General features: G+C 38.6%; 1 protein-coding gene across 1 annotated transcript; it reads right to left on the bottom strand.

Annotated features, from left to right (window-relative positions):
- Positions 1 to 35777: 35777 nt before the first annotated feature.
- sox14 (SRY-box transcription factor 14) lies at positions 35778 to 37934 on the bottom strand. Its single transcript, XM_042007442.1, has one exon. It carries the CDS (start codon positions 37367 to 37369, stop codon positions 36653 to 36655), a length of 717 nt encoding a protein of 238 aa, XP_041863376.1. The 5' UTR covers positions 37370 to 37934; the 3' UTR covers positions 35778 to 36652.
- Between the last annotated feature and the right edge of the window lie 34155 nt (positions 37935 to 72089).

The following is a 72089-nucleotide window of genomic DNA, read 5'->3' as shown; positions in this document are numbered from 1 at the left end:
ATTTTCTTTATTACTCTAATAATTTTTAAAATGATCTTAAGTAAAATAGCTGAATTTGCGTATTTCCTGATGAAATCCAGGCAGAAACCTGAGCTGAGGCAGAAATGAGCCTCACCTCACCTCTGAATGATCAGTCCCAGACACACTGGGTTGTATGGGCATGTCCGTTTCTCAGCATGTCGCCAATATACAGTTTACAGAAAGATTTCTCATAGACCATGACTTTCTACAGTATTACACAATTATTCTCAAGTTTTTGAAAACAAATAATAATTTAACTGAGGGTCAAAGCTGAATTTGTGTTCATGTCTCTATACTTTAGTTTGTTTAGAATGAATATGAAATTTTTGTAGAACACATGAATGGAGCAAATGTACTCTATTCATTGTCTCTGCTGCTTTAAAAGTTCTTTCTTAGGCCAAATGTGTTCCTGTGTGTGTTTTTGTGTTGGTGTGTGAGTGAGCGAGGAGTGCTGATGACATGAAACATTTCTAGTGGTCATTAGGCTGCCAGTTGAGTAAATATTGTGTTCTTACAAGTGTAAATCGGACTCTAAAGGAATCAGTGCCTCACCAGTCATGAACCTCACCGCATATCATCGACCAGAATGGACACAGGAGTCAGTTTGCCAAATGTAATAAAATAAATGCACATGCTATATTGCACATTTAATCCATATGAAAACCACAATATGGCCATGTCAGCTTGAGGTTCACCTGAAAGTTTTGTAAAGAAACCAGATAAGTTCAGATTTATTTTTTATCCTTTTTCAGGATCTCATGCTTATTAGCTAAAAGTTTATGCTTCCTGATTTCTGAAATGCGGATTTCCGTAATGCTGTTTTCAGATTTGTGTTACAGTATTTTACAGGGCTTTATTCCCAAGTATGGTCGCTGTCAAAGCAATGATGATTTAAATCGGATGACAAACTATAGGTGGGCATATCAATACTCTTGAATCAATACTTTGATATCTGCCAGTTAAAATATTGGATATGAAAAGTTTGACATGGCGACGATGATGAAGATGATGATGATGATGTTAATGTTAGTGATATTGATGTTGTTTTTAATATTTTACAGTTGTTTTGAGCACTATGATCTTGCAGTTGTAATTAATCTAATATTATTTGCTGTCTAATTATTTTACTATCATTTTAAAAAGTTTTTTTCATCCTATTTATATTTGAGTTACTCACTGATATATTATCATTTTATAAGCAATTCTTTCAAGTATTTCAGTTCATAAGTTAGAAGTTATTCATACTTCACATTGTCATTGTAATAAAGATATTAATGCACCCAATCCAGTTGTGTTTGGTTTTATTTACAGGACAAAAAGTTTCAGTATCGATATAAATAAAAAAGTACGATAAACTAATCGTACTGAAAAGAAAGTTGTTGGTACCACCCATCCCCATCACAAACCAATATAAGTTGCTTAGCAAGCTGGTAGACCAGCATGTGGCACTAGAATAGCTCCAGTGTGTCCTGGTAGTCATGAGACACTAACCATTGTTTAATGAGATTTGTGTTTTAATGATGCTGGAGAGCTTGAAAACTTTAGCACAAATGTTTCATACATGTGGAGACTGTAAAACCATGGCATATGACTCTTAATTTTCTTTAAACCATTAAGTGACTCCTTGTGTTGTCATCTTGGAAGCGTTCACTCTGATCAGAGTGTATTGACAAGCAGTGTCACCTGTCTGAGGAAACGAGATGTGTGAATGAACTCATGCAGCCTTTGTGGTTTCTTTTAAACTCTTCCCATTTGGTTTCCACAAATCTATTAAAACCCATCAAGCCAGAAAATGAAAATACTTCAGTAAAACACAGTTCTCTTGATTTTTTCAGAGGATCTGTATGCCTTCTTTGATTCATAGTGGTAACTTTATTGTTTTTGATGGGTCACACAATTCCCACTTCCCATCACTACTGAGGCATTAGCCCCTCCTGAGTGAATGTCACATCCAATAGAGAAAGCACTCCTCCATCTCCACCTGAGGCACCAGAGATGGATGGCCCACCACTTCATGGTGCGCTGGCTCATCTCTGCCCCGGTACAGGAGTCAGTGCTGATTAAAATACCCACAGTGGGTCCTTATTTCTATTACCAGTTCGCTCAGTCAGCCCAGACCCTCTCAATTAAAGCGCTTGGGCCCAGATGAATGAAGATGAGGGGGTGAATGGTGGCTGGCAGAATTACAAACGTTCACAGTCACAATTTATCCTCCAGACAATTAGGAACAATTTGTTTCATGCTAACTCATCCTTAAAGCTTCAGAAGGTCTTATTTGATATCAACAGGAGTAGCTGCAGCTGTCACAATCCCCTAAGTGTCACTCTGTTTTGATTATGCACAGTTGACTGCACTTTACAGTACATGTGATGATTTGCTCAATCCTACTTCAACATCTGGATTAAACAGGTCTGAAACATGTTTAAACTGGTCATGTATGGAAGGATTGAGTCAAAACTTGGGCTCTAGGACATTCCTCATACAGAATCACTTGAGAGCTTCATTTTTATATGCTACATCTTATTCTGCTGCGCAGCAATGCCCCAAACAATTAAATTCACAACGGTAATTTTTATAAGAGGTCACGAAGCAGCAGAGAAATGTGTAAGCTTTTACGACAACCTTTTAACTCCAGCTTGGAAAAGTGAAAATGGTGGCGACTTCTCAGCGAGGACGTCTTAGGCGCCGGCACAATGCGGTACAGCTCTCAGTGACTGAGCCACTTTCTTCAGCGGAACCACTAAAACTTCTGTGGCGATATTCTATTGTGCTTTGAAAAAGGGCTTTTGAAATGCATTAGCACTACACACTTTTTGAAGAAAGCCTGAGCATGGATTTGAAACACAGCAAAGCATCAAAAAAGAGAAAGAAAATAATAAATAAATAAAACCTGAATGAATTTTTCTCTTTTTTTAGAGATTTGCCCAGCCCCTTTGAGATCTCTCTTTCATTGTTTGCTGACGACTTGATGCTGCAAAGTTCTATCTATTTTTTTCCTCCTCTTCTTTTTCTTCTGCCGTGGCAAATTTGTTTTTTAGGCTCCATAAAATAGCCTTTTCTTATTTCAAGCAGCAGTGTATGCAGTGGAAAATCTTTCACATAATATATCCTTAAAAGCACATTACTGTGTCCCATACACCGTTAAGAGTTAAGAACACAGTTAATATTTACAGTTGGAGAAAAGAAAAAAAAAAAAAAAAGGAGAAAAGGAAGGATTTTGCCAGGGAATAAAACACCCCCACCCACATATACACACTCACTTTCAGTGCAGCACTTGAACAATTGCTATTCACAATCCTATCCTTAATGCCTAAGACCAACATAAAAGAAGGGAGTTTAAGAATATAGGGATAAGCCCTTTCAGCTTTTCTAAGTCTTAAGGCTGGTTTATGCTCCATGAATACTGAGCATCGGCAGCCAGTGCTGTTGCCACTCTAAATAGATATTACAATGATTTGGGAACAATGCGTTCAACTGATTCCCTCAGACACAAAAATACATATATGTGTATATATAGTGAATAGGAGGCAAACATTAGCGCTCCCTGACAATACAAGCATTTTTGATGTAGAAGGGTAGAGCACGATTAATGTCTGAGCGAGAGAAAAGGCGAGATACCACTTTGGGTGTTTGCTGGGAAAGCTGCAGCGGGAAGATGCTTTGAGAGTCTAAATCCCCCCCCGAGTACAATGCAGGGCTGCTGATACAACCAACAGACATGGGGTCACCTCCCCTCAGGGAGACAATGGAGGCACAACAACAAACCAGAGTGGGAAAGCATCGGGAGTGTGGTGGCACAAAGGCATCCAGACGAAAGGCAAAGAAAAAGAGCGGGTGGTGGGGGGGTTATGAAAAAGGAAAGAAAAATGCAATTTTCCATCGTGATTAATATTATTGCTTATTATTGCTAATAAACGTCAAGGACTGCTGAATGTCAGCAGAAGAAAGTGACCCTATCCTTTCCTGACATTACACACGCATGTCTGTGGCTCTGAATGACAGCATATGGAGCATTTAATATGCTAAAAGATTGTAGCATTGCTTGATTTAGAAGAGGGCTGTTTCACAGCACAAGAGACATATGGATAAACAGTCATCTTCTTCTTCTTCTTCTTTTGCCACTTAAGCTTTCCAAACGGCCTCAGGGCTCCAGAACAACTCCGACCCTTGTGTCTCCTCTCCCAATCCAAGATTAGCCTGTCTTCTTGTCTTAATCCAGCAGAAACGCTGCATCCTGACTCCAACACCTCTCCACAATTATTGCACTCCATAATCCCCTGCCTGCCTCCATTTTCCCTACTGCTTTAAGAGGGGTAAAGATCAGGGGTGAGCACTCATCCCCGAGCCCTCCCCTGCCTCTCACCATGGCAGTTAAGTGTCTGTGGAAATCACAGAATGAGTAAGCCTTGTGACAGCTTATTAATACTTCTCTCTTCTCAAGGGTTTACCAATGGTCAGTCCTTAAGTATACTGTACTGGATTAAAAGGATTTGCTTGTAGCTCAGGTTAGCTTCTGCAAAGAGGTATTTCAGCGTAATTCTGCTGCTCCGTTCGTACTAAGATGTCACTTGAAGGGTCTTGAGTTGCATTGTGAGGAAGGCTGATGGTCTATGAGATATAATGTGGAACATGAGGCTAAGGTCTTTTTCATGGTCACTATCTGCTATGATTTCAAGAGGCACTTGATCCTCTTTTGGGAGGAAAAGCACTTGAGTCCAGGTTTGAAATACAGCAACCAGACAAACTGAGCAGGCGTCTCGTTATTTGCTAAACTTTGATGCTTTTCCTTGTGTTTTTTTTTTTTTTTTTTTTTTTTACTGTTGTTCCAAAGAATGACCACCGCAGTTCTCTTCCACTTAAAGCTGCTGTTCACTGCAGTGAGCAACAATGACTGCGGTGCTTACAGAGATGCGCTTAAATGAATCATCCTGCTGGCTTAGCATAGCTTGGCTGCCTCTGTGCTCTGGATGTCTTTAATGCGTTTGTTTGCCTGCAGGCCTCTCCGATTCTTTCTCCCTGCTTTCTCTGCTTTCTAGCCCGGATAGATTACGCGTTTATATATATTTATTTCAAAACCTAAATGGACTTGAATCGATCAATACCTCATTGTGTGTGTGACGAAAGCTGCACAGGAGGAGGGCTCCCAATATGACAGATGTTACAATTCAGATTTTCTTTTCATTCTTTTTCAAGTAAACACAATGGCATATCGAAAGGCATTTCAAAAGCTGTTTTAAATTGATTTAAGTTAGCTCCTTGTTATAAAGCTGTGTGTTCACAAGTATCACAGAGATGACTGGGAATGGAAAAAGAGAGTAAAAGAAAGCTGCCTCCTCCAAGGAGTCTAAGCCATTGTAGGCTTCTACCCAAGCTTTAGATTTAAAAAGGGACCAAGCCTAGACAGATTTGCTCAGAAGTCTTTTCAGAAGATATTTTTTGAGCTGGAGATAGTCATCATGGAGAATAAACAACTTACTTTCAGAGAAGGGAGGAACATGAAAGAATATGGAGGCAAAAATGTCCCACTGGTAAGGAAATCAAGGAAAATAGAAGGGCATCAGAATCCTCTGAGCCTCCATATCAAATGTCCCACCCGATTTAGAATTCACAATGAAAAAGACAGCACTTGTGCATAATATAACGATTGACATGACATATCACTAGCAGAGGAAGTAAAATGGGGAAAAGAGACAGCCTTTTATGTTCAGAAAATATGATATGATTAAGGCATTTCATGCTGGAAGCTACTCATATTTTTTTTAGCTTCAAAAGGTAAAATCTTAAGTTTTCCATATTTCTAGTCCTCCACCATATTGTTCAATATCTTCAAAATTTATTATGCTGCATAACTGAATTAAATGACAGAAGCACACTTGAGTTGGAACCTGGGTTGCCCTGTCTGCAGGGACAATACCGGGGTTTTCATCCAGTCTCATCTGCTCTATTTAGTCAACATGATTTTTGGAGCTTGTAATCTGCCATGCCTCATTCAGACAGGACGATGAACACAAATATGATGCATCGTCAAGCTGTGATGGATGGAGGAGGAGGAGGACAGAGGTGAGAGGATGGGTTGAGTTTCTTGGAGGGGGAAAGGGGAGAGATGTCTTCTACTCTAAGCTGCTGGAGCCTCAGAAAGAACAAAACATGCAATTAGAGCTGCAGCACACTGTGAAGTGGTCATTACTAGAGCTAATGAGCACGCTATCTGTTCACACATTAAAGTGCTCGCTAACGAGGGCCTGTTTATCATCGAGCAAACACAAGTCATCACATAATCCTATCTTCGGTTCTCTTATACCCTCCCAGAGAGGAGCAGGAGAGAGGCTCATTTGGACAGGACAATAAAAGAATCCAAAACAAGGTGCGAGGATTTGTCTCCAAAGGAACTTAATTTGACTTGAACTTAACCAGAAAGAAACACTTTGCGTCTTTTTAATATTCCAAGAGATTTTTATGCTCAGTTTCTTAACACTGCATAAGACTGAAGAGAAGGGTTGAACAACGTAAGAGGACTTCACCCAAGTTTTAACAACTCACCAGCTGCCACAAGAGGGCACTGCAGCCAAGCATTCCCCCCTCCCCAGCGCTCTTTCTGCTGTGTGGCATCCCATACTGTAGGCTGATAAAGACAAGACAACTGATAGTTGCATCAGATAAAAGGGAAGGGAACGCACTCCATAGGGTTCACAGATTCCTAAACGCTTGTTATCTGTTTGATTCATTCCTGATTGCAAAATTTTTCAAATCCTCCCACAGGGCAAGCAACCTCTTGCTGCTTTGGCAAGAAAAAAATACCCCCACCATCTCCAAACACGTGGCGACCTTCTATTTACCCTAGGGGCAGTCGGAGGGGATAGAAAAGGAAGTTTAGTCTGTCACTGTCTCTGAGCAGAAGTGTAAAATTTTCACAATGAAACTGAAATCTTCCCCATTCAGCAACTTCAACAGCAAGAAGAGCTTTACTGTACAAAAAAGAAAGTGAAGACGAGCATTTGTTAAATAAAAAGAGACTGAATACATCTGTATTCAAATAAAAGAACGAAAGAAATAAAGAGATGATTTGGATTTATTTTTTCTCCTTCCTGCGTGTTTGTTTCCCTCCAGCCTCCACAGGGTGATGTTCTGGCAGTCACCAATGGATGAACAAGTTTTTTCCTCCACCATTGTTGTATCTGAACTGCTCCGCTGTGACTCATCTCATACCCTGTAATTATGTTGAGGAGAAAACAGACTTTAATTGTCTTTAATTGTGTAGACTTAAAAAAAAAAAAGGAAAAAGAAACTGCCTAGAATAAAGAGTTTAACCTTGGCCAGCGATTTTAACCACACAAGCCACAAATACTTGACACCTGAATAAAAAAAGAAAAATGTTTTTCAACATTTCAGCATTCGCTGATTTTAATTTTGATTATCTGAAAGTTAGAACATGAGTTTACATGGTTCTTTCTCCTTGACATGATCCATTTAAATAAAAATAACATAATTAATCATTTCTAATTGCTAACTGGCGATGGAGCAGACCCACTGTAAAGGAGAGAGCATTTCTGTTGTGCATCTTAAAAGAGTCCTCCTGATTACTTCCTCCCTATTCATCATGTTGTCATCTGGCCTCAAGGCATCAATAAACAGCTGTCATGAATCCAAGCGATGGGAAACCAGTCAGCTTCCACAGGACAAAAATATTAATGCCATTTTATTGTTTATTACTTTATCATAATATTATATCTAAACTGGCAGATCAGGAAGTCTCATGTTTGATTATCTCACAGGTTTCTGGTAAAACTGTGTTTCTATGAAGGAGATTAGCATCTAGCAAACCTGCTGCTATCTTAATCTGTTTTTTTTATTTTTATTTTTTTTATTTTTTTTATTTTTGTGGCATAATAGCATATGATATAGTCTTTCAACTGTTACTTCAATGTGTGTCTGTGTGCTGTATGCATAGAGAGATAAACACAGACACAGATGCACGGTGTGATGTGCGATCAGAAGCATCAGAGGGTTTAGCTGCAAGTAGCGCTGGCCCCGGGGGACTGCTGCTGTGCCTGTGCAAACATGTGGACTTCGCTCTGCCACCTGGGAGCGCAAAAAGGGGAAGACAATCAAGATCAGCCATTCAGATAATCTCTGTTAAGGACACTACATGCATTTAGGCTGAAACGTGAGACTAGACAGGAGTTGGTTTTTTTCATTTGGACATGTTTGTTTGGCATCTAAATCAAGAGGCAACCGGTTTCTGCGACAGTCTGCCGGGGGGAGAAAACAGAAAAGGAAAACTGGGACTGAGCTTTCCTTTGGAGCATAAATAAATTCACTATTAAATAGGGCAAAAATCTAAGCGCTGAAGCAATTTCAAAGCAGCCATTTCGGGGTCAGTCTCATCTCAGCTGTGATGGGCAGCAATCACACTGCAGGCACACAAATGATGCTTAAGCACAATTAACCTGGAGGGTGTGCCATGTACATCAACACCATTCAATCTCACTTTCATATCACCAACAAGTTAGAAGTTAAGAGATTGTCTTGGCTCCTCTCTCATCAAGCATCAATAATTGATTGAGGCCTCTGGGACACATTGTGTATTGTGTGGTTCCAGCGTGATCGGCAAACGAACACCTCGCGTGGGAGGAGAGGGCACCCACTGGTGCTCTGCTTGACCCTACCAACCCTCCATTATTTATTACAGCAAAAAGGATCCTGGTGGACGGGTTAAGGAGGTCAGTCCACATTTAGTGCTCTCTCAACCGATGTCCCAGCGGTTTAGATTGAGTATTTCGCGCTACACTGCCTCTCCCCACATGCCCTGATTTCATATTAATATCAATCTTCTTTCTAGCCTTCTCTTCATTGAGATTAGCACCTCTCATTTTTCTGTTTTTACCTCATTGTTACATCAGTTTTAATCTAAGAGGAACAGTGTGAAACATACTGTTTCTAGAAGAATATAATCCTAAATGGGTACCTTTAGGAGCATCAATGTCAAATCTCAAACCAACTCTTCAACCCATGCATGCACAAGTCCAATATTTCCTTCTGTTGGGTTTGTGTTAGGAAAAGCAGCATTGTTGTGCAGCTTTAAGACTTAAAATCAGACAAAGAGGGATTGACTCAAAAAGCAGCTTCTTGTTGCTGTTTTAGCATGCTAACATCGCTGCTGGCTAAAGATTAGCAAAAAGGTCTGTAGCAAAAGTCTCGACCACACCATATCAGTCTGCCGTGTCACTGCACCATTGTTCAGCACTGACACCAGCATCCCACCCAGACATGAGCAGGGTCAAAGTTCAAACCTCCAACACTCATGCAGGCGCTAACAAATCACATCAAAATGTGACCCCAGGCCCTGAGGCTAAAACAATGAGGTGCAACAATCTGAGTCCCTAAATGCATTGTGCCTAAGTGCAGCAATAATTCAGAATGAAAAAGTTGTACCTGGGAAATAATGACATGGAGTCATCAATCAAAGGCCTACAAAGCTGAGGCCAAAGCACTGCAAGCAAGTATGGCAAGAACAAACCTTTAAGTCCCTTATCAGCTGATGAAGGAAATTACATGGTTGCAGCCCTGAAACATTTAATTAGCAATTTATGTAGAATTAAGCTGCATCACATATCTGCCACCACTTCTCCACAACTGCTCTAAATGCCTGCAGCCGTTCACAGTTTCTGCATACTTCTCTCTGGTCTTTTGTTTCTGTTGCTTTCTGGGTTTTGCTTCTGTCTCATTGTCCAATCTTACTTAAACTTCCTGTCACAGATATCCTGATTTCACAAAACAGCTCATAACTGCTACAACATCTGAGGGCACACACCAAATTAAATTCAACAACTTGACAGATTTGGAAGATTTTCCAAAGGGAAGATCCCTTCTTTACAGCACAGCTTTCCCCCGGCGATCACAATCATAAGTGTGTCCATTGTGTATGAGCGTGCACACGTGCGTGCGGTTGGTAAATTTGTCTCGCTGGGTCACCTTGAGCATTGCGGTGCACATGGCATGAGGGTCCCCTTGCCGGCTCTGGTGCGCTTCGCTGAGTACTTCGTCAAGCGCGACACTCCCACTCCAGCAGGGATTTCCACACACCAACACTTGAATCTTCCTCTGGGCCTCCATTGCTAACCATTAGCGGTGGATTAGGAAAGCAGTTAAACGGAATAGGAAGGGCTCTGGGGGGGCTAGCTATCAGGTGACTCTAATAACTGAAGTCCTCAGATGACCATCTAGGGTTATGAACTCGATCAACTCTTGATTTAAACTTGCATATAAACCTGTACTAACCAATTGAAAGCTGTGAACTTTTCAGGGTAAGAATAAGCTTTAGGTTTCTTAAAATGTGGCCTTCTTTCAACTCATCAGTGGCAGTGCTAAAACAAGACAAATTTACTCTGCACTGCCAGAAAATTCTTTCACCATCAACAAGTAATCCATCCATTTTCTCCCCCTCTTAATCCAACTCAGGGTTGTTATCAGGTAAGCCATGGCAAAGACAAAAAGTCAAACCATGCACCTTTAATTTCAGTGTCAATTTAAAACTCTTAATTAATCTAGCATGCGTGTTTTTCTAAGGTGGAAGGAAGCCAAAGTTCTCAGAGAACCCACAAATACACAAGGCGAACATGCTAACTCGTGCTAATCCCAACCAAGATGCCAGCGGGACAGTGCTAATCAGCACACCACCATTCAGTCCTGAAAATGAAAACTTTTATGTTTTTTATGTATAAAAACAACAACAAAGAAGCATCAGGACAATGAAAGTCCTTAAGACCAAGCTATAAGTGATGTTATGTGCTGTATAGAGGCTTCAGAGACTGTGTCGAGTACTGAAGGAAGTTTCTGTGATGCACGCATCAACGTGTCGTTTAAGAGGAGTCATGTTATTGATTACATCCGATACCTTTCTACCTGGCTGACCCGGCTGGTCTAAGGTGTTAAGATCTTGTTGATATTCTTGTATCTGCCATCTCCCCCCCTCCCCAAAAAAAACCAAACAAACAAAAAAAACCATCATTGAGCTATACACACAAGCACATTTATTGTCCTCTGCCTGTTTATTCCAGAAGGGAAACAGAACAGGAATTTTACCTCTACCGACATTATTATTTTATGACATAATGCTAGAGTTTTGTCCAAATGATGGTTTGCAGACATAGAAGGCATTCATAAAGCTAGTTCAGTTTACTATACGTGTATAATATATTACCATAATATTATAACTATTTTATCTGGCACCACTTTAAATTAACATAGTGTTTTCCTTTTCTTTTTTTGATATATTCTCTCACGTATTTTATTTATTTATATTTCATTGAGTTATTTATTGATTTACTTACCATTATTCATGCGTTTTTCGTATTAACTATTCATCATTAATTTACTGTTATTTTCATCTAATATATTATATTTTATTCCAGTCTTTTACTTTTGTTCAGGGGTTCAAGGGGTTAAGATCAAAGCTGTCTGTTTTACACACTTCAGGTGGTTTCTTATGCACATGAACACTTTCTGAAGCAAATGGCTGGAGTGCTTCATGAAGCTTCATTGGATCATCACTATTAGCTAAACTACTGTGAATGGGAAAAGATTTCTCAAGGACTTTTGCTATATTTAAGGCGCATTGAGTGTTATAAATTTTCTTTAGCGTTTAATGTAGCATTAGCAAGCACTATCATCACAGTAGCTGTTTTGTCACTGTATAATGATGATTTATTGACAAACAGTTGCAGATTGAAGAGAGATGAAGCAACCTGAAGTTGTTTACTTAACGACTTCAGTTATGACTCAATATCTCCTCTGGGTATTATTTTCCTCTGCCTAAGGGGTTTAAATCGAATTTTCAATCTAATTTCAGTTTAGGTTGTTGCTAAATTTTTCTGAGGTCTGTAGAACTTCAATTCAGCAGTGTATTCATTAGCTAGTTGCTAATATGCTGATCTGCAGACACTGGGCTTCTCAAAGTTGTGTTAATATTTTCCTGCTGGCTAAGACTTCAAATTCAGGGGAACAGTGAGTCTAAAAAAAAAACAGCTGTAGGCTGTAAAATGAAAGAAAAGGTTTAAAAAGATGCTTAAAAAGCTCTGTAAAGCTAAGCTGGTTGTTGGATAATTATGATCATATTCTCTGTAGGTCCCTATATATAGCATTGTAGGCCATACTAGATTTTAAAATAATAAATGCATCAGTGGGTTTCAGGCTTTGCCTGTAAATGTGAATTAAAAAAGGGAAAAACAGGTCCAAAAGCAAAGCTGTTAGTATCTTTAGTGGAAGCTGTTACATTGTGACCACATAAGTAGCCTGCAGGCCTTGTGACTGTGGTCCACTGAGGTGTAACCAAGTGAATCAGAACGTTGGGGCTGTATTTGTCAGGAAGACAAAGGTCTGGTTTTCACACCGAGGTCACAGTTGCATGGAGAAGAAAGACAAACCCCGCCAGGTAAATAGGATGTCATTGTGCCATAACAAAAGCATAGTCTTAACCCGGTGACCTCATCAGCTTTGGGGAATGCGTCTCTATTCTCAGTCAGCCATCAGAAGAGGGAGCCTTGCTCTTCTCATGACACTGCCCAGACACCACAGGTATTACTTCCCTCGGGGTTGCACTCACAACAGGATACAAACCCTGCAACTTGTGGTAACATGAGTGTTTACTTTAATGACTTCAGTTATGACTCAAAGAAACACCGCTCTCCTTGTGAAGAACATGTGGCAATACGTTAATAAGAATTCATTCCATGATGTGATGATAAGATTCCTGTGACCTATATCACAGGTTTAAAAACCAACTTCTACTGAACTGCAGCCATCTCCTTTCCTCTCCCCTCACTGGCCCACATTTCCTTCAAAGCCCATCAAAATGACTTTCAGAAAACGCAGTATCACTTGTTCTGTGATCACGCTAATCTGAACGCTTTAGCAGATTGAGAGCTTTGAGTGCTGAAAGCAAAGGCAACTCAATCTTAGAATTTAAAAGGCTTTTTTTGCCTCATACAGCCTGCAGCCAAATGGCACTTGTGTTCTGACACGGCACATAAACACACACAAAAGAAGTTATTAGCGTAGATGCAAATCAAATTACTAGCAGTGTAAACTGCTATTCCTCCCTGCACTTGGGCCTGTAATTACTCTGGCTTATAGGACTATAATGAATGCTAATGACACACTACTGCAAGGCCATCAGCTAACACTTGTGTGAGGTTGGGTGATTTTCACTTAAGTTATAAAAGCCCATTTTGGTCTGTATAGCTTCACATTTACTCTGTGCTCGGTGCAAGACTACAGAGCACAAGAACTTTTAGTCAGAAACACATGCCTGGAATATATTTCAACAGCAAATTACTTAAAAATTAGAGGCCATAATTGGATGCATTCAACCATATCATATATAAAGCACATTTTTACATTTCAAAGGGGATTACAAATTCAGCTGCACAAAGACTGCAAGTGGAAATAACAACAGCTGCACGTGCCAAGGAACAAGCATTCGTATGCATTCCTTATTTAATCTAATTTCTCTGGGGTGTATGTTACATAAAATAAACATCATGTAAAGATCAGATTACATTCAACAGATGGACAAGACTTTGGAATACCAATAAAAAAATAATGAACAAATACCGTAGCTCTGATGTGCTGCTGCAAATGGAAAACATTCATACAAGCACATTTACCTGCACATGAAAGTTAATTTATTTCCACAACTTTTTTATTTCACAATTGTTGTGTTTATTTATTTGAGCCTCTGATTTTAGGAAATCCATTTCTTCTCAATGTCCAGTAAATCACAGCTCAGCATCAATGACGATTAATCTCTATGCATTGAGCATGACCGAATCCTTTTTGAAGAGGTATAATAAAAGTGTACAGGATACATTAGGCCACCATACAATCATTAAACATCAGTTTTTAATTATATGAATTGTGGTCTTTAAGCATTTTGTTATCTAAAACTCAGCTTTTCAGACTAACATATAGCAAAAACAATCTAATGATTTATCCACACAGTCATTAAACATGAAGCCAAGCCCACGCTGTACAGTACAGACAGTGTTTTTTCTCTTGGCTTTGGAGGCCCTCCTCAGTTTTTATGGCTAGCTGACTTCCACCTGAATGTGTTCCTAAGGCAAAAGGTTAAAGGTTTTAATCACTGGACTCTCTTACTACAGGTTCCAGACCCTCCGTTTGTGTCATGTCTACAATGAACTTTCTCTACATGGCACAGCAAAAGCAAACAGTATCACAAACCAATGAACACATATCACATTATAACAGTTAGCACTGTCACCTTAAAGCAGGAAGGTTCCTGGTTCGAGCCATGCATGTTAGGTTAATTGGTGTCTAAATTCTCCCTGGAGTGAGTTTGTCTCTCTGTGTTGGCTCTGTGATGGACTTGTTTACCTGTCCAGGTGGTGATAAACTCCAGCTCACCACAACCCTGCAGTGATGTTCAGCATTGTGTAGCATTACCTCTTCTTTTAACAACTGTCTGCATACGTCTGGGAAGTGAGGAGACAAATTGCTGGAGTCAGATGCAGGATTCTAGCTGCTCGACAGTCCTGCACCTTGGTTGCTGGATTTCTGCTTCCATGATGCTCCAGATGTTTTGTATTGGTGAAAGGTCTGGACTGCAGGCAGGCCAGTTCAGCAACTGGACTCTTCTGTGAAGCCATGCTGCTGTGATGGATGCAGGATGAGGTTCAGCATCATCTTGCTGAAACCTGCAAGGCCTTCCCTGAAGGAGACATTGTCTAGATGGGAGCAGATGTTGCTCTAAAACCTCCATGTACTTTTCAGCATTGATGGAGCTTTAAAGATGTGGAAGCTGCCCACGCCATAGGCACTAATGCAACCACCTCTTATGGTATGGGGATCTCATGGGGGAATGACGCTTTTCACCTGTCCACTGATAACAAGCTTTAGTCTGCAGGACACGGCGTCCATGTTTTCCAGAAAGAATTTCATATTTTCATCCATCTGACCACAGAACAGTTTTCTACTTTGCCTCAGACCATTTTTAATGAGCAGAGAACATGGCTGTGTTTCTCGATCCTGTTTACATCTGGCTTCGTCTTAACATGATGGAGTTTTAACCTGCATTTGTGGATTTCAGGTAGAACTGTGTTCACAGTCAGTGGTTTCTGGATGTCTTCCTGAGTCCATGCAGTGATTTCCAGTAGAAAACCATGTCTGGTTTTGGTGCAGTGCTGATGAGGACCCCAAGATCACCAGAATTCAGTTTGACCTTTAGCATTGTCCCATGTACACAGAGATTCCTCCTGAATTTGAATCTTTTGATTTTATTATACACTATCGATAAGGATCTTCAACTTCTTCACAGTTTAACTTTGAGGAACATTTTTATCTCATTTCCATGCTTAAGTAACACGTGACCACAAGTTATTTTTCTCTAGAGATGTCACAAATCCTGTTAAAAAGTTGTTTTGTTGGAAAAACAACAACAACAACAAAAAAAAAAACTCTTTCACCATGTAGCGCAAGCACCTTCACTTTAGTCAACCCAGATTTATTATTTACATTGTCACTTATGACTATTCAGATTTTTCAAAGGACAGTACAGTTATTCAAATGGAAAAAATATCATGCCCTTGTAAAATCTATGCATGTTGTATAGATTTTGTCCAGTAGATGAGTTAGTAGAACAATCAAAGCTTAACACATTGAACCAATTTTATGAAAAGCTTCAATGCTTTAAGAAAGCCTCATCTGGCTAAAGTAAAGCTAGACAGGGAAAAAGGAAAACATAAAAGATACACAGAGGGGAAAAAACAGAAGAAAGATACACACTGAAGAGTCAATCTGAAAAAAAAAGACAGGTTAAAGTGAAAACACTTGAAATAGAAATACAAATTCCAAACTCAAATGAATGAAAAACCAATAGACAATGACAAAACCCTTTTAAAATACAGGTTACCAGGTTTGACATAAAGAGTCCATAGGAATGAATAAACAATCAAACAAAAAACTTTATTTTAAGCATGAAGTTGAAAACTCAGTGAACTACAGCACCTTTTAAAATTCCGAGCTACATTTGAAAAAATCAAAACCTAAATTCAAGATCTAAGAAGCTTATAGTGAAATGTCTTGAACCATACACAGTATTTTCATTCAGCATGTCTTTATGCCTAAGCAGCATTTTGAATTTTAATACGCAGGGACATGTCTTCACCTCGGTCTGCTGAGAATATGCTTATTGAATGATATCATCGGCTTATAGGTAAACCAGACAGCACCTCAGATTTCTTACCACAAACAGTAGAGCAAGCCAAAGCTCCCAATCATCTGCCTGAATAAGGGATTTTTTCTGACCCAAGGTAAAGGTCGCCAGTGCAGAAGAAATGCTGCAGTACAGGGAATCCACGGTCCGTTAAAGTCTGTGTGGATGACCCAGAGATAAGGACTGGAGGAGGAAGTGGAGAGGACAAGGAGTTAGTGAGTGTGCATTGCGTTCTACTTGTGATCTGAACAGCTTACGGGATGGAAATCAGAGCCAGCAGCCCACTATGATGTGTCTAAAAGAGCTGAAAATAGCAGTGGCTGGTCAAAGAGAAGGAATGACCGTCAAGTGCAAAGTCTACAGGGCCGTAGTAAAGACGTAGCACATTGTAGCTGGTAGGTGATGACAGGTATAATATACACTACTTTGTGTAGCTTACTCTCTGTTAATATTCTACCACAAAAAAAGAGAAAAGTTTCACCAAACGTGTTAACTGTTGTAACTTTGTTGCTTTAATATCACTATTAGATATTATCTTTCTCTATGTTTCATTTATAGGGAAACCTCCATAGCTTCACCTCCACAGGTTTATATATATATATATATATATATATATATATATATATATATATATATATATATATATATATATATATATATATATATATATATATATATGACCTTGAAATAAAAAGGCCTTTCTGCTAATTCATTTTAATTTTCAAATTTGAAATTTCAAATTGAATTTTGGTACCTATTTGCTGGGGCATGTTTGGAAAATGAAATCTTAAATGTCATTTTCTTTATCATTTTAATTAAGTTATAAAATGAGCAGTCTTGGAGAAGAAAATGAAAATGCAGTTTGTATTATTTATTATTTATTTTATTTATGAGTCAAAAATGCAGCTATATTCTGAAAATAAAAAAGCATTTCTGTTAATCCATTTAAAATTGAAATAAGGTACAGAATCACTTTCATATGACACAGCTGATACACCAGACTTTAATAAACAGACTCAGAAGTCTGGTGGGCCTCTCAAGTACTGTTCCTAAGTGGTTTTATTCCTATCTCACATAGAACATTAATTGTAAGTATGGATACATGCTCCTCAAAAATCTATGAAGTCAAATGGGGGTGTCCCAAGGATCCATTTTAGGCCCAATTCTTTTTAATTTGTACATGTTGCCTCTTGGGGATGCCATCAGGAGACACGGCATTGATTTTCACAGCTATGCTGATGATACACAGCTTTACATCACCGTGTCTCCTGATGACCTGCAGCCAGGTAATATGCTTTTAAACTGTTTTTAGATATAAAATCATGGATGGCAGATAACTGCTAAATCAATTTTAACGGCTCAATCAGGACAAAACTGAAATTTTAATTATCAGTCCTGAAGACAGGAGAGAGATAATTTTTATGAAAATTACATAATTTCAATCCTTCTCAGTGTGTGAGAAATCTGGGTGTTCTGTTTGACTCTGTGTCACGCCCTCACCTGGTCCATCCAGGCACCACAGCCACCACACTCTGGATTACTCATCTAGTCACTCTCTCCTTACCTGCAGTCCCACAATCTCATCACCCACACCTGTTTTTAATTCCAGTACCCGGATTTATAATCTCCAACTTTACAGTCACTGATGGTCGGTTGCTACGTTGCTACATGCCTGGACTACTCCTCTTGCCTTTCCCTGCTCTGTGGCTTCTGGATGTCCTGTCAACTCCATTCCTCCTGTTCACCTGTGTTGCAATAAAGTATGTTAACCTTCTCCTGTCTCCTAGAGGTCCAACAGTGACACTTTGAGCTGGATTTTACTCTAAACATTTTTATTTTATGATATCTTATTTTATTATATTTTTATCTATTCTCTTACTTTTTATAACCACATTATTTTATGAAGTTCTTTATGTGTATTAATTAATTTATTAATTTATTCACTTATTTTTTTATTTAGCTCCACTGTTTTTCTCAGTGGGGATCCTTTGCACCAGGAAGTTGCCTGTTTGGTCTAGGGGTCATTGCCGCAGTGATCCCCTTTGACAGGATGGCTGGGGGTCCTGCACTGCAAACTACAGTTATGCTGTGGAATGTGACCTGCCCTTGTCTGGCTGGTTGTGGTGGGTGTTTGCGAACATAGGTGGGCTGGCTCCTGGTGTGATTGGATCCCCAAGACATCATTTCCTCACGGTATATACAGTATATATATATATATATATATATATATATGGAATGCAAAAATTTGCTAAGAAAGCTAGCTAAAAGTTGCTATAGAATCTTGCTTATCTGGACAATAAAAAGGCAGCATTGCATTGATGACAACTATGAAGGTAACTAATTCAGGAATTGCGTCAGCCAATTCTTTGGTTGGTCATGCAGCCTACTGAATAGGACAGAAGAGCCAACTGATATTTCCTTGTCTGTGGTTAAACAAAATGTCCCAAAATTTAAAGTGTTGCAGAATTTATGTCAAATTTACTTGAAAACTGAAATTTAAATACATGACTTTAGGCTATGTAAGAAAATAATTGGATGCTGTAGACAGAGGCTAAAGCATCTCAACATAGCTGGCCTCGGTTTGAGTTCTGATACAAGGCATTTCTATATCATTCTCCTCTTTCCTGTCAAGCTAATGAAGTGTCTGATCCTCAACATTGCATCAGAAAGAAGGTCACTACACTACTGTACTTTGAAATAAAGGCCACTTATGCACAAAGATTTTGTATACGTGTGCAGCATTTTACTACTGTGAGAGGATTATGCTGTGTTCTCTACTTTCTGCTATGTGATGTTATTATAATGAAACAAGTAAATTGTGTACCCATGAAAAGTGTCCAAAGTTGTCCCGCCCTAACCTGGTCTGCCCAAGCCTTTTCTGCCTTTCCTCAGTAATCACTCCCCTTATTGCTCACACCTGTCACAGATCAGCCACACCTGTCTCCCTTTCACCCGTGAGCCCTTATATACCCCAGCACCACAGTCACTCCCTGTTGGACATAACCTATGCACTTCATGGACTCACCCCGTCGCCGTTCCTGGTTTCTGTCCCTCCAACTGACTCCTTTAGTTCTGTCTAAGTAAGACCTTTACCTTGTATTCATGGTTGATGATAAAGAGCGGTTAACCTGCCCTTTTCTCTGAGGAGTCCTGCGTTACAAAAGTGGTGTTTTAGAGCAAATGTTTCAACCCAGATGACATTTTTTTCCAGGAAAGTCTAGAATATTTTAGCAATAATTGCCAAATGCACATACTTTTTTGAAATGTGTTACTGACACATTCAAGGCATACTGTAGCTAAGTGTGTCACTCAACTTTTGTTTTCTATGTTCTAATCTGATTAAGTATGAGATTAGCATATGATTGCATTCTGCTTTTATTTTACACACCTTAAAAACTCTTTTGGGATTCAATTTTAAATCAGTAATACAAAGGTATATTCTTTATGATCCAAAATGGAAAGCTGATGATCTAAAGTTTACATTCCATTAGGTTACAGGAAGTGGCCTTTTAGTGTCATAAATTGTTTACTTTCCTGCTACTGTGAACTAGAACTACTCTAGAGCTACTCAGAACAGGCTAATGGCCTTAGGTAATAAAACAACTGCTTTACACAACAATATAATTAGTTGAGTGTTAAAGATGCAGCAATTGTGATGTTATAATCTGTGAAATACACCAAAGAGCATATAAAACTCATAACAACCAGAGGTGTGTGATTGTAGTAAAGAAGTACAATTAAGTTTAACGTATGTTGAAAAATACATCAAACAAAATTGAATATGATGTTTGAGCCAACATGTTATTCTTAACTACAATATTCTTTTTTGCCATTTTTATTGAAGTTTCAGTTCCAATAAAACCCTTTTCTGTTTCATCTATGTCAGTATAACAAAGCACAATTACCTTGGTGAGTATCCAAGAACATCTTTTCTGCTGCTGGGGATGAATTTTTACAACAATTTTTTTCAACAAAGCACGTGGAGTAAATCTCAGATCAAACAACATTCTGGAAAGTTGGGTCTCAACTTAAATAGTTGCTGTCAAAGAGGCTGCAGATAGGAAGAGGAAGAGAAGATTGTCTCAAATGAAAGATACTCCTTTGAAATCCTATTGAGCTATTTTCAGTGTGAACCCTGAAAAAAGGGGAGAGAAAAGAGAGCACTGGTAAAGGTCAATGTGAACCCAGATCAGAGAACCTGAAACATGGCGCAAAGATAAAGGGCCCGGTGAGAAATATCAATTACACCTTGACATTTTCCAGAGAGACAAAAGAGGCCTGTAAAATACCCCCATAATGGTGTGTGCAGCAGCTGCTGCAGCATTTTCAAAAATTACCAAGACTTTTAGCTGCACGCTGTCAAATTAAACCTTTGCTGTTCATCAGAAATATATTAAAACAGTTAACATCTTCAAATGCACAAAAGAAAACCACTCTGCCATGGCATGAATTTATTTTTTGGGCCTTAATCCTAAAATGTTGTCTGCTCTACCTGCCTGAAAATTTTAGGCATATGTCTCTGTTTATTTCAGAGTGGCTCTCTGTAAGCTTCAGTTTTATGTGCACCAATATTTTAGCATTCCTGAGGTCCTTAAAGTTTCCTTGCAAGTTACTCCACAAGCATAATGCTTACATCACACCAATAATAGCTAATAAATAATAATATAGCCTAAAAGATCAGTAGCAGGACATTTTTTTTTTTCAGTCCTTGGTGCCTATCACAGCTGCTATCAGGTAAGAGGCGGGTTACACCCTGAACAGACTGCCAGTTTGTCAAACGGTCAACACAGAGAGAAACAACCACTCATGCTCACCTCTAGGGAGAATTTAGTAACACTAAATATTCTAATTTGAATGTCTTAGGACAGCAGGAGGAAGCTGGAATACCTAGAAAGAACCCATATGCACAAAGACAACTTGCAAACGCCACACATAAAGGCCCCAGTCGAGGGTTGTACCAGGAACCTCCTTGCTGTGAGCTGACGGTGCTAACCACCACACCTCTATGTAGACCAGAGTTAAGTCTATTAAAAGAAAATTGTGAAAAATGTAATCAGTTTAACATTTGTGGTTGGGATCAGAGTTGCTTGGATTGACAATTGTCCAGTTTCCAAATGTGGATATTTTAATCTCTTAAATTGCCAAAATGAGGTTTGGACTTCCTGATTATTGTTTTGTCTCAGAAATGGTCTGAAAAGTGTCCAGATGACCTAAATGCTGAGGCAAAGGTTCTGATAAGAATTATCAGCAGATATCATATTAATCCACTTTAATCTTCTTCATTGGCTTGCCGTTAAATTCAGAAAAAAAAAAAAAAATTCTCCTCACATATAAAAATCTCATAACCCGGTTTTTCACCAGCATGTCCGGCTCAGCACGACACGGTTTGGTGCTGTCAACCCCAATTTCTGTTGTGTTTCACAGCCAACTATACCCTTACCCACATTGGTTTAATAGCAATACATGAGTTAGCTATATAATAACATGATGTCATAGTGGCATGACACCTTAACAAATAAAAACATGACCCAGAAAGAAAGGAGAATGGTAGACATCCAGCAGTTTGTGTTTGTGTTTTGTGGCTTTAAACAACAAAATATCTGTTGTATATTTAATTGGACAGGAAGTGATGATTCATTCGACCAATGAACGGATTGCAGGGTGTCAAGCTCCACCCTTTTGGGTCAGATTATTGAGATTGGGTCCCCAACGGAAGTGACCCAGAAAAGTGGTTCAGACCGGATATTCTAGTATCCTTCCTAATTTTTATCTGTGGAAATGCAAAGAAATGTGTACTGACCTATACCATACCGAACCAGACCCGTTGGTGGAAACAGGGCATTAGTGACCAAGCTCCATTGGATCTTGGATATCTCAAAGTTCCATGTTTCCCAACAGAGCTCTTTGATCTCAGACTGCAGGTTTACTTGTGGTTCCTGGTTCTGAAAGTAGAATGGGAGGCAGAATCTTCAGTTATCAGACCTCTCTCTGTGGAACCAGCTCTCAGTTTAGCTTCAAGAAGCAGACACCTTCTCTACCTTAAGGTTATTTTCACATCCAGTAGCTGGCTAGGCTCAGTGAGAGTGGGTATGTGGATTAATTGGAAGTTGTAACATTCAACCAGTCACAGTTTCACACTGCACTTGGTCAAATGAATCAAACCTTTTGAATAAGAAATTCCCCTCCTCGCCTGAGGTGGCACTGTATCAAGAATTACAGAATGAGCAGATACAGCAAGTAAGTAACATTTATATATAAAGTGCTTTTCAACCATAAAATTGCAAAGTGCTTTAGAATCAAAATCTGTATAAATAAGCAGAGCAACAAAATGCTAAGAAAAGAAAACATATGCATAAAGCAACAAACAAGAAAACTCTCTCATCTTTTGGTCAATGCAGGGCTACTTCCGTCTCCACCACATAAATTGTAGTTCACTTCCATCAGATCAGATCAGTGTGTGTTGGTGTGTTTACATTCACACCAACCCAAACAGACCAGATTTTTCCAGCAAGAGAACAAAGTTTTGATTAAGAAGGGCTCAAACTTTTTTTCTGATAAATCTTATAATAGGTCTGCATTGGTGACCCTTAGCCATCTCTATAGGTCTGCTGCTATAGGCCAGGCTGCTGGGGGGCATCCCATGATGCATTGGGGAGGATTGAATCATTAAGAAACTTCAATGCAATCTGTTAGTTTCCTTAGCTTGGTAATATCTTTTATGAATTAGTTTATATGAACACAGATATTATGAATTGGACTAATGTAGATCATGTCATGGATTTGTTTAAATTGAATTGAACTGAATTGAATTGAAGACTTAATATTTCACAAAATATGGTGAGAACATGTTCCCTAATGGAGTTGTGTTTATTACCAGCAGCAAAAATCATGCTGATGAACAAGAGCTTGCAGATTAAGTTTACATGACTCGTGCTTTTTGCATTTTTTTTTTTTACTTTGGTTATGTTCATACAAAACCAATAAGCATGGATAGAAATCAAAGTTGCATATATCTATAATTTTTATGACGCATAAAAAAGACCAAGAGGGGAACAAGGTTGTGAATGTTGAGACACAAAAGGGGCTCAACAGCAACTCCTGATACCCTTAGGAACAGTGTTGGGAAAGTTACTTCCCAAGTGTAATATATTTCACATTACCAGTTACTTTCAATTTTAAGTAATACATTTCTTTACAATATTACTCTCTGTATAAAGTAATAAGTAACATATTACTTTTCAGTTACTTTTCACCAAAATAAGCATTTAGGACAAGGCATTACGCAATGAAGGTGCGCAATATTTTGTCATGGTGAATAGTTCTCATTTAAATGTAGTTCCTCATTATTATAGTATGTGTGTGGCAACAAAGTCTAATGAGGTTGCATCAGAAAGTAGTTGTTAATATGAACTGCTGAATTACAATAATGTAATGATATGGAAGAATTAAACGACATGATGTGATACAAACTCTTGTTCTACACCTCATTGCTCTTTTCGATTTCTCTGATGTATTCAAAATAGTGAGAGTAAACCCACTTAGAAAATGTCGAGTCGGTTGCCATCATTCCTCGTCCTTTTCTTCTTCTTCTTCTGTTAATTTAAAGCCGCCGCCCTCGTCTTCTTCTTCTTCCTCTTCTTCTTCTTCTTCTACTTCATATTTATTTTCGGCTGTTGCGCGATGGTTGTTTTATTATTTATTTGTCTGATGTTTATACTGACAGTTGGGATTGTAACGCATTACCGGACTCATTTACTGTAATAATATTACCAAAATATAGTTAGTAACGCATTGTATTACTTCGTTACTGCCAAACGTAGTATATTAGAGTAACGAGTTACCTTTGTAACGCGTTACCCCCAACACTGCTTAGGAATACCAGGACCCAAATCTGCCCCTTTTCCTTATCAAAATCCACAATCTTATGCTGTCCTGAGCAACTAGAATCCCTCAGAATACGGAACATCTTTCCTTTGACAGTTTGTTTATTATAAAACACCCTGCTCTGGAGCTTGGTTGTCAGTCAGACCTTGTCTCCTTCACTCTCATCATTGCACAGAAAACCCTCCATACCAGACTTTTTCCTATTAATTCAGATTACTTTGGATTGAAACTGCTATGAAAATAAATTCTACCCTTTAGGAGTTGGAGCCAAAAAGTATAAATGAAGAGATCTGATTATATACACACATAAACATGTAATTGGTTTTGCAACATTCTATGAACACTGTAATGTTGCAGAAGACTGTTTATTGCATCCTGCTGTATAAACAAGGAATAACATACAAAATAAAAGTTTTAGCAAAAGAAATTTATAAATGTATAAAATACAGATGATTTTTCTGTTGGGGTGACCCACCAAGACTCTGCAGGACATCTAAAGGTGCCAAGTGTTACCTGTTCATGGGATGTTAGCAGCACATCTTTGTTGTCCTGTATGGAGTGCGTTAGAGGATTTGAATTTTTCTAGTACACTGCACAGTTGCTGATTTGAAAATACGTCCATTTATCTGGTTAAAATAATTTGGTTCTCATCAAAGTTGCTCAGGTCTTCTCCCTACCAAATGCAGATTATGAGAATCAACCGCTCATTTGTTACTTCATCTCACAGTAGACTTGTTTACAGGATAATTAATATTTTTTATCTCCTTTGAATTCTTGTGATGCTTTACTTGTTGATTGCAGGAGGCTCTAAAGACGCACGTGTCTCCTTTTCATTAAGAGAAGAACATCAGTACTTTAGAAAAGATGCATCATGTCACTTTCCGACCTTAAAACTCTGCGTTCTGGACTCATTTGATGGCACAATGACATGTATTATGTGCATATCTGGAGCCTCTGCTACCCAGTAGCTTGCAGAGGCTGAGAAACAACTAAACAACGTTCTCTTCCAGGATGCTGCATGACATTCCAGCTATGTCACTATACGCACCGCGTGGACAGGAGCATTCTGGATGTTTTGAATGTGCATTACTGAGAAAATCTGTAGGTTCTGTAGTGTGTCCTAAAAAAAAAAAAAAGGGAGAAGAAACAAGGTGGAGGTGAACACTTATCTGACCACCTATAACATCTATTTAATGTTTCCGTTTTACTAATTTAACCTTGTTTGTCACTTTTTTTAAAAGTGTATATAAAAAAATCATTGTAATGGCAGAAGGTGCATTACCTGACAGAACCAGATTCTCAGAGTCATCCAGGGCTAGTAAAACTTTATTCACAGTCATGTGATATTCAGTTGTCTTTGGTAAAATACTGCACGGCACAGACGGCATGAAGTCATCTTCACTGTGATCCTTGAAGGTTGTGATATAACCATTTAGCATCTATTTCTTTACAGTTTTGCTAACAAAATCATTTCACTCTGATAACAATATGAAGTCAAACAAATTAAATCAGAATAGCATTTTGTATGAAACTTGCTATGATGATTATGATGATTACAGTGTTGTACAGTGTGATGTGCAATCAACTAAATGGAAAGTGAAGGGGGTGCCTCTCATTCAGGCTCTCATTGAGTTCTTGTGCCAGGGTAAATCAGTGCAGCACACTAAACCATTTTTGTATTAATCGCATGTGTGTGTCAATAATATAAATGGGATGTCAGTGCCATCCTAGAATTTTAGAGGTCTTTAAAACAGCCATTATGATTATAAAGCAGTGATCACTGCTGTAAGGCACTCAAGGCTGATCTTTTGGTTTTATGAAATGTCATGGCTGCTCAGTTCAAGGTGTTACAGACTGACTGCATGCATTCACTGAGACTTTCCATCCTACAGACAAGCACAATTACTGCATCAAAACAGGTACATCAATATGATTATTTCAATAATACTGAAGACTCTTGACAATGATGTTTAAAATTTGGCTGCATTTACATATTTTTAAAAAAAACAGGTCTGAAGAGAGCTGTAGACGAAGAGCTGCACACAAACAGACATAATGTTTCAGTTTCAAGAAGAGGGCAAAGGGCACACATTACACTGGAACAATGCATCGCCATTAAGAAAAGTAAGAAAGATGGAGGGGACGTACATGATGGCACTCAAAGCTCTGTTGGGAAAATACTTTTTAATTTGCCATTTGCAAAATACACTCAGACCACTTTATCGGGTCCACGTGGCTAATACTGGGTTGGACCCCCTTTTTTTCTTCAGAACTGCTTTAATTCTTGGCGTCATAGATTCAACAAGGTGATGGAAACCTTCGTCCAAGGTTTTGCTCCATATTGACATGACAGCATCACACAGTTGCTGCAGGTTTGTCGGCTGCATCCATGATGAGAATCTCCCGTTCCACCACATCCCAAAGCTGCTCTACTGGACTGAGATCTGGTGGCTGTGGAGGCCGTTGGAGTCCAGTGAATTCATCGTCATGTTCTAGAAAGCAGGTGGAGATGACCTGAGCTTTGTGACATGGTGCATTATCCTGCTGGAAGTAGCATCAGAAGATGCTCCACTGTGGTCATAAAGGGATGGACATGGTCAGCAGCAATACTCAGGTAGGCTGTGCTGGTTAAACCAGGCCATGTTGGTACTAAGGAGCCCAAAGTGGACCAAGAAAATCTCCCCCCACCATTACACCACCAGCAGTCTGAAGTGTTGATCCAAGGCAGGATGGATCCATGTTTTCATGTTTCCACCAAATTCTGATCCTAGCATCTGAATGTGGAGCTGAAACAGAAACTCATCAGACCAGCAATGTTTCTCCATCTTCTATTGTCCAGTGTTGGTGAGTGTGTGTGAATTGTAGCCTCAGTTTCCTGTTCTTAGCTGACAGGAGGCACCCGGTGTGTCTTCTGCTGCTGTAGCCCATCTGCTTCAAGGTTGGACTTGTTGTGTGTTCAGAGATGCTGTTCTGCAGACCTTGGTTGGAACCAGAGCTTATTGGACTTCCTGTTGTCTTTCTATCATCTCCAACCAGTCTGTCCATTCTCCTCTACATGCTGCCATGTGATTGGCTGATTGAATATTTATGTTCATATGCATTTGAACAGGTTGAAATGATAAACTGGTATGTAAATCATATGTAGGCCTCTTACCTAAAATAAAAAACAACTCTTCCATTGTGCAGTGCTTGAAGTGGATTTCTTTCCCATGTCAAAAATACTGTAGATTTATATCTGGAGGCAGGAAACAGATTAACACTTTAAGAAAGTGCATATTATTTTATCAGTAGTGCAGGTATCTGAACAATAACGAAAGTGTCAGAGCAAATGTTGCACATCATCATTTGATCTCCCTTAACTGCCAGAATGATGGAAACACAGACAAATACTACAGCATACTGTGTGTCTGAGTATATTGACATCATGCACATGGCATTGCTGATGCATTTTGTTTACAAGATTAGTGACCAAACTCCGACCGATGATGATGCTGTTTTTTTTCTCATTTCTATGAGCATGTCTCAAAAAAGAAGTTAAAATTTCATCAGACAGAAATCACTATAATTTTTTCAAGTCTTCAGAAAGTTTAATTAAGTACTTTGTTTTCAGAAATTTCACTCAGAAACAGTAAACAAGCTCAGTTAATTGTCTTCATAGTTTTCGTCACACTACCACGGTTCGGATGCACTAATATCTACAGAAGCCTTTAAGTCAGGGGTGTCCAAAATCAGTCCTCGAAGGTGGCAGATCTGCAGGTTTTGGATGCTTCCCTCAGCAACACACTTGAATCAGTTTAATGGATCTACATGTTTTGACAGAACTTGATGACAAGCAGTTGACAAAAGTCCTTTAATTTGAATCAGATGTTTTTGAGCAGGAAACATATAAAACCTGAAGGACTGTGCAAGGACCGAACTGGACACCCCTGCTGAAATACAGATACTTGAACAGATGAATGATCGTCTAACATGACTCAGCCTGCATTAAACCTGAATAGACTGTGAGGGGTCAGTGAATTCTCATTTTAAGCTATGTAGTGATGTTAAAAAAAAGAAAAAAGACAAACAAAAATATCTCTAAGATGTGAACAGAGACCTTTGAATTGTTGAGCTAGCACCAGTTAGCATGCTTATATATATATATATATATATATATATATATATATATATATATATATATATATATATATATATACTTTATTTAACCAAGTAGGTCAATTGAGAAGCAGATGTTGCTTGCAGCGATGACCTGGGTCAGAGGCAACTGTGAAAATATGCAATGGTATTAACATGTAGAAGTGACACAAGTTTCAACGTAAATTCATTAAATGTACATTTCATAAACATCAAAAACAATATTTAAAGTACATGTTAACGGATAACATAAAAATGTTCTCCTTGTAGCTGTAGTTTGAAACATTAAGTCTGAAGATTTTCTCTTTTTTTCCTGACATCTGACACATTTTTATATCATTCAGCTAGCTCCATGACCCCTTTAAAGCCCGACCCAAGAAGAAATGGGGAGAAAATTATAATTTCTTTAATCTGAAGTCTGTATTTGCCTTTTAACAAAATGTAAAAATAAATAAATGAATAACAAAAACAATTTATGTATATTTAGCATTTTTTTCCATGTTAAAATTATTGTAGTTCAAAAGGTGTCCACCAGGGGGCAGACGACAAACATCAGATTGTGTACAAACAGGGTTTTTAACAAAGTTTTTACCATACAGTGAGCATACAGCAAGCTGGAGAAAACAACATAGCTATCTATTTGCCTCTCTGACAACAAAAGTCAAATATAAGATGCTAAATTCAAACGGAAACAATTTGTCAGCCCCTTTTAATTCTTAGAAGTCTGATATAAGTCATGCTCATTTATTATGAAAACGGCTGCGTTCGGTGGGCAGTTTGGTGATGAGGTAAGTCACAGAAAACTGGATTCTTTTCCCCTGTTATAGAACTGCTACCTCCCCCATCATCACCCTATCATCACCTGTGAGTCCTGACTAAAACAGTGACGCTCTCACTTGGTGTTTGGTCAGGCTTATGGCCCTTAAATATTAACCTAGCACTCTGAAAACAATTATGAAAGGTTCCCTTTATGGAAACATTCAAAAATGGCAAGCACTTTAAAAAATTAGCAGGTGGCTGGATGGAGAATCCAGCATTAAAAATAAGATAACCAGTCGCTGCAAATGACTCACAGTGGTTGATGCATGGGAATAAGATTGATCTGAACTTTTGTGATTTGGCCGTATGCATTCTGCTAATAAGGCAGAATGTATAAATGACCACAGCACCAAATGATTCAGTTTCAAAATGAAACTTGAAAAAATGTACCACCAACATGTTTTCCATCCTCGTTTTGATATGATTTTGTCTACATTAAGGCAAAGTTTACTTTATGGCTCACAGCATTGTTGTTGAACTCCAGTCATCAGGAGCCATTTCCCTGTTCCATCACAACTGATTCAAGAGAAATAGAGCTCCTCAGTAGCTTGCCATCAAGATCTGCATGACACTATTCATGACATTGTTAGTTTGAGGCAGGTAAGTTGAAGCAGGGAAACATCTAAAACCAGCATGGCACTGGAAACTGGATTTTAGAGTTTATATCCACTGACATTAATCCTGCTCATATGTTTAACTGCAATTGTCTGTAAACCCCTGCAAGATCTATACATGCACACACACACACACACACACACACACACACACACACACACACATATATATATATATATATATATATATATATATATATATATATATATATATATACATATATATATATATAATCTTTTATATCTTTGGTCTCTGCTTAAATAACCAAATAAAAAAAATAAAAATTATTATTCAAAGCTAAAATAAAAAGAGGCATGTACAGCTTTTTCATCTGTGACAAATTGCTTCATTTACACTCACTGGTCACTTTATCATGTTCACCTGTTTGTTAACCCACTTATCTGATCAGCCAATCACAGGGCAGCAGCTCAACACATCTACTCATGTAAACATGGTGAAGATGACTTGATGAAGTTTAGAGTATAAGAATGAGGAAGAAAGGAGATTAAAGAGACTTTGAACCTCTAAATATTTACTAGGATTTTCACACACAACCATCTCCAGGGTTTCCAGAGAATGGTCTGAAGAAGAGAAAATATCCAGTGAGCAGCAGTTGTCTGGACCAGAATGTCTGGTTGATGTCAGAGGTCAGAGGAGAATGGACAGACTGGTTGGAGATGATAGAAAGACAACAGGAAGTCCAGTAAGCTCTGGTTCCAACCAAGGTCTGCAGAACAGCATCTCTGAACACACAACACGTCCAACCTTGAAGCAGATGGGCTACAGCAGCAGAAGACACACCGGGTGCCTCCTGCCAGCTAAGAACAGGAAACTGAGGCTACAATTCACACACACTCACCAACACTGGACAATAGAAGATGGAGAAACGTTGCTGGTCTGATGAGTCTCCGTTTCAGCTCCACATTCAGATGCTCGGCTCAGAATCTGCTGGAAACATCATGAAAACATGGATCCATCCTGCCTTGGATCAACGCTTCAGGCTGCTGCTGGTGTAATGGCATGTCAGATATAAGACCAAAAGTGTTACTTTATCTGTAAAATGTCAAGACTAAGGCGATACTTGTATTCTAGAAAATGTTTCAGATTTATTGCAGTAATTGACCCTTTCATTGTAGTTTGGATTCTATTGTCAAACAAGCAGCAGAAACTTGGATTAAATAACTTTATTTTAATTGAGAAATGTAAGATAGACTAGTCAACTATCCCATATCCCTTCAAGAAATAGAGATTAATTTTAAAGGTAATCATAAGTGTGAAAATTGCTCTTATCTTTTCACTGTTGCTTGGACTGCTAACGGCTCGCCCGGCTCTCAAGTCATCCTGCTGATAAATATTCATATATACCGTTCAGGGTCTTTGTTAGTTTCACAACCTTCCATCAGTCTGATCTGTTGTGGCATGAGCAAAACAAATAGTGAAAATGAATTAATTAAAAATGTATATATATAAATAATAAAGACAATGAGAGAAGAGGAGTAAATGTGGAACATCAAAGGCTGGTGTATCTGTGCAGCATGTAAACACTGCGTTCCTTCACTGAGTGGAAGAGCCCTTTTTAATGATTCCATGGAAGATTGCCACATCGACAAGCATCCTGTAATAAATGAAATTAACAAACATTTCTGTAGGGTCTTTTCAAAGAGAAAGAGAGCCCAATGTTTTTTTTCAGATAAGTGGTCCATACATCCCCTGCTCTATCCTGATTAGTCTAATCCAGTGAGAAGTGCGTGCAAGGTTTTGATTGAGTCAGCCGTCGAGGACCCCGGGGGAAACCCTCCTGATAAGTGCCTTTACCTTTCACCTCCAGAACCCCACGCACGTCGTTTCACCATATCCCACTCCCTCTAATCTCATTTGGCCCAGGAAGACATGCTCAGGCACAAGAAGCTACGATTAGCATCCTCTTTACTGAGGGATCCCATTGGCTCGGACTGCCAGTGCTGCCCTCAACCAGGGCCGCTGAAGGCACCAAATCAGCCAGGTAGTTGTGTGTGTGTGTGTGTGTGTGTGTGTGTATCCCACCTTCAAAAGCATGACTTTGACAGCTTGATATCAAAAGCTGACTTTCCTCTATTTATCTTCACTTGGCAGTACAGGAACTCAAAACCATCTCCCGTATTTTATGACATGGATGCAAGAACAGGAAGGCAACAAGGATTTTAGAAAAGCTGAGAATGAGAAATTTGATTCATTTCTCGAAGACTTTTAAGGGATTTCTTTCTTTTAACCAATTTAAATGTTCAGATTGGGTATCTGTTATTTAGATATTTGGGGAAAACAAACATGAGTCTTACCATTACTAAACTCCTAAATCTTCGACTCATGTCAACCAGCTGAAAAATGAACCCTTAAAGCCACTGCTGTGGTCATGCATCTTTCTAAAATAATCTTTTTAACATCCAACCCATAGCTTTATTTTATTTTATTCCTACTGAATTATTCTGTGACATGATGCATCATGCATTTTTTTCCAAATAGGGTATTTTGTCGAGATAACTTTGAGTGACTGTTTGGTTAAAGAAGTAAATTCTGAGTAGAGAGAAGAGTTCTGTGAGCGCAAACTGTATGTGGGAAGAACTCAGCAGAGCTTCAGCAGTGAATATGTTGACTAAATGTCACACAAACCCAAATTGTGCTTTTTAGAGATAATAAAGAAAACCATCTTTTTTTTAAAGAACAACAAATTTATTTTATGAAAGTATAGATAAACTAATCATAAGTGTTTTAAAATGTGAAGCAAACCTTTCCCTTCATTTTTATATCATGAAAAAAAAATGTAAATCAAGCTTCACTTAATATTTGCAACATCAATAAAATAATAACCCATGTATCAAACTGATTGTTTTACACAAAAATGAAAAATACTGATTGGTATTTAAATTTTTTTTCTTCCCTTTTTAAAGCATTTTTTTTTTGTTTATTTTCTTGTCATCAACACGCAAATGCAGCAGAAGTCTCATGCAAAATAATTCAGAAAAGACAGACAAAATTTAGACAACAAATTCAGAGAGCAGTGCAGACACGTCCCATTTCACTGCAAATTAAATATTAATAAAAATGATGATGATAATAATAATAATAATAATAATAATAATAATAATAATAATAATAATAATAATAATAATAATAATAAATTGAAGTTAAGTGGCCTCAGGAATGTGTGATCAGAAACTACTGAATGAGCAGCTGCTGCCTCTGGTATGTCATCTGTGGATTTAATAAATTTTAAAAAGGAAGAAAAATCAGAGCAATATAATGAAACAAAATAAAAAAGAAGGAAAAAAAGAGAGAAATATGGTTGAAGCAGCAGCTCTCAGCCTGGGGGTCAGGATCACTTCAAGGGTCACAAAATAAATCAGACAGCAAAATAAGAAGAAAAAAAACAGAAGTCCAGAGTTAGATATTTTTCTTCTAATTTTGTTGATAAATCTTATGTTGGACATGATTTTTACGTCTTTATGCTCCTCACGCTGTGTCATTGGGAGACTGAATTAAAAAGATTGTGAACACACACATCTGTAAACTGAAGGAACAGAAAATTGTGATTTCTGTTATTCAACAACCAATAAATTAAAATATTGTATATATATATATATATATATATATATATATATATAAATAAACGGGGGGGGGGGGGGTCTAAATCACTTTTCCGAATGGTGCGAGGCATTAAAGGAGCGTGGCATGATTCCTTTTCTCTCAGCTCATCTCCCCCTACACACTCACACACACACACAACCACATCTTTTTTATCAGCTCGTTCACCATTTCATTTCTTTCAAATGAGAATTCAGGGACCCCCAAATTCAAGCCCCCGTGTCTTCAAACAACACAACTGTACGGTTTTACTTCTTCTCCCGTCAAAATGGTATCCCAGATTCAATTTTAGATAGACCAGGATTTAACCAGTGATGAGTTTCTTTCTTTTTTTTTCTTTTTAGGGATTTTATTTTAGAGACAATATTAAATAAACGGAAATAAGATCAGTTTCAACAGAAAAAATGCGCTAAAATGCGGCGTCTTTGATGCGTAAATCTGCGATGCGGCACATTTTTCTTCTCCTTTAGTCATCATCGGAAGAAGCAACAATAATGACACCCTGCTAGCATCCTCACCATTCACATCTGCTGCTGCTTTTTCTTCAGAGTACCTTTTTTCTTCATCTTGTTATTTTTATTAGCTCTCCTAAAAACAAACCACATTGTCAACACACACTTATCAAATTCCATTTACTGCTGATGATTTCAGGGTTACATTAAAACACAATTATTTAAATGACCCATGGCTTTTAATTAAACACCCCCTCCTCTCCTCGTGCTATTTTTGTTTCGTGTTTTTTTTTTTTCTCTTTTCTTGAGACTAAAGTGTTTTAAAGGGAATACAATGATTTTTTTAAGGAGAGGAAGTCAAAGCGCGTGCTTTACTCGGTGTTTCCCCCTCCTCATTGACTTTTATCGCTAAATGAAGCATATAAATGACCTGAAAGCGCTGGCTGTCGCGTTAAATTAAATAAAATAAAGAACAATTATCCTCTCCTTTTTTTTCTCCCTCTGATCTCGCGCTGAAAAGGAGTCCTGGAGAGATAAGGACAGATTGAATTCTCTCTGTTGTGCTCCAATAAAAACGTCTAGGGGGAAAAAGAGAGATTTAAACACAAAGCCATACACACACAGTTCCCCTATAATTTTAAATCATAATTTCCCTCCCATTATACCCCCTCACACACCGTTTATCGTTATTTATTTCAGGGCGTTGTAACCGCAGTCAATTTCCGTGACTAAGTTGGATAATTACAGGTGAGGCGAGTAGATCCCAGTGAAGGCAGAAAGTTGGTTTCAAACAAGATCCCCGTCGTTATATTATATATAAGTGATGAAATATATGCAACCAGATCTGCAGCCACAGCCCTGAAAGGAATTATAATTGTCTTCATTTCAAAGTTGAATTAGGACGCTTTAGGGGGGGGTTGATGTAAAAACTTCACATTCGGGTTCAATGAAGTATCAACCTAATTTACAGCTCCAGATAAGGACTAAGTCTGTCATAAAAAGAAAGAAAGAAAAAAAAACTCCCCCCACCTCCTCCTCCATCCTTCCCTCCCTCCCCAGGACTGGATTGCACCTTTGGGCAATAGTGCAGAATGCTAACTTCTCTGCACACATATGTTCCTACCAGATAAGTAAACAATTTGGATGTGGAATGATTTTTTTTTCTTTTTTAATTAATGCAACAATTCTAATATCAACACACACGCAAACGCACGCGCGCAAATCTATCTTCCCCTGCTAAGGAGAGAAAAGGAAATTCCACCTTGTTGTTCTTAATGTCAGCGTTTCATTCACAGGTTTGTGCAGGTTTAAACACGTGGGGATGATTTGATATAACGGGGATGCATTTCAGCGAAGTGAAGGGCAGCAGAAAGTTGGAGAGCAAAAATAAAATAGGATAAAAAAAAAGAAAAAAAAAGAACAGTCACATTCAGTTTGTTCCATTAGTTAAAGCTGTAATTAAAGCAGCTCCTTGAAGTGATTAAGCAGTCAGACAAGTCGGACTGGGCGGAATCCCTCCGGGGAGGCCTCTGCTGAACTGTCAAACATCAAAAAACCGGTTCATCCCAGTGTCACAACGAAAAAACACACACCTTCACCACGCGGCTGCGCTTAACACGCCTGAACTCTGCTTCTGTTCTCATGTTCGTAATTATCATAATAACAGTAAAATTAAAAAGGAAGTAGAGGCAGCAGCTAAATGAGGAGGTAATTAAGTCTTGTTGGCAAAATGATCAGAGAAGGTTTGACAGCTTAAACACAACAGAGAGCATCGATTTGGGCTGAAAAAAGATTGATTTGAATGCTATCAACTGGATTGATCATGACTATCATTATTTCACTTCCACAAACCCTTAAATTAATTATAATATCAATATTCTCACATTTTTAAATTTTATTTAATAGTTTAAAATCGTTCGTTTTGCTGTTTGAACGCTCTGCTGCAGCCGCACGCGACATTATCTTTTGTCATCTCAATAACCTCCAAATACAGGAAATTGCTGTGTGGTTGAAGACAGATTGTCTTTATTCAAAAGGTCTTTGCTCAGCACTTGAACAAAGAGCTGGAGGTATCAACCTTCCAGATACATCATCCTTTCCATAACATGACAGCTTATTAAATTACCATCTCAGATAGAAAATACACATAGAACTCCTTGAATTCCAATAGTTATCCTCAAAAATCAATATTAAATTAAATTAAAAATAACAGCAAATAAAAATATAAAAATAAAAACAAATGACGGGTGGGACTATATCACCACTGAACCACTTGAAAATGCAAAATTAAACATTTAAATGGTTTGTTTTTCCTCCTTATTGTCATCTTACCGTCTACTTGTACGTTGCATTTTTTTTAAATAACATGAACAATATAACCCGTATATTAAACAGCCTATATGTCCTGACTTTTGACCTTCTATCCAGAATATCGTCATAAAATTGCCCCCCCCAAAAATGTGGATTATTTAGGCTTATGCAGGAAATGTGAATTAACGCTAATTGTGCAAGTCCGATTTTTTCAGCCTATCAATAATCAAGACAAATCAGTATATCAGCATTGAAGTGTACATAATAAATAAAGTTAAAGGCCTCCTTTTCTGGTTGCCATAAACGTTATAACATTTACATTTCTTACAGTTCACAGGGATCCGTACTTTACAGCAAACTCCAGCTCCTGTGCTCAGGCAGGAACTTGTGGGATTTCTGGAAAAGTTTCTCTTTTCTTGTTTCTCCTCTCTCTGTTATTTTTTTTTATAACAAGTCCAAGGCAGTTAACACCGTTCATGCCTTTTTTTTAAGGGGCGCGCGCTGTCCGTAACATATTTACATGCATTTCAGTATTCAAAAGAGAAAATAAAAATAAAAAGAGTCTTGAGGGTTACATGGCAGTGGCGTGTGCGGATGAATATGGGTCTATCCCAGCCTTGGTCATACCTGGAAAAAGTATGTAGGCCACCGGGGGCTGTAAACTTGACGCTGACCAGGCTGTGCAGTTACACGGGACCACGTAGCCCGGGTTTGTGGGCGACGGGTGGGTGTGGGTGTGCTGACTGGGGCACCCAAGGGTGCCGAACGCGCCGTTCTGGTATCCCAAGGAGGACGCGTACGGCAAAGTGCTGGTGCTCAACGTGTGCGGCATCTCCGTCATCTTCTGGATGGCGCTGGAGCTGAACTGACTCGGGTCGAGGAAGGAGTACGGGGCGGACGTCGGCGGAAGAAACGCCCTGGCTTTTTCCGAGGAGCCCAACAGAGAGTCCGCGGCTGACACCGGAAGTCCCTTCAGGTGATCGGTATCCCCAAGGTAAGGCAAAGGGAAAACGTAGCGGTCCTTCTTGAGCAGGTTTTTGGGTTTGCGCCTGGGTCTGTACTTGTAGTCGGGGTGCTCTTTCATGTGCTGTGCGCGCAGTCTCTTGGCCTCGTCAATGTACGGTCTCTTCTCAGACTCTGAAAGCAGCTTCCACTCGGCTCCCAGTCTTTTGCTGATCTCCGAGTTGTGCATTTTGGGGTTCTCCTGAGCCATTTTCCTCCTCTGGCCCCGGGACCAGACCATGAACGCGTTCATTGGTCTCTTGATATGATCAGCAGGCTTCGACATCTTAAAAACTAGACTTTTTTTCAAATTTATCCCCACTGTTAATGACAAGGAAAAGTTTTTATCAGAGGGAAGGGAAACTATTCACCTGTCCAAACACCAGATACCGGTCATGCCACGTCTGAGATGGTTGGCGTCTGCAAAGCTGCGAAAAGGAAAAGAGGAAAATAAAAAGAAGAAAACAAAAAGAAGAAAAATCCAGCACGCGGATCTGTTCTTCCCGAGTTAAAACACTGATTTGCGTTCGCTGAAGTCCGCTTGCAACTCTTGTCTCAGACCTGCGGCAAGAAGAAGAAAAAAAAGAAAAAACACATGCAAGATGCACACAAAAAATCCTTAAAGGTGAAAGCAATGTTCCGCATTCAGTTTGCAGGAGTCATAAAAGTGTCCACTGTTATTTTTTCTTTTTTCCCCTCCCGTCACAGCCTCTCTCTCTGAGGTTTGTCGTCAAGCACCTGGCTTGGAAATGAGCGGAAGAGCGTGAATACGAGCCAAAAGCGGTGAAGTTCAAAGGCTGGGCTGGTTTGGTTTCTGCACGCAATCTGACATAATCTGCAGGGCGTTCACTCACCAACCTGAGCGCCCAATCAGCACCGAGACCCGCGTTCAGAATACCTACAGCACAAAAATATAGGCTATGTACATTACAACATAAACAAAGACAGGGTGGTAGAAGGCGAAAAATGTGTGTGGGTGTGTGTGTACGTGCGTGCGTGCGTGAGTACTTGTGTGTGTGCGAAGGGAAAACGCTTACAATCCTTCCGCTATTCCATTTAATGTAATGAATCTCAACAAATACACACCTTCAACCTGTTTACAGAAGGAAACAAACAAAAATAAAAGCATTCATGTTCAGTAATAAAGATGTGTCAACGTTTAATTCTGAATGTGATGTCATGGTAAGGGACATTTATTTATATCACATATTTCACACATCAGGTAACAAGATGATGATCAAAAGAGACACAAGTTGTAATACAAACAAACGTCAACAGGAAATAAATTATTATCGTCATGGGTGTATATGAAAAATACATATTAAAGAAAAAAATAAGAAGAATAATGAGAGTAAAACTAAAATACATGGTGAAACAACATAACATAGAAGCTCCTCTGTGCCTGGCTGAAGGACACCTCAGCAAAACTTTAGAGGAACCCATTTAAAAAATATTTGAAAAAACTTTATATAATATATTTATAAGTTTTTCAAATATTTTCTGTTCAATTAGCCAACAGAGCGCCACACTCTCTTCATAGTAAAATTGTCAAAATAAAAAAAGAGGACAGAGGAAACAAGCTCGAGCACGTATAAGCCCACAAATGAGCACCCACGCGCACTCACAGGCTCGCGTTACATTGGCCGTAAATGGGAATCTAAGTGTGAGCTTGTAATTGTTGCATTAGTTCAGTTTGACAGTCTGCTTTCAGTAAAGTCATCGTTTTAAAATGCTAATTTCCTGTGCGGACCACGTCCTAATAGCCCCCCGGCTAATGTGCGCGTGATATATTATTCCTTCAGCTGTGATTATTAAACGAAAGGAACACACACACACACTCGCACACACATTTATGTGTTAACATTCTGTAAGTAGAGATAGCCTACAATAAGACTTCACTAGTTCCACTGCTGAGTTATTTAAGGAAGTCTTTGGCCTATATTTCTACATAACTATAGGCCCAAGTGTGCGCACGCACGAGCGCATCCACACGCGGGTGTTTTGGGCCACATGTCATCATCTCATCTTTCTCCCTCCGCTCTGCATGCTTTTCTGCACAAAGAAGCTACTTCAAAATGATGCTAATATTTGTAATTTTAGCTTATTATAAAACACTTGACATAAAGAGCTAATTAGGTAATATGTAGAGTTAATAAGTCTATACTTTATTTCGCCTTTACTGATGTGTATTTTTAAACTTATTACTATATTAGATTTTTTTGACCCAATAAGGAAAAAACGGAGTTAATTTTCCTGCCTGTGATGTTCTCCTCTTTCCCATATTTCTTTCTCACGCTCTCTCTCTGCTTCCACTTACGCATGCGTCAGTCGGCAGCTTCTAACCAGAAGATTTCCATCATTTTTTTCCTTGCAAAATCTTCCAATAGACCTAATCGTTATAAAAATGCGGCTTTTTGGAGAAAAGATCCTCCTCACACCGCCTTAACAAAACAATCCGCTCAGGATAACCCTCATTTCTTCTTCTCTTCTTTCTCCTCTCTCCCTTCTTTTTTCCCCAGCCGACTTGGTGCATACAAAACAAACGAAATATTTTCTCAGTCCTCCCAGTCGCCAGATTTTATGAAATGAAATGTTCACCTGCAACCAAGAGGTAGTATGCTGCATGTTTTGCACTGTATATTTGGGGCTTGCATTAAACTTTTAAATTGCGTTATGCTATCTTTCACAGAGCAGCACGTATGCAATTTGACATGTGGCGTCCAGGCTGCCGCATACCCACACCGGCTTAGACTTCATTTGAGATCAATGAATTAGATAACAGGAAATTATTTTAGGGGGCTGAGCCTCCATACTCACGAGGGAGAAGTCGGCTATGTTTCTTATTCAAAAACTGATTGTCTAATAAACGCGCGCCTGAAAGTTCCCTCGACAATTTAACGGCGTAATGAGAAATGCAATAGGTTTTGATTTGTCGAGGACTGAGATGATTATTATTTCTATCTGCATTTTCTCTTCAGATTCCTTTAATATAGCACATATCTGGCTCTATTCTGCACAGTGATAGTCTGAGCCGAGCTAATAAAAAGACAAACGTGTCAGAACTCTTTGGGGTTCTGCACCTGGATGCGCGTCACCTTGTAGAATAAATAAATAAATAATATCTCCACGAGCAAACTCCAGGTTATTGGAAATGTCAAGACATGCGCACATAGTTAAAAAAGATGAAATTATAACCATTTAAGTTAGATTTATTTATGATTTACTAAAATGAAAATTATTGCTCTGCATTTTATTCAAGTTAAAATAAGACAGCTCATTCAAACAAACAGTTCCTCGGTAGTGCGCACCAGGGGCGAACCTTGCACGCGCACGCGCTCTGACATATGAAAACTGGGATTATCTAAGGACATATGGCCATCCATCTCGCCTAAAAGAGTGAATGGGGAGCGGCCTGACACACGGAGAGCCTATTAGCCAACTGGGGCTGCCGTGGAGCGCGCGGAGGTAAGCTCCCCGACCGGAACTGTCCATGGTGCTGAAGCGGTAAGAGGTTTTCTTCCCTGCACACTTTGCGTCTTCTCCTCAAAAACTCTTAAAAGCTAGGGTTGACATTGCAATGCCTTTTATTGTATTTCCATCCTATTTATGGATGGTTCTCTGTATGAAAATATTAGACACTGCGACACCTCGCTGGACCCACAACTTCCCTAACTCGGTTTTCTTCTTCTCTTTTTTGCAGCTGAATATTTCTAAGCTTAAGGAACTGTTGTTGAACCACATGTGGACATTACAAACTGTGGGAGTATAAAGAGCACACACACACACACACACACACACACACACACACACACACTTTTAATGCTAATTAGACATACTAATTTATTGAAATTTTGTTTGTTTCAGTTATTATTCTCATTATTATTAACCTCCTCATAAAACTCAGATCTGTTACATCTGTTTTGTTCTTTGTATTTTGTTTTATCACAACTCTGTAAGATTTCTACATTGAGCTCAGGGGCATATCTAGAAAAAATATGATGTAGGCCAGGTTGGGGTAGCTACATGTAAATTGTCTAATTAACTCTTTGTTACAACTAATGTGCTAAACAGCCAACGATTATATATAGTAGTTTGTATTAAAAGTTGTTTACTTAGGAGGACTTAGGATGATCCTGCATTGTATGGTTTTAATCACAGCCACACAGACACTTAGACTTTATTGATGATGTGAATATCTTGATTTGAGTTAAATTAGTTTTATCAGCATTTCTTCAGCATCATTAGCTGTTTAACTTTTACAGTTTTAAAATTGTATGACTTTTACATAATGTAAATAAAACGTAAACAGTTTGTGAAGATACACGTTCTCTGTGTTGGCAGACGATAAGATGATGTTGTATAAATGATGCATTAAGATCAAGAACATGTGTTGATGTGGAACATCATAGAAGTACATCATGTGCTGCATTCACTTGCACTGGGTATCTAAAGTTTCCCCTGATGAAGGTAATTTTACACTGAATATTTGCCTATAAAACTACGTGTATGTGACGCGTCTCTTTTTTTCTTTATTCCAATTCAATAATATTTCTGAAATACTAAAAGATGTGCACACACATGCACTGAGCTCCAAAAAAACAATTGATTATATATGGATGAGATGTAACACTCCACATACAAAATTCTTGCATTCAGTGTAAAATGATTTACAATGACAGAATAAAACAGAGCCTCTTTTCAGGCTCGTTCACTGAAAATGTTCTGTCTTTTCCAATTATTTCTGAAATACTCAGTGTTCATGGTCAAGGTGTCTGTCCCTACTGATGTCACAAATATGTATGTGCACTGTGCACTTGAAACAGGGATAATTGATCCTGCAATGTTCAGCACATACAAGCTTTTCTTCATTCTGGAAGCAATTATAAAACTCATGTTCTCCACTTCTTTTCTTTTCTTTCTTTTTTAATTTTTACAGTATCCTTTTCCAAGTACTGTTCATTGACAGTGAGAAGCCGTCGGAACAGCAATGAGCTACATGTGCGATATATTTCCAACATATAGACTATATTACAGAAAAGAATAATTTATTTATATCTTTGTGTTGAAATTTTTTCTTAGTAAGATAGTGAGGTCAGACTTGAATAAAAATCCGAAATAACTGAACCTGAGCTGCTCTCGCTTTTATTCCACCACACTGGATGATACAGAACAGAGCAGGAAAAATTAACAGAGGTTCAAGGCATCAGGTGATAATGAAAGGATAGGGCAATACTTCAAAGACCACGAGGTCCACATCACACAATTATACAATACAATTAGGATTAAAGGGGCAAAACAAAGATAACAGGAGATAGGGATGAATTATCACAAAAGGAAATATGTGACTCTCTCCTGACCTTCATTAAAAGAAAAAAAAATCTCATTTATTGCAAGCCTTCCTTGCAGGGGGATTTCAGGCTTTCACATGAGACTCTGAATCAACAGATAAGATTTGCTGGGTACAAATGAGAGTCTGAACTGTTACTAAACAAAAACATCTACTGTGTTCTAGAATAAACAAGGACATTCACTCTATGTGTGTATATATAGGTACACTCACTGGTCATTTTATCAGCTCCACCTTCTAGTACCGAGTTGGACCCCTTTTTCCTCCAGAACTGCTTTAATTCTTGGTGTGATAGATTGAACAAGGTGGTGGAAACCTTCCTCAGAGGTTTTCTCCATATTGACATGACAGCATCACACAGTTGCTGCAGGTTTGTCGGCTGCATCCATGATGAGAATCTCCCGTTCCACCACATCCCAAAGCTGCTCTACTGGACTGAGATCTGGTAACTGTGGAGGCCGTTGGAGTCCAGTGAACTCGTTGTCATGTTTAAGAAAGCAGGTGGAGATGATCTGAGCTTTGTGACATGGTGCATTATCCTGCTGGAAGTAGCATCAGAAGATGCTACACTGTGGTCATAAAGGGATGGACATGGTCAGCAGCAATACTCAGGTAGGCTGTGCTGGTTAAACCAGGCCACATTATTACTCAGGGGCCCAAAGTCGGCCAAGAAAATATCCCCTACACCATTACACCAGCAGCAGCCTGAAGTGTTGATCCAAGGCAGGATGGATCCATGTTGTAGCCTCAGTTTCCTGTTCTTAGCTGGCAGGAGGGACCCGGTGTGTCTTTTGCTGCTGTAGCCCATCTGCTTCAAGGCTGGACGTGTTGTGTGTTCATAGATGCTGTTCTGCAGACCTTGGCTGGAACCAGTGATTATTGGACTTCCTGTTGTCTTTCTATCATCTGTCTGCATTCTGCTCTGACCTCTGACATCAACAGGAGACTCTGGTCCAGACAACTGCTTCTCACTTCATCAGACCATTTTCCCCTTTCTTCCTCATTCTGATGCTCAGTTTGAACTTCAGCGGGCCATCTTCACCGTGTCTACATGACTAAAAGCAGCCACATGATTGGCTGACTTGCTATTTGTGCTAACAAGCTGCTGAACAGGTGGACCTGATAAAGTTGTGGTCACAATAATTTTATAAAAAGTCTTCTAACTTCCCTTGTGAGTTTTCTATGCTGCTACTTACAATTATGGCTCAAAATCAGTAGCATCTATGAACATCTTTGGGAAGCAGCACATAGTGTATGTTTCTTAGCAAGCATCACCTGTCCTCCCAGTCTAGCGAGTCAAACATCATTCTGAATGGGTTCAGCGGAGAATCAGTTCCTTAAACTCCAGAAGCTGCAGATCTAAGTTTTCCTTCCTTGTTTTCTACAAACAATCAAATCTGTAACTTGAAACTGCTCATTATGAAAGAAGGTCTGAAAAACCTTTGGATGATCTGGTCATTAACAATTAAAAATTTCACCAAAAGAAAAACACCAGTCTAAATAAAATAAAGCACCTGCTGTTTTCATTCAACTGCGTAGACCTGAGGGGAGACATATAAAGCCCATATGTTACATCAGACCTTAATATGTTCACTGTAAATTCTCCAAGAGTGAGAAAGCTGTTGATTTCTGGGGAAGCACAGACGCATCATCCCAACACCGGTAATAATCAAAGCTCTGCTTGCTGAAAACAGCTGACTATCAGCCAATAGGATCATCTGGTGGCAGTGGCTGATATCTACCTGATTCTTCTAATTTTTTAAATGGGGTTTTCACACCAATGAGCTTTTTATTTAAAAGCTTTTGTGATACATTTGAATAAAACATTTAGTTCTCATTGAAAAATGTTGACGTCAAAGAGCTGAAATACTTCATAAGGGTTATCAACTTGTTGTTTTAAAAAGCACTTTTTTATTGTTTCCTTTGTATTAAAGAGAGAATAACTTGCCTGAACAATCAGTATCCGCTACGGGCCTTCAGCCAAGTTATTACTTTTGTCACAAAACTGGATGAGGAAGGCAGGCCTCAAATGCAACCCCAAAAGTGTAAAATCAAACATTCTTTAATGGAGACCAAAAAGTGGAACCGACGTGGTGAAACAGCCAGGCAAGAAAATCAAATGGGGCAAAGCCAGAGGCAAATAACATAAGGCACGTGGACCCCCACATTTTTCACCACGTGGGGGTGAAAAAGCTGGCACGCTGATCACACAAGGAACACAAACAAACTGGCAAGGAAAGAGTTTATATAGACACTGTGACAGGGGAAAACAATGAGACAAAGGTGGGACACATCAGGGCGGGGCAGGTGCTGATTACAGGAGGGCAGGAAGTGAAGACGTTAGCGCACAAAATAAAACAGGAAATAGAAAAACATGATGGATATAAACATAACTCAACCAGTAGAACTTGATGTAACAATCTGAACATTGTTATGGGTCAGAACTGCATCCATCAAGATTTTCCATCAGTTTGACAATTCTAGGAATTAATTTAAAGCCATGCTGAAGACCTGACTCAGTATTTTAGTAGTTTGGACCCAGAATTCAAGTCTTCACTTAGCCAACAATGTCTGTTTGGATCCTACTGCAAACCCGGTTCCACCAGCTTTTGGACTGTTGACATATCTTCTGCCTTTATCCAACAAGGACTATGTCACTATTCTCATTAGAGGATGATCTCATCTCCAGGCTCATCTTCTCACTGTGTTCTGTACTCTTGGCTTCATTCTGCAGGTGAATCATCTCCACTCAGCATCAGTCTCTTCTTCTTACCGCAAGATCATATCCAGAACTTTCATTGTAAGCAACAGTGAGGTGAAATGTGAGAATTCAGCACAGAGTTTAAAAGTCCCCTCTATTTCTGGATGTCAAGAAATCCCACACCTTTTGACATTAAGTGAAAGACCATCTTTCTGCTGTGTTTCCTGGGCAACCAATGGTGGGAGCAGGGCATCAAGGCTCATATTTCTTGTCTTTGCTCTGCCAGACTTGCAAAAAGATGCTTCATGGTGTAATGCTCCCCTTCAAGAAGAGAAATGCTTCGAACGAATTCCAGCATGTTTATTTATATGAACTCAGGAAGTTTCCTGGTCCTATCAGATTTTTCTCAACTAGTACCATCCCCCAGTTCTATAACCTCAAGTTGCAGAAAAATTCCTCCAAAGACATGAACTCATGTGTTGTACTGTAACATGAGCAGTATAAATGATCACAAAAATATTTAATTACAGAAAATTAAAGAAAAGGTTTCTCCCTGAAGGGAAGGAGGAGTTTTCATTAATCTAAATAACAGCTCTCTTAAAGTCCTGATTACATGATAAGCCCCAATAACCATGCAGTCTTTAAGGGTTTATTTTTACTTGAATGGTAAAAAAAAATACTTTGGGTAAACATTCAACTTCATATCAAGCAAATGTCGAGAGAGATGTATTTAAAAAGCAATTTTTCCTCCAGAACTGCTTTAATTCTTGGTGTCATAGACTGAACAAGGTGTTGGAAACCTTCCTCAGAGGGTTTCTCCATACTGACATGACAGCATCACACAGTTGCTGCAGGTTTGTCGGCTGCATCCATGATGAGAATCTCCCGTTCCACCACATCCCAAAGCTGCTGTGAAGGCCGTTGGAGTCCAGTGAACTCATTGTCATGTTCTAGAAAGCAGGTGGAGATGATCTGAGCTTTGTGACATGGTGCATTATCCTGCTGGAAGTAGCATCAGAAGATGCTCCACTGTGGTCATAAAGGGATGGACATGGTCATCAACAATACTCAGGTAGGCTGTGCTGGTTAAACCAGGCCACGTTGGTACTAAGGGACCCAAAGTGGGCCAAGAAAATATCCCCCCACCATTACATCAACATCCTAAACCACTCATCCAAAACAGGATGGCTCTATGTTTTCATGATATTGCTATCTTTTGCTATTCTGCAGACCTTGGTTGGAACCAGTGCTTATTGGACTTCCTGTTGTCTTTCTATCATCTCCAACCAGTCTGCCCATTCTCCTCTGACCTCTGACACCAACAAGACATTCTGGTCCAGACAACTGCTGCTCACTGGATATTTTCTCTTGTTCAGACTGTTCTCTATAAACCCTAGAGATGGTTGTGTGTTAAAATCCCAGTAGATCAGCAGTTTCTGACATTCTCAGACCAACAACTATGCTACGATCACAGTCACTTAAAGCTCCTTTCTTCCTCATTCTGATGCTCAGTTTGAAATTCATCAGGTCGTCTTCATCATGTCTACATGACTAGATGTTGCCATGTTGATTGGATATTTGTTTTAAAAAGCAACTGAGCAGGTGGAGCTGACGAAGTGGCCGGTGAGTGCAGTGTCATGTTGTGGTTAATCGAATTTGGTGGGTATATGAAGAAAAAAGAAATTTAAAGGCAAACTAAAGGCAGTCTTTAGTGGGAGAGCACATCAACTTCCTCTTGAATTTATCTTTTTAAACCCATATTCATATTACCTTTGTAACTAATCTTCCATGTAATCTATTTTTCCACTACTTCCACTGATCTAGGATCTGGGACCAGAGCCTCAACATGAAAAAGTGCTACGAGTCAAGTGATGAATTCAAACCTGATAAACTTTGATCAGTCAGCTTCCTTTAGTGTATTTTCTCTCTTTTCTTACTTACAGACCTATATTTCCCTAAAAAAAATCCTTCCAATGAGTTGCATTGAAGGTAAAAACTGAACCAAGTCAAACGAAGAAAAGATAGCAAGGAAACTGAGAGCTTTTGAAGCCAGGCAAGCTGATGAAGAAGGAAAAAAGTACAATTCCACAAATCTGTATCAGTGAATGATTAATTAATTTTGCTTGAATGATCTGTTCTAGCCTTGTGAGATATCACTTTCTATTTCTTGTGCACTTTTACTGAAGATCTCAAGAGACTGGTAGTTCAAAAGGCGGTTCAATTTAGAGCTCCTACTGGAAACGGCTTCAGAAAACCTCTGCCATACATCGGGCTTTGATGTGTTTTAACTGTCATAATCTCACTGTTCAAAAGATGTGGGGGGGGGGGGGTTGGTCCATTGTATGTGTTCTTTTTCTTTTTCTTCTTTTTCAAAATTCATTTAGACGACATCGCACTTTTGATTATCTTCCCTGACGTTTCTTTCTGATTGAAGTGTGGCTCCTGTAGAAGTTTCTCCTAATCTCCTTCAGTTTGACCTATATCGTGTTGCAGCTGGAAGATGAAGCTGGTCATTTATTAATCAAAGAAGAGATACATATCCTGTAATTTATCGGCTTATTTTCAGCTGGTTGTTTGTCTTTGCCCGTAGTTGTACCCCTGCAGTTACACCCCCCCCTCAATAAAGCTCACATTTATAAGTCTGCATTTACAAGTAGATGATGTGTGATGGCTGCTTATTCAAAAGCAAACAAAACTTGAAGAGATGATAAAACCTTGAGTCAGAACTCTGCAGGGGTGGACTGAGATTGAAACTGGTCTGACTCTCTGCTCTCTCAAATTGAGGGTCCATTGTAGTACGTCAAACAAAAGGTTTTTTATCAAAGCCTCTTAATGTAACTCCCCCCACCACCACCACCTCCTTCACTCTCTTGGCCACCAACTCGTTCTTCTCTTCCTCTCTTTTCTCATTCATTTATTCCACTGTGTGTGGAAATAGGCTGGGCAACAATTAATTTCAGAGTGAATTCAGGCAGGATCTATTACCCCTCTCTGCCTCTATTGCTCTAATGGAAATCTATTTCACTTCTCTTTTGTGTCCAATATAATTTAATGCCCATTTTATTAATGGCCTGAAATAATTACGGAAGGCTTTTGTGATTCTTGAGTATGTTTCATTTAATTGTGCAATAAATGTCTAATCAGAGCTCCCATCTGAAGCCATTATGGCATTAAAATTAACAATTACGCCACAAATGTCTTGGTGAATGCGTCGGGGTCTATAGAAATCGTTGCTGATAACAAGACACATATAAATCATTCATGAGAATTTTTGCAGAGAAAAGCGGCATGAGAGATAGGAGGAAAGGAGGGAGAAAAAAGAAGAGGTGGAAGAAGAAAGGAGGAGAAGAAAGAGGCTGAGTTTTCTTTATTCCATTGAAAAACGGGGATGGCCAAAAGATAGTGCATTCTAAAACTGTGTCACCCACTCCAGTTCTTTCTTTGCCTGTCTCTCTCTATCTCCCTTTAATTTGCCTTCCTCTTTATTTTTGAAGTGACAGATTTCACTTTGGGAATTCATTAACCGTTAACTTGAGTGATAAAATATCTATCAGGCCCACTGCCCGGTTCCTTTGCTAAGCTGCGTGGCGCTCCGGTTCAACGTTGTGGGTGACCGAAGGCAATTAAAGAGGCTTCACACTCCCTCACTCTCCCAGTGTCACTTTCTCTGTGAAAAACAGGAAGGCTGCTCAACATACCAGCAAGAATTGTTTTCTTAGTAGCCAAGTATACAAATTTCATGGTGTGGGGAAACTCCATCTGCTGCTAAAAACCCTCGTCAGTTCCTCCGTGTCATTTCCAAGCTAATATACTACAATTGGTCTTGGTGAATCTATTTTAATAGCATAAGGTTTTGGCCTTCTTTGTTCTCTATTACCATGATGCACAAAGGGCCTCACTGGTCCTAACCAAACTCTTTCAAGTTGCAGAGTCGAGAAAGTGGCTTTGATGTGGATGATGTCTCATGTTAATAAGCAGGTTGATTTTATTCAGATTTTATCAAATATCCCTCCTGTGGATTGGGAAATCTTGTGTTAGTTGGTTGATCAATCTTTAACTCCGTCTGCAGTTGCAGCACAGGATGAATATTTGATACGACTGCTGGTTTTAAAATTTTCACCATGGAGTCGGTTTGTGAGATTTTGCATGAATTCTGAATTATGATCAAGAACATTGTAGAGGTAATTTAGAACAACATACAGAAGTACATTACTTGCTGCATTGACCCTTGGACAACTGCCATTTACCCAAGAGAAGGTCAGTTAACACTAATATTTGTAGCACTGAGATCTGGCATTTGGTTTTCATGTTAAGTATGAGCCTGATGGTAAGCGCGTCGTGGACAAAAGCACAACAGTATTTTGGAAGTGCCACATAACACTTAACTACATTGGTGGGAACACAACAAATAGGACTGTACATTTATGCTGACATCACCCCGGTGTAAAGACAAGTGGAACCAGACAAAAACAGCAAGCCCACATGCTTCAAACTATACCCAAGTCATTTAGACAGCCACTCACTCATGATTCAAAGAGGGCAAAAGAAGTCGACCGGCCGACTGATACGCTTATTGCTGTCGACATGCGACCCTTTTCTGTTGTAGACAACACCGGATTTCAGGACATGCTGCAAGTGCTTGAGCCCTTTACAAAATTCCTTCACAAACCTATTTTACCGATACCCCAGTTCCTGCTTTATACGAGATAAAAGCCAAATTAGAGAGGGCTGTGTCAGCAGCTGTTGCGCTGACTTTAGACAGCTACACAGAGCTGACCATCACCGCACATTAAATTGATCTGGAATGGCAGATAAAAAACAGTGTTATTTATTTGTAAACGTATCAATATTGTTAATCATTATTTAATAATATTATTTAATTATTAATTAATTATTCTGTTTTCTAACAGAAGATGGGGGATTTCTCCATCAGAAACTTTTATTTTATTTATTTATTTTTCTGTTTCAACGACATTTCACTTAAAAACTGTAATTTTGAGTTTAAACAGATATTTTTAATTAACTTCAATAATTTACAAGTTTAAAAAGGCATTAAAATTTATTTTTTTGTATCGAAAAAATATCGAACCGTGACACTAAATTATCGAACCGAACCATACATTTTGTGTATTGTTGCACCCCTAATTAGTATTAGCCTTTTTTTGTCAAGTTCTCCCTTGTTTCCAGTTAATGTCTAGAATAAAAAAATAAAGAAAATTACGTAAAGCAAAATGCTGTGTAGAGAGAGGGAGAGAGAGAGAGATGTTAATAACAGTCATTAAGTATGAAACATGTTCTGGCATCTTGAATCCATGTGTTGGAGATGCTAAGTCAGGAGGAGATGTAGTTGACCTTTAGTAATGAGAGTTGTGAACTGGGGTATATGATCAATAGGAAAAAAAAACACTTTATCGTCAATCCCTGAGTAAAACATTTTGCATTATAAATCCCAGATTGTTTAGATGTCCTATTCACTCAGTTGTATGATTTTCCATCATCAGTGCATGTTATAACCCAATACAGGGATATGAAAGGCGTCACAAAAAATGAGAACTGTGGACGGATGTAAAACTGGGAGTTAACAGATTTTATTGTGGCAAGTGGAAATGAGGAACAAAAACCAAAGGTGGTGAATCACGTGTTGGGGGTAACAAAGCTGCTTAAACCAAAAACCCAATATAATAGCTATTTTCTAAAGTCAACTCAAAACAAGCAAGTAAAAAGTAAAACTGAGAATGACCAAAAAAAAATAAATAAATAAATAACTGGCCAACTAAATTTACAATATTTTAACAAAAGGTGAATCAGCTCCAATATCTAAAATTTAACCAAAAATACTATATACAACTACAAACCTAAACTAGCCCAACACATTCTACCATTTAAGAAGAAACTAACAAAATACAACCAATAGAGAAGTCAAAAGGGCTTTAAGTTTTACCAAACAAAAGAATCAAGATAAAACAAGACTATAAGTCAGCTATACAAAAATATATAACACAAAAGCCAAACAGCTTTAACTGCTGGAAACCAAAAATCCCAAACCATACAATACAAACACCACCACTCAAAGAACACAGTCACAATCAAAGTTTGCAAGCTGAGGGTTGTCTGTGCAAGTTGCCAATGAATCCACAGCTGCAGCCTTTTTTATTGTCCCAGAGTGTAGCTGCAACATTGATGATTGGCCAGGCAATTATCCAATCAGCTGGTAGAAGGCAAAGGTGGGGTGCATGGACCTAATCCTCAGCAGGTCGGAAACAAGTTGTGTTTAGCATAGCCAATCTCTGGTGGGTGGTGGCACACAGGCATTTACATGCAAAATGAGAGAGTCATTAGAGAAATGACAGGCAGCCATGACAGTGCAACAAAACACCTTTCTTCCACTGAACTCTGTGGGACACTTTTATGTCCCCACCAATGTTAAAACCAAACCAATGGAAAAATCTTGTATTGATGATATTGTGACCATCTGTGAAGACACAGCTAGTCATTAATGATTGTGATCAGAACTGTTTTTGCAGGACTGTTTTCTTTAGAGCCCCTGGGAGTGAATTTAGTTGTAGAAACACATCAAAGAACTTTATTGCCTTCTTCTGTGGTGGGTCAACATGGACCTCATTCAAGTGGTCCAGCACCAGAGGTCAAGAGAGATCATTGTTCCCGGGGGGATGGACTATATAAGGATGTGTCCTGAGACTGGAGTTCATGTCTAACATTGTCAGCTGGCCTGTGTTCCACTTGTCTTCTGGTTGTGTTTGAACTCCTGTGATCGAAGTAAACAGCTGTGTCTTCTCACCGATCTGAGTGTCTGTTGTTCATGTGAGGAGTTTTCCTAACACAAGTTGAAGTCCCTGAGGAAAAGCAGTCCTCTAAGTCTGAAAACAAAGGAGCCTAAAGACTGTATGACACAGCAGGATTCACATTATGAACCTTATTTTCAGTTAACTTTGCACTTGTATTTTTTATCATGACTTACAAATAACTCCACCATTCATTCTCTAATTAAGTACTGAAGCTGAAGGCCATCACCAGCTCCTTTGTTTCGCTGGTATTGAGCTGTAGATGGTCCAGTTCATGCCACTGTTTGATACTCTGACACATCCAACAGCTGCCACGAACAGAACTTCTGTAGGTGGCAGGTAAAGAGAAAATAGGACAAAACAGCCCTGTGTTGTTCTCCAGTTCTGTTCAACGTTGTTATGAAGGTGCACACGCTGAGGACGACTGGTAAGGTCACACTGATGCCAGCTAACATTGAACATAACAGTTCTGAGTTATGCTGTGAATTCCATCAAAAATTCTCTGAAAGCATATTTTTAAAGTAAGAAAAACACTGGTAGATGAAAAATTTCTGAGGAGCAAAAGATGGGAACAATGTGCAGGTAAGAGGCATTAGACCTCCATGTGAAGCTGCTTCATGCCATTCAGTGCAAGGGGAGGACCTGACTCTTACTCAACAAACTGATTCAAGAAAAGTCTTCACCCCAAAGAATTTTAAACTTCTGAATGCATTTATTTGATTTAATTTATGTGTTTATGTCGTATCTTTTTAAGAGTCCCAACAAGTGCTGGATTCAAAGAAAGTGAATGTAACCTTGAGAAGACTAAAAGCTACGCTTTTCATGACAATTAATCAAACATCTTTTGCAAGATTTAAGTTTTATCGAGTAACATTAAATTGTCACATTGAATTCCTGTATTGTGTTGACATCAGTGGAAACCAGCGAGTGCCTGAAGTCCAAAACAAATGAAAAATTTTAACTATATTCTGCAGAAAGACCAGATAATACAAGTTACACAATCATGGGTCAGGCATCTAAAACCTTTGAAGACGATCATCTCTTGAAGGCATTACTGAATTCTTGCTCATCATAACGTGTGAATGTGTGGCTTCCTGAAAATTTATTGTGCATACATACACTCATATGAATCCCACATAGAAAAAAAATATTACATTCATCATTAATATTATTTTATTTTATTTTATTTTATTTTTTTAACCAAAATAGGCTCAACTGCTTTCAGGGAGTCCGAAATGGCAGCAAAGCTGTAAAGGACAGAAATTTTTACCACAATAAAGACAACACTGAAGGGGAAAAGAAGAGATTATAACTGAATCAGAATAAGACTTTATTTGCCAAGTTTGTGCACACATACAAGAAATTAACTCTGGTTTTCTGTCTTTTTATTTCTACAATATCGACAAGAGACATACAGACAAGGACAACAATTGGGCAACAACACTAGAACTAAAGATGCATAATACATACATAATAATAACAAAATAAAAAGATTTAGATGATGTAAATACAAATATAAAGTTGGATTGATACAAAGTACTACTGGGAGTCACAAACAGAATGGAAAGACTGATGCTGGTGAAAAAGCTCTCATCCAAAAATGAAGAATCCCTTTGCAGATTTCATTTACATGCACCATCCCCTTTATCAGGTCCACCTGTTCAACTGCTTGTTAACACAATGTCCAATCAGCCAATCACAGGGCAGCAGCGCAACACATCTAGTCATGTAGACATGGTGAAGACGACTTGCTGAAGTTCAAACGGAGCATCAGAATAAGGGAGAAAGGAGATTTATGTGATTTTGTTGGTCTGAGCACTTCAGAAACTGCTGATCATCTGAGATTTTCACACACAACTAATTATGTTAGAGGTCAGAGGAGAATGGACAGACTGTTTGGAGATGACAGAAAGGCAACAGGAAGTCCAATAAGCACTGGTTCCTACCAAGGTCTGCAGAACAGCATCTCTGAACACACGGCACATCCAACCTTGAAGCAGATGGGCTACAGCAGAAGAAGACACACCGGGTGCCTCCTGCCAGCTAAGAACAGGAAACTGAGGCTACAATTCACACACACTCACCAACACTGGACAATAGAAGATGGAGAAACGTTGATGGTCTGACAACTCTCTGTTTCAGCTCCACATTCAGATACTAGGCTTATATACTAGGCTAGACTTAGATACTATGACCACAGTGGAGCATCTTCTGATGCTACTTCCAGCAGGATAATACACCATGTCACAAAGCTCAGATCATCTCCAACTGCTTTCTAGAACATGACGATGAGTTCACTGGACTCCAACGGTCTCCACAGCCACCAGATCTCAGTCCAGTAGAGCAGCTTTGGGATGTGGTGGAACGGGAGATTCTCATCATGGATGCAGTCGACAAACCTGCAGCAACTGTGTGATGCTGTCATGTTGATATGGAGAAAACCTCTGAGGAAGGTTTCCACCACCTTGTTGAATCTATGACACCAAGAATTAAGTCAATTCTGGAGGAAAAGTGGGTCTGACCTAGCAGGGACCTAATAAAATGTATGGTGATCTGTAAGTCTTTGTGGATTAAATTAATCAATCATTTCTCAATACAAAAACATGGGAAACAATGGAAATCTGTGAAGAAAAATGGAGTTTTCTTTTCCTTCAACCAAACACATTTTCTACCATTTAATTTCCCTCCTAACTGCTGTGCAAATTAAGACCGGCATGATCACAAAGACACAAGCATCTCTGTGATCATGCCTCACACCTTTTCCCCTCTTCTTCTTCCAGTCAATTTAATTCCACGCTCCAGATTTCATGGTCAGTTTTATCTCAATTACTCTCAAAGAGTCCATCATCAATTCTTCACAACTTTTTCATGTCGCCTTTCTCTGCAGATTCACTGTGAAATCACCCTTTCAGGTTATTAAATTACTGTGACCGCTGTAAATTTCTGGTAACACCCTAAACTTTAAACCTGCATCTGGAATACCGACCCCGAGCAGCAGTTAGTCTCAGTCTTTGTTTATTCTTTATTCACCCACAAATCACAGAGCCTTTGTTATTTATTTATTTAGTTTACATCCTTTGTTTGGGCTGCACAAGTAAGGCCAACCCCCCCCCCCCCCCCCCCCCCCCCCCCCCCCCCCCCACCACCACCAGGGAAATATTAACATTAAGCAGCAAACCTCGAGTCATAAAGTTTAAGTGTTGATGAATCCTCTCTGCAGAATTACAAACACCATCAATAATCTGTCCAACAGATTCACGGATGTCTGGAAAATCAAGAAACTCTTCGAACATGCAGCATATGCAAAAAACCAGCAACACAATTGACCCAAACCTGCATTTCATTTCAGAGCAGCATCGTGTTAGGATGTTTTCTCATTAGCCAGGTAAACATATTCCACGCTTGTTAGCAATCAACACTTCAATGTATTTGTTATGACAAAATAATGGAATTATGCTCATTAAGTTATATAAAATATGGAAAAAATCATTATATCTGCATAGTGAACTAATTCTAAAACATTGTTGGCTAATCTTTACAAACTAACATCACATGATTTGTTTATCTAACTTTTTATGAAAGCTGGCAGAAAACTTCTTGTAATTGTTTCAAAAATAAAATAAAATGTCACTCTGACATAATTTTTCACGAGAATATAGTGAGAATATTTTACACAATCAAAGTTGGAATATTGACTCTATTTACTGCAAAACTGGAAAAACAAATTGCCAAAAAATAGGTAATTAAGTTATGTACCAAAAAAGAAATCAAAATAACTAAATAAGCTATGTCTTGACTCTGACCAGTTATATTTAAGGGGCCAACATAAGGCTCCAGTAAATAACAGTCTTTATCAAACTTATAAATTCAGTGAGGGGTTTAAGTGAGAGGGTCTGCTCCAGAAACATTTCCTCCATCTTTTCTCTTGTTTATCTCATGTCACAGATACTGGCTGTTTAATTTTTTCCAGTAGGAAATGCTGATATGAGATCATGACAGATTATTCACCCCCATAGCACATATTTTTCTGATTTACGACATCAAATTGTTGTTGCTGGTTTTGGATGCAAGGCCGTTGTGTGACTGGAGAGCGGACATGCAGCATGTCGCAGCTGTGACTTTTTTTTTTTTTTTTTTTTTTTGCAGAAATGTTTTATTTCATTACTTTTTTAGGGGGATATTGAAGGTTTATTTCTCTCTGTTAATTATACTTTGAATTTTCTGAGATAATATTTTGGTGCTTCTATAATTTTCTTTTTCTGTCATTCTAGTTAACTCAAGCCACCACAAACTGGAATACATGAGCATCTTTTACATGCTTTATTTCTAAATGATCCGAAACACATATTTTAAAGTGTATACTATCATGGCTTCATATTTATAATCTCTATCATCTTGCTGCTGACATATTACCATAGGTTGTAAATAGTACACCAATTTACTGAGAAAGCATCAGGAAATGTTGATGTTGGGTGTCTGTGAGTTGGATGAAGCACAGTTTGAGCTACAATATAAGAAAGATAAATTATTGGTTTCTTTTTGCTAACGCTGCTTTTTGTAACTGGACAGAGTAATTAAGATAAAAGTAATATCTTTATGACATTTAGACACAATCTGAGTCCTTTCCTTTGTCTTTTAAGACACCATGGGCTATAATTGGAGACCAGTGCTCATCGTCTCTCAGCTAAGAGGGTAAATGAGGGATCCCTAGACTCCAGGATTACCCTATTATTCAGAAGATGTTTCACTAAGCCTCCACCACTGACACATATTCCTGTTCTATGGCCTATTCACTTTGAAATATGTCTTGTCAGGGAGGCTTACAGAAATCTACATAATCCTTTCTCATCACAATTAAAGATACCACTGAACAATAAAATTGCTTGCTCTCTGGTTTGTTTCATGTTGCTGCAACAAAAAAAGTGGATGAAGGAAATGCAGCTGGGTGTCACTACGGGTTGCAAAAGGTTAAGATAAATTATAAATGATGTCTGAGGAGAACAATGACAACATTGTTTAGCTATTACAAAATTACAGAAGTTTTGGATGGTATTATTTGGAGTGCATGTTGTTTTAAACAATGATAAACATGTTCTGGCTCAGCAAAAAGAATTTATTCCAGCATATCTGACACATACATGCTTAATATGCATGATGGTGAAATGAAGAAGGGAAAAACAGGATATAAACTCAGGATATAAAAATGATTTAATGGCCATCCCTATGTGATCTAAATCAGTTCCTATGTCAGTATGATGGCAACACTTATATTTTTAACTCAAACTCTGAACATAATTCCAAATCAAATACATTATTTGTTATCTTAGAAAGTGACAGACTGCTGGTTGTTATCGGCGACCTTACAGGATGCAGTATGTGCATTGGAAGCAGCTGAAATGCTGTTGTCCTTATTTCTTACAAATGACAGTAATTAACCAAGAGTTGAACAAATACAGCTTATTCATCAAATTCTGTCAGATGCCTCTTTATGTGTTCGAGATCAAGCATAATTTTCTCATTTCAGTTTTGTTATGAAAATAACAATAGTCTCATAGAACATTCTCAAAATGCATCAAAATAAGATCAATACAGAAGAGTCCATGCAATGTTTAGGTTAGAATACAATAACATATACTATATGATATGATGTGATACAACACAATATAATGTTTCACAATGTGAAACATTACGTGTGTGTGTGTGTGTGTGTGTGTGTGTGTGTGTGTGCGTGTGTGCTTATCAGTGGGTACCTGTGTGGCAGGTGATTGAGTATATAGTATATTAGGGCTGTCAAATGATTAACATTTTTATTCAGTTTAATCACAGCTTACAAATTTATCATATTTAATCACCATTCACGACTATGCCTGAAATTAGCTGTATTACTGTATTGTAACAACAGAATGAGCGGATGCAACAAATATTTACTGTTAACTGACCTTCCCTTCGGGTAGATTTTCAGGATGTCCAATGGTCAGTAAATGCAGCATGTAATGTACTTCTATATGTTGTTCTAAATCATCTATACCATGTTCTAGATCATAATTCAGAATTCATCATCTCCCCAACCGTCATTAAACCAGCAGATGTGACGACTGAAGTTAAACAGCCAACAGTGATGAAGAAACGCTTATAAAACTGATGATATGGATAAAAACAGCTTTTTCCTTTTATCATTGAAGTGTGAGTGTTTCTGCAGCAGTGATAAAGTCCTACAGCAGCATCACCCAGCTGCTTGTTTTACTAGTTTTTTTCACTTTTTTACGTTATATGATCACTTTAGTTGTAATAATCAGTTCAATGTTTCATCAAATCTAGACCTAAAAAAGGTCTCATTTGTTCCCTCCTGTTCTTGGTCACCTGCCTGGCCCCCCCATCAGAACTTTTTTAGACCCACCCCTGCATTTCTAAAGTATTAAACATTGTCTACTGCCTACTGTGTTACAGAAGGTCCTACCAAAAACAAAACTTTGGGGTAAATACGTGACGGTTTGAACCATGATCCGCTAGTTTCCTCTCAGCTGAGCGATAAACAAACGCAACAAGAGATCAGCTGATCACCGACAACCATCATGATTCACGGAACAACATGAGAGGAGAGGGAGGAGCAGCTGTTGCACAAACACTGAGACTACCAGAGAGCCACTAGAGCAGACACAGTCCAAAATGCAGGTTAACTTTAGAAAAGAATGCAGGAAAAGTACGGGTGTGGCTCATTTTTTCCATCTTGCGTCTCCACTTCCCGCCATCATAACTAAGAAATGACGGATGTATGGTGCTCGTCACACAGCGCATGCTTTAACTGCGCTAAAAATGCAATTAATTACATAAGCTAGTTACCACCGTTAATGCGTTATTTTTGACAGCCCTAACTTGAGTATAATTCTTAGCCACTCTACTCATCTCTGCTTCTCACCATTTAATACTGGAAATCACTTCCTGAATGCTTCAACAAAAACTAGCTTGTAGCTTTTCCAGCTCCTAAGTAATTCCATCAGATCTGTCTTTTTAGTTAAATTTTGATCTAACCCAAAAAGCTATGGGGAATGCACTACATGTTTATAAAATTTAATAGTCAGGAGTACCAGTATGTGGTAGTTTTGTCTTATAACCTATTAGAGAATACTGGAGTGTGCTTCCTTTCACAGGTAAGACTAATGGCAGAGGGTGACTGTCCTTTGTTGAAGGGAGTTTGTGAAGGTACTGGCATGTCTTACTGCTTGTGTGACGGCTGTGCCTTTATGAAGAAATCCTTGCTCTAATATTCTGCAGCCTTGATGCCAAAGTATGACCCATGCTCTCCTTCTTTCCTGTGATCAGGCTGCATTGCAGCATCTCATTCCACGAGTTTTAAAGAAGTATTAGTGGTAAGTTAACAAGTAAGACACAGTCATTCTTCTGTTTGAGTACTTGAAGTGTAGCACAGAGAGAAGATCATAATCTTTTTTTAGAATGTCCAAAATGTACTTGAAAAGAATTTATATTTCTTAATGGCATGTGACTGCCATCAGTCCCTTCCTGTCCAGTTATATGAGCTATAATATGAGTCTGAGTTATACGAGTCTGTAATTGATGATCCTCTTGGTAAGTGATTGTTAAATAGAAGCAGCTGTAAGACATTTTAACTATTGAATATTCAAGAGCAAAAACAGAACTGATTAATTTTCAGAATAATTTAGTTAAGCACAACGCTATCAACTGTGTGCCATGTGTGTGATGTAAAAATGAGACATACTTTCAATCGATAACACTTTTTAAAACACTGTTACTTAAATAAATAAATAAATAAATAAATAAATAAACAAACAAACAAATAAATAAATAAACTAACTTATTTATTGTTTGAATGAAATACATTCTTTTCACAAAGTAGCCATCACCTTCATGGCTGGACTACTTTCCTAGACCATGGTGATTCAATTTTAAACAAGTTTGAAGTAACAAGACTTTCTAATTATTGGGATAATAATACAGTGACATCACCAAAAAATACAAAATTAATTAAATGCTTGGTAGTCTCAAATTGTATGCTTTAAAGAAATCTTTTGATTTATTGGTGGTTGATGGTTGTGGGTGGGCCCTATTTATTAAGTGAACCTGTGGAGGAAAACTCAGTATCAAATCTGAACAACAGAAAATGAACATAAGCTCAATATCAAAATCAATGAGAAATTCAAAATCAAGTCAAAGAACTGAAGATAAGTACATAATGAACGCTGATTTGACCACATCAGACATGCAAACATTAGATGACTTCTAGGATGTGTCTAGCTACCTTTGGCAAGTACTTTAGCAGATTCTCATTCATCTTCCTTTTGTCCCTGTTACTACAGCCAATTTGTACAACTAGGAACTACACTATCTACAGAGGTTTTCATGTTCTTGGTGATTAACTGAACAGCTGTATGTCAACATGAATCAAAAAACAGATTTGTTGTTTTGTTAATCGAAATTAGTAACCTTTAATTTAAACATTTGGCTTGACCGCAGCTGTGACACTTCGACACCTCCTCTATGTGCATGGAGGATAAATCAAAGTTAGTTTTTTCCTCCTTCAGTGTCAGATCCATTCTGAGCCAAATCCACCAGAAGCCATTCATTTATTCACAGTACAGTGAGAGTGAGGATTACCTTCTGAAATCTCCTGTATCCCTCCTATATAGCACCCAGCTGCAGAGACAGTTACAAATTGGTATTTGGAAGAAATGCTTCAGAAAATAATTAGCTTTACTTTTGAGGATTACACTGTCTGCAACAAAAGCAGAACTGCATTTTTGCAAGACCAGAGGGCTGCAGTTTTCAGGCGGCAATCCCACTTCAAACTCAACAGTGCTTAAGATTTCAGAAGAAGAGGGTAAACTGATGGGCTAGTTAGAAAGCACCATTATGTACAGTGATGATTTACTACGAGCTTCTAGCCTCAACATGCTGCTAAGACATGCTAATGACCAGCCAAGGCAGTAGCTGATACAACAGGCTGCTTGGTTTGACATCTGACTTGCTGATTCTCATTTCCTGTCACTAGATTATTATTATATATCAGTTAATACTTTGATCCAATGGTTCAGTCATACTAAGACAATCATTCTAATTGATGCATGTGAAAAAAAAGTCCCTTTGGTCCAACCTGACTGTAGTTTAAGCTCAGCAAGAAGAATATAGCACAAAAAAATATATGATTTGTTCAGCATTTAAAGCAGATCTGGGTGATAGAAACCCATCTTAATGATTTTCTTCTTCTATGCAAGCATTTCAGACCTTTCATGTAAAAAAAAAAAAAAAAAAATCTTTCTGAGTTCACAAATTTTGTTTGTCTTCCACCATAATGTTACAAAACAGCTTACTGTCACTGTCATGGTCAGCCTTTAACTTGTCACAAATGCTTTATTCAAGTTAAATGGCCTTCCTTACTTGTTGTAAGTTTCATTGGTTCACTCTCATCTATAAAACACTCTTAGGTCTATATCTAAGACTGCTTCTGTAGCCAAATACAAGACAGTCTTTGCTTCTTATGCTGTACATCTCCAAAAATAAGTCTTGTTTTGGACTATTGTCCTTTTTCTTTTTCTGCATTTCTGCATCAAAAAACTGTATCTTATGTCACTGTAAAAGTTGCTGCTTTCATTTCTGTCTCTGTTTTTAAAGGCCACCTAAAATATTTTTTTTGACACTTGTAAATATTTTACCATAATCTAACTCCACTTCTTATTCCTAAACATTTATTAAAAACAAAGTTCAAATTAATTGCAATGTGTTTTTTTAGTTGTTTCTTTGTTTGTTTTCTCCCCCTCCTCCCCAGTGCCACAAGTGTTTTTGGCACCTGCCATGTCAAGAATCTGTCTTTAATGTTTCAAATGTAAAATTAATGTTGATTATATATATATATATATATATATATATATATATATATATATATACACATATGTGTGTGTGTGTGTGTGTGTGTGTGTGTGTGTGTGTGTGTGTGTGTGTGTGTGTGTGTGTGTGTGTGTAATGTTTTTATATAATTTGTGTTATGAGATAGCAAAAGATTAGATTTTATCACCATATCAACAAAAATCTTAAAATCATTTGTTGACTTTTCTCAGTTGTAAACATTAGGAGACAAGCAGAGGACCCTGATACTCATTGTCTGTTTAACACAGCAGCTCAGAGCCAATCAAAGTGAACTGATGACTTTTGACCTTGATAAAGGGACGTTGAACCCCTACGGTTTCATAAGCTTTTGTGTTGACGGGTCAGAGCGAGAGTTAGCTTAGCATATAATTAATGTTTAATAACCCCTGGTTGTTTGTCAACACTTTTCCCACTGTCTTTTTCCATGCCTTATAATCTTCAGAGTGCCTGCAGGCACAGCATTTTCTGATAACATCTTAAGCCTCTTGTTCCAATACCCTGGCCTGGCAGTAACAACACTGGCCAGTCACTCATTTACAAGCAAAGATAAATGCACAGTCCTTAATCTGTCTCCAGTTAGGGCTCCAGCAGCAGAACACAGGCCAGGCCCACGCCTTCAACTCCTCTTCAGGCTTAGCTGCTGCATCCGTCCTGCTGCCTCAATGTAAGGCTGCCTCCACTCTCACCTCAATCACCTGCCACACAGGTACCCACTGATAAGCACACACACACACACACACACACACACACACACCCCTACACACAAACACACACACACACACAAAAACACACAACCATGGAAAGCTCTCTGTAACTTGGATGAATTGTAAAGAAATTACGTAGCTTTAATTTCGGTTACTTCACTCTGTTAGTCCTTTTTCAAGACACACCATCTGATTGTAAAGCATTTAGAATTACAAACATGACAACTACCTCTGAGTTGTGACGATTTCATGCTTTTCTTTGTTTAAAGGGGTCATTTGGGTTAGAATTTTTGTTGTTGATCCAGATATTTACCCAAAAAAAGAAAAAAGAAAAAAAAGGCGAACAAAAACTCCTTAAAAATAACTTAAACAATGTCTGCTTATGGTTCTAGTGTTGACCGTCATGTCCAAACAGCATTTTGCTCTACATAATTTTCTTATTATTAATTTATTATTATTGAAATTAACTGGAAACAAGGGAGAAATAGAATAATGACACACACACACACACACACACACACACATATATATATATATATATATACATGTACAGTTAAATAATCTTCTAAAATTAAAGCACATGCAAACCACAAGCAATTCTCCTTTTACAGCTTATAGTTCATATTTCCAATTAACTTTATTCATTTCAGAAAAAAAGATATCTAATATGATCATTTAAACTTAATTTGGTTATTTAAATTGATGCTTTATTTATTCATTCAGCTTATTTGGTTTTGAAGTCTGAGTTCTGGTTCCTAATATTTCTATGTTAGTTGCGCAAGTAAAAGAAAAAGAAAAAAAAATCACTCTCAATTCTGCATAATTATTGAGGAAGAAAGAAAAGAAAATAATTCCATGTGATTCAGTTACACAAGCTTATTAGAGCTCATGCTATCCACTCTGTTTCCTTTTGGTCTGAACGAGACAAAAGAAGAACAATATCCCATTAAAGGCAATTTCCTCATCCTATTCATTTGAATTGGTGCTGAAGTGTCAGTGTTTTTCTGTGGATTAAAGTCTGATAGCTCTTGCAGGAAGAATGATCCCCCCCCCATTTGAAGACTTGTGAATACACACCAAGCAAAAAGGACGGCGAAACTGAGCTGGAACAGACGAGTGGGAAACAAAGTGAAAGAATGCTTCTAATGCACTGTCTGCAGAGGGTGAATTAGGAGGCAAATAGTGTGATTATTCTGTGATGTGATGGTGGTGGTGGTGATGGAGGTGACGGTGATGGTGGGATCTTGCCAGCCCTGGGATGCAGATAGAAACCACCAGGGGTACAGGAGGGGAGCAGGCAATTGTGATTTATGGGTAGCAGTGGGCTGATAAGGCAGCTCCCTTCATTTAATGCCTTATCGGCTGCGTTAAAGAAAGGCCACAATTTGCAGCATTCTTAAAAGCCCCAGATGTGACTAATCTTTGCAACCTTCCAGACGATCTGTCTCAGGGAAAACTATAGATCACTCACTTGTCTTACTGATCTCAGACTCTGCTCCCTTTAGTGTAACAGCCGGAAAATGGTGGAGGAAATTATGTGTGAGGGTTTAAAGCCTGTAAGAAATGAGCAGAAAGAAGAATGCAACACCTGAATCATGGAGCTGGAAATTCTGAACATCCCCCAATAGTTGTATTAACACATTAATCATAACAGTCACAATGGATCAGGATTTTCAACAAAACTATAAGGTAATGTTGTCGATGACGGCTTCATGTTCGCAAATTTTCTGCTGTATAAATTTTTCATTACAATTAATTGAAATCAACGTGTGTCCTCTTTGATCACATTAAATATGTAAAGCCAGATGTACTAAAACTGACCCACAAACATGACAAATTCTCATTGATGTGGGATTTCAGTGTCTTCCCGTCATGGATCTGACACTGCTGTCTCCTGGTAAATGCTTACAAAAAAGTAAAGCTTGTGTCTCATTCCTAAAATACGTGGACACTATCTCGCTGTCTGATGTCATTGATGTTCGACGTCACAGCTTCTGTATTTGATGGTGTTTGAATCATTACTGTGGATGTGGTCAAACATCATCGCTTCAGTTAGTTCACAAAACATGCAAGCTCAACATTCTCCCCATTCAACAATTAACATTTTCCATTGGCTTTTCATTTTTCTATTTTTCCACTTTCTTTTGCAAACAATCAGGGTCCGGACTTGAAAATAAATTAAGTTAGTACAAAAATGGTTAGGGTTTGGTAAATATTATGGTTTGGGAAAGTGCTGAGCAGTTCACCAGTTCCCATGGAAAACCGATTATTGTTTTTGTTAGGATTTAATTTTGTCTTATACCACAAACACCAATTTTAATAACTTAAACAATGATGGGAACATGGTGCAGTGGGAAACTGTTTGAGGGGGGACTTTTTACCCTGCTGCATCAGTAAACCTGCAGCAGAGCAGTTGTCTTACTGGAGATGTTGAGTGGTAAAGGTTGATGAGAAAAGAAAAAAGTTCAGAAAACAATGCTTTAGCAAACATGATGAACATGATGTAACTAAAAAAAAAAGGAACTGGAATATACACTTTGGTTTGAAAAGGTTGCACGTGAAACAAACTACTATTTATTGAAAATGATGTCCAAATAAATTTGTTACCAGAGGCAGCAACGTGAGCACTGTGCCGCATCACATGCTCAGAAGATCCAAGAAGGTCTGAAACCGAGATCAGCACCGTTACTGCAGTAATTATTCTCTTAATCAGTGGAAAATGTGGCACAAGCCAAGTCATGCATGCATGCATGCAAAAAGAAAAAACTGAAATACAGTAAAATAAAAATAAAAAGGGACATAGACACTACAGACACTAGTTTGGGGTTTTGGGCAGCTATTACTGTATATTGGTCATAGTTCCTCCCATGGACACTACACTAAAAACACTCCTGTTAAAAGGGAGTGCCCCTTGCATGTTCGGGATGAGAGATTGAATCAAAATCAACGTTCAATGCAACCTGTTGGTTTCCCTTACTACTCTTCCTTAACTAATTATTTATTATGAATTGGCTGGAATTGATTTGTCTGTAAAGTGCCTTGAGAGGACATTGTTGTGAAGTGGCGCTATACAAATAAAGTAAAACTGAATTAAATTGAATTGAACTGAATGTTTTTCCTAAGGTTTCAAAGTGAATAAAATTTCTAACTGTAAAATAATCTTTTGGTACCAGATGTCCAGTGTGCAGGACATGATGTAATTTCACAAAAAAATATATAGTTTTCTTAATCTCCTTTCTAAGTACCTACACATGTTATACACTTTTGAAAAGCTAAGTTTCTAGAGATTTGAATGGTGTATACCAGTGGTTCCCAACCTGGGGTCCGGGACCCCCTTGAGGCTTTGAACATTAGAGCCATTGTGATTAATGTCCACAAATGGTCCCTATTTTAAAGAATAAAAGTAAGGCTGTATGTTGTTAATTTAACTTTGGCTTTATCAAAGGACGGGACTCAACCAGAATACATTATTTATGGTGAGAATCTCACTTTTGAAAGCCTAAAACCAGCATGGTTCCTGCACAGGGTGGAGCAGGGGGTCCGTGGCACTTTAGTATATGCATGAAGGGGGTCCCAAAGGAAAAAAGGTTGGGAACGTCTTGTGTATACCATTCCAGGCTCCAATCAAAACTGTAGTTTCAGTAAACACTTATTTCAGACCAGTTGTACCTTTAAACCACTACCAGATGATACTGCACCAAAAACTGTCCCGTTATATCAGCAAGGATCCAGTAAAAGTAGTCCAGCAAAATAGTTGGTCAACAACACGTCTTTTATACAAAAGAACCTGTTTAAGGCAAAAATTGCAGGATTTTAAGGGGTGAATGATGTGACTTTGTGTTACTTGCAATGAAAAGATTTCTAAATGAACAGACATGGATCCACACAAATGTCATTTCATTCTTCTCCTGTAGGACATGGCCTTCTGGATGATGTGGTTCTGATGCAGCTGCAACAGAAGTACAGTTTGGCAACATATGGGAAATATGTGATGCAACACCTGCTTCTGTTTGTCTGGTGGTCTGAGAAGATTTCACAACGAAAAATATTGTTCCTTCTTAAACATTTTTTTCTATGATGTGTTATTTTTCCTATTAAGGAACAAAGTAACTTTTTCTCTGAACACATTTGTTTAGTAGATGTCTTACAACGTGCTGAAATAACAGGAATAATCTTTCCAACATTTGGGAATATTTAAACAAAAGTAAAAAATGAATCAAAGTAATAAATAAATAAATAAATAATTGCTGGGCAATGATTAAAATTTGTTATTGAAATTATTCGCATGGAATTTCTGTGATTAATCACGATTAATTACGCACAAAATGTCCTTTTCCTTTTAAAATGCTGTTATATGAACAAAATGCAGTAACTTTTGGCTTACAGGTAAACTGCTTTTAGCAGCAGTGTTCTCTTTAGACAGTAACAGTTAAAATAGTTCTTGTAAATTATTTTTCCTAGATAATAATTTCATCGAAACATGTATGTATGACAAAGAAGGATGAAGATTTTACAATTTACTAATTATAAGGTAAATAGCCTGCGGGATGCACTGGACGCTGTGTGAAGCTGCTTCATTCTAAACACAGAGGGAACAATATCTGATGAATTTCCATCAATCCGGTGAACACACTGAAAGCAGGATCCGAATTTCATCACCTCTAGATCGGGAAGAGAGATAAATCTTCACAAAATGTACAATAACTTCCATCCATGCAGCTTTCTTGTCCTTAAATTCTCTAGCTTTGCATCCTTAGCTCGACTAGCTTAACTGGACACAGCTTTATTATGATAAGTAAAGAAAAAGTATTATCCAAGTTTCCGCCTTGTGACACCCATGAACTCAACAGGACAGACAGCGCCCCTCTGAGCTAACGGTTAGGGGTTAGGGTTAGGGTGTTTGTATGATCAGCTCTACTTACCACTGTCTTGCTCTTCTTGTTCCTGTTTTTTCTTCTGTCTTTTGTGAGTGACAGACAGAAAACTTCTCTTCATTTTGATGAACCTGCTCGCTCCTTCTGCTCCAGTCGACCTCTGTTATTGCAAACTCTTGTCACTGCTCCGTAGGAGTCAAAGTTGGTCGGCCCTCAGAGAACCCCTTCTGGCTCAGGGACCCAAGCATTTGACTGTTGGCAAGCGATGCCGCTGCAAGTAGTTCCTCTGTATGTTCAGAGCTAGAACCTTTTCTTTGAAAAACTACCTCAATTAAAATAATTATTGCCATTAATTAATAACTGTCTCCAGTCCTAAAATAAACACGAGTCCATCCTTTCTTGCATTTCCTGTTACCATCTTCATTTGTCTACTTTTCTGTTCTTCCTTCTACACATCATTCATTTTGTTTAAATGTTTTTCCTCATTTAGCTGCACTTTGTTCGGGCAGCAGTCATAAAGACGCCTCCCAGCTGATGGATGGATGCTGCATCGTGGAAAAGTGTTGATGGGAAATGCAGTCATAGCACTTGCAGGACAAATTGCTGAAAGCTGATTAGCTAATGATTTGCTTCATTCATCATCTGGCCTAAACTGGACAGGAAGTTTTCATTTACACCTGAGCTTAAACCTGCATTTGGTGTGTTAATTTAGAACAGCACTTATTTACATTTAACTAAATGTAAAAATGTGACATGTTGGAAATTGATTGTATAATTCTTACCAGTCAGTCCTTCAGCTGTATTTTCTGTCTAAATACACCCTAAGTTAGTTGAATCTAACTTTGTAATGGTCCACAGCCTGTTACAACTGTTCCTTTTCTCAGGAAAGGCTGTAAAATGTATGATGGCCTCTTTTTAATGTGTGTGCTCAGAGCAGAACTCATCACCCTGACAACATGGAGTTTTTCTAACATGCGGCGAAAGGATTTGTAACCAAAGCATAAATATCAATGTGGGCCCTATAGGCCTCTTTCTATCTGCAAAAGGAGAAAAACACTTGACTCTTGTCTCTTTATGGTAAAAAAAAAAAAACTGTGGTATTTTTTCATTGTGGACTCCTGCAGCTGCCACACATTTCGATGTGAGACTGAACATAAAGACATTCTCTCCTCAGGTATGTAAAAGTGTGCAGAAAAGAAAACAAACTTCACCTGAGTGGATTAAATATTCCTATCTAAATCACCACATGTAGTGCATGTTATATGCCTGAACACACACACACACACACACACACACATCTCCAGCACTGTGTCAGGGGTCCCTACACTGTTCTACCAATAAACTGGGAACTTGACACAGCCACACCGCTGATCAATACTAATCACTGAAATAATTACTCACCACAGCTTAGGTATACCATTGATTTCCAAGGCAGTTGTTTGCATTGCTGTCATATCTGATCTTAATAATCTTAAAGGGCTTTTTTCTGTTGAAGTTTAAGGTCCTCAGTGAGTTTATATAAAATGTATGAATGTCATTGCAAGGTCTAATCAATGCGTACTGATGTCTCAAGTACTGGCTGCAGTTGCTTTCATCTGCACGGCTGGGTTTTCATAGTTGGAGTTAAGCATGAATAACAGTTCTGAGAACATGAACAAATGAAGCTGTTTCGCTAGAATTGAAATTATACAAGAGGGTATTGAATATTGATCAGTGGAGAGAGAATGTAAGATAAACAAAGGTGTGTTTTTATCCAAATTAACTGGACAACATGAACGAAGTGTAGCCAAAAAACTTTTCCTCCTCACTTATTCACAAATCAGACTGTAATATACTATCTTCTTCATTCCTCAGCTGACTTCTGTTGATAGCTATGTGCAAACAGGCAGAAGGAAGCGGCGCAGTGTTCGTCTGCAGGTCAATTATCTGCAACGTGACATTGCCTGGTAATCCCACCCGCTCCGTCATCCACCTCTGCGGTTAGCATGAGTAGCAACTATCCTCCAAATGTATTTATTTTTTTTTACTTTGAAGTGCTTCTCTTTCTTTAAATTAGGTGCATATATTCATTTTTAAATGCCTCGCTGTGTTCTACAAGTGTAATTAGACAGGGATACTTTTTTTTCCACTCTGCCATTCTTAAGTATTCATGAAAGCCAGTGATCTGACAAATGGAATTTTTCAGCACGGTAGCATCTTGCATCTCACACCTTATTCCAGCAGATAATCCTGTTTAAATATCCCTGCCTGGTTTACACAGTCCAGGTAGGGAAGTATCGGCAACAGCATTTTAAATGCTTGCACATCCATGTGTGCACTCTCTCACATATTTTCAGAGAGTGTGTGCAATGTAAACAATAGTTTTTATGTGTGGACAAGATTGCAGTTTGTTACCAGTGAAATTACAAAACTTTCTGGGCTATGTTTTCTCCCATTGGCCATATCTATTAAAATCTTTACATTCCTATTTTTTGCATGACATGAAACTTTCAATATTGCTTAAATATTTTCCACAGACGTACATTTTGAAGACTACAAAAACATGGCATGTTGATGCTTTTCTTTGCAAACTCTAAAATGCTTATGTTTCATTAGATGTAAAAACTGTAGCAAATGTGATATTACATAACTGCTAAGATGGTTCAAAATTATTATGAGGCTGTATTGGAGTTTGGACAAGGGTGTTACAACAAACACAGTCATGCCAAAGAAATAAGAATGACTCCAATATGATCCAAAATTCTCCAACAAATTCAGCTTTTTTTTTTCTTTTACTTCACTGTCACTGTGGTCATAAAGGGATGGACCTGGTCAGCAACAATACTCAGGTAGACTGTGCTGGTTAAACCAGGTCACGTTGGTACTAAGGGGTCTAAAGTGGGCCAAGAAAATATCCCCCACACCATCACACCACCAGCTGCCTGAAGTGTTGATCCAAGACAGGATGGATCCATGTTTTCATGATGTTTTCACTAGATTCTGAGTGTGATCTGATCTGAATGTGGAGCTGAAATGGGGACTCATCAGACCAGCAACGTTTCTCCATCTTCTATTGTCCAGTGTTGGTGAGTCTGTTTGAACTATAACTTCATCTGAAGATGGTTGTGTGTGAAAATCCCAGTAGATCAGCAGTTTCTGAAACACTCAGACAACAACCATGCCACGTTCAAAGCCACTTAAATCACTTTTCTTCCTCATTCTGATGCTCAGTTTGAACTTCAGCAAGTCGTCTTCATCATGTCTACATGACTAAATGTTGAGTTGCTGCCATGTGATTGGCTTAGATATGTTGTCAACAGGCAGTTGAACATATATACCTAATAAAGTGGACAGTGGATAAACAAAAACGTGGATAGTTCACCTTTCAGGGAATTAAAAACATTACTATTTTAGTTTGTTGCACTTAGTCATCCAGCTGTGTTTTGAACATGTGGACATGCTTATACGCTTTCCTGTGGGACTGGACTGGGTATTTAGTGCTGCATTCAGGGCCGATCAGTCACCTGACCTCTGTGCTTTCGCAAAATGAAAATTCCTGCTGGCTAACAGTATGTGCCGCTAGGCTGCTGCAGCCTTGACTGTACTGTTCTGGTATACTCTCAGCGTACTGGGCTAATTCATCATGAGCGCTCTGCTAACACCAAGGTCACTCACATAACGAGGGGGTTAATGTGATAAAAGGCAAAGCTGTGATTGGATCAAAGCTAAAAGACCGTGGACAACAAGATCCTTACAGTCTCGTATATTTACCCTTCAACCTCTGTAGATTAACTTAAGATGACCCACAGTCCCTGTTGCTGCTCCAACATCCTGCGGACCTTCCACCACACAGCTGGCAGCTTGTGCATTGTTTACTCTTCTGTCTTTGTTGTGATGGTCCACTGGGGAACATCCTACAAGAGAACTGGCATTTGACAGGAATTGTATGATGTGGGAGGAGATGGGAGCAGTGTGTTGGGAGTCACCTATTTCCTCAGGAGGCAGGGCCTTTCGGTGTGTTGGTCCACGCTGCATGCTCCCCATCCACTCAGCCCCCCCTCCTCTGTCTCCGTCTCCCTGTGTTCCCCCAGCCCGCCTGCACGCCTGACAGACAGACAGATGCTATCAGCTGTGCATCTTCAGCTCTGGGCCTCTATCACTCCCCACAAACAGCCCATTGCTTGCACACAGGCTGCAAATTTTGTCTGCCTCCCTCTCTTTAGATAAGGCACAATATCAGTGACAGAACATATTTTATGTATGAAATGTAGCTCACAACAAGCAGTCAAGCATTAGGTTTGTTTAAATAGATGATCCTTATCGCCATTCTTTTTATTCAGAGTTTTCACATTGTTCTCTGTTTATTTCTCTTTGCCTACAATTCTTTTCATGCTATCTGGCCCCACAATTGCCTTTTAAAGAGGCTCCTGTCCAGGGGTTGAATTCATTGCTATTTTAATTATAGCCGCTCAGCGCGAGCAGGACGAAGGCCTGTGAGGAATATTTCCTGCCTGGGCTGCGGTTGTAGCTTTTCCTTCTAAACCCATCCAGTCGACATTCCAGCGGATTATTTGCCAGGGATTTCTCTTGTCAGAGAAGCAACAACACCCCCCCACCCAAAACACATACCCGCACACCCACTGTTGGCTGTTGTTAGCATCAGATATTGGATGATTTCCATTTAGTGCTTAGGTTATGCTT

The sequence above is a fragment of the Melanotaenia boesemani genome, chromosome 14 (genome assembly GCF_017639745.1).
Source record: "Melanotaenia boesemani isolate fMelBoe1 chromosome 14, fMelBoe1.pri, whole genome shotgun sequence".
NCBI classification, from domain to species: Eukaryota; Metazoa; Chordata; class Actinopteri; order Atheriniformes; family Melanotaeniidae; genus Melanotaenia; species Melanotaenia boesemani.
The sequence above is the reverse complement of the archived record's forward strand: the minus strand, read 5'-3'. Positions and strand labels throughout refer to the sequence as shown.

Coding starts and splice junctions, on each gene's coding strand:
- sox14 (XM_042007442.1), bottom strand. CDS start 37,369: ATGTCGAAGCCTGCTGATCATATCAAGAGACCAATGAACGCGTTCATG.